This window comes from Crocodylus porosus, unplaced genomic scaffold (genome assembly GCF_001723895.1).
Source record: "Crocodylus porosus isolate Cpor-Errol unplaced genomic scaffold, CroPor_comp1, whole genome shotgun sequence".
Taxonomy (NCBI): Eukaryota; Metazoa; Chordata; order Crocodylia; family Crocodylidae; genus Crocodylus; species Crocodylus porosus.
This window is the reverse complement of record NW_017728949.1, coordinates 36,745,968-36,806,916: the sequence shown is the minus strand read 5'-3', so window position 1 is coordinate 36,806,916 and position 60,949 is coordinate 36,745,968. Positions and strand designations below refer to the sequence as shown.

The following is a 60,949-nucleotide window of genomic DNA, read 5'->3' as shown; positions in this document are numbered from 1 at the left end:
GGTTTTTCTTCCCAAGGTGGAGAACCTTGCATTTTTCGGTGTTAAACACCATCAGGTTCTCATCCTCCCATTTGCTGAGCCTGTTCAGGTCAGCATGGATCACCCGCCTGTCTTCTGGGGTGGATGCTTTGCCCCAAAGAAATATATAGTCTGTCTGGCTGTGCAACATCAGCACTGCAAGCTGTTTGCTCTTCAGGAGTTCAGCAGTCAAATGTCCATTCAGGTATGTCCAGATAAATTCTTCTAGTAGGAGAATAAATACGGGAGAGTTCTCCCAGATTATCTGAACACATGTATGCAGCCAGTATATCCTTCCTTCCCTATCCCTATCCCTATCCCTATCCCTATCTTTGTATTTAAATGACTTTTTTTCTTTCCATTTAGTATCCCTCGCTGCAAGTCCATTTGTAGCACCTAATAAAGCCTAGAAAAGCTCATACAACTTTGAATAAGTTAACTTATAGGGTGTGTAACAGGACTGGGCTCCAGGGCCCCTGTGACACCTCCTGGTGTATAGGCAACACATAGGCGGTGCACAGGGGTGCATGTGAACCCCCCTGAGAGTGCCGGTGCCTGCCCTGAGAGCAAGCACTCTCAGCTTAGGCGATGGGCAGGGGGTGCAGGTGGAATGCTGGTGTCCCACCCTTAGAAATGCTACTGGAACTTCCAGGTGTACTGCCAGCACTTCCAGTCCCTGTGTCTGGCTGCAGGGGGATTTCCCCCCCACCTCAACTGGTGATCAGCCACAGAGGGACCCCCCACCACCAGCACTACCACCTGGTGATGGTCCCTGCTTGGTCTGCCTTCACTACCGATGCCTGCATCACAACCTGTGGGTGGTCACCATGCCCTTCAGGCCCTTCACCCCGAAAGTAGAGGCAGGCCACTCTGGACCAGTGAGGGAAAGATGGACAGAAAGCGTGTTCCCTAGGCAAGCAAGATCACCCAGAGCATTGGGGAGAAGCTTGCTCTGGATAGCCAGACCTTCTCCCTAGTTCAGTGACCAGGGTTCAGGCAGTTCGTAGTACTTCTGGCCCCATTTTGCAAAGTGCCTGCACACACCACCTTTAGCAGTTTGGTAGTGTCCTCTTTGTATGAGGCTTGCAGGGAGTACTTGAGGGAGGAACTGCACAAGGCAGGGTCGCAGGTAGCCTTGCACTTCACCTCTGACATCTGGAGCAGCTGGGGTGGTGATCACGCCTACCTCTCCCTCACAGGACATGGGTGCAATCAGTCAGGGCATTGGTGGGCTGTACTGCAAATTGAGGTGCTGGATGAGTCCCATGCAGCAAGGGAGCTCATGGGGGCCATGAACCGCATGGTGCAGGGGTGGCTCATTGGGCAGACCGAGCTCACCCGCAGGTTCACAGTCACCAACAATGGGGTCAATATGGTGAAGGTTGTCCATGATGCCAACTTTGTTGGCATCCACTGTGTGGCACACAGGGTGCATCTAATAGTGGGGGATGCCTTGGAGGGGACAGGGCTGCCTGTGACAGCGCCACCACCACTACTGCTACAGGCCAGCTGATTTTGAAATGCAGGAAGGTGTCGGGCTACTTCCACCACAGCATCAAGGGGGGCAAGATGCTATGGGAGAAACAGGCAGAGCTGAGCATCCCACAGCACAAAATCATTCAGGATGTGGAGACTCGGTGGAACTCCACATACCTGATGCTCAAAAGGTTGGTGGAGCAACAGAAAGCCATCCATGACATAGCCTTGCTTGGGGAGATTGGGATCCATGGCCCCCTGAACAGAGCTGAGTGGGGTACCATCTTCCAGACCTTGGTGGTCCTCAAGCCCTTTCTCAAGGCCACCGAAACCCTTAGCATTAGTGATGCCCTCCTTAGCCAGGTGATCCCCCTAGTGAGGGAACTGGAGAACAAAATGCAGAAGTTCCAGGGGATCAATGTTCCTGGCTGGGGCAGGCCGCTGTCACCAGACGTGTAGACACTGGTGAGGCGGCCGAAGGAGGGCATCAGGAGATGGCTGGATCCCTTGTGGTCCAGTATGGTCCACATGATGACAGGCATGTGCGACTTGAGGGTGAAGGGGAGCATGTGCACTGGCAGCCCCGAAATCCTTGATCACTGGATGCAGGTGCTGGTGAACAAAGTCAGGGAGGCCAAAGTGCAGAGGTGAAGAGATGTGGAAGAGGGGGATCCACTTTCCCATGCCAGCACTCCCAGCACCAGCACTAGCACCAGCCCCAGCCAGTGTCCTCCATGCCAGCCACTGCCAATGTAGGCCATGGGCATAGCTTCAATGCTGGGGTCCAAACACACCGGACCCCAGCCTCAGGCCAGTAGCACTAAGGCTTCGATGGCTACCTATCTCACTGAAGATGTGGAGCCACTGGACTGCCACCCCTTGGCCTACTGGGCAAGCCGCAGCCAGATGTGGCAGGATCTGGCCACAGTTGCCCGGCAACACCTGTCCTGTCCACCAACCAGTGTTCCAAGCGAGAAGGTGTTTAACATTGCTGGGGATGTTGTGACACCCCACTGCACCTGCTTGGATCCTACATTGGTGGAGCAGCCGCTGATCCTGAAGGTGAACCTCCCACTGCTGGGGTTCCCCAAGCTCCACCTGCAGATGGACTGAGTGCCACCCTCCTCACTCCATCTGCACCAATTTCTTTTTTTGAGATTTTTAAAAGCCGAGTAATGCCCTGCTTTCAGCTGGAGGGGGCACTAACTGCATCACCAACCAGCAGAGGAAGAACATGTCTCTGCTGAGCCCATTTCCCTGCCAGGATGAACTTGGAGGTATGGGATTGGGGCTGTGGGGAAGGAGGAGGCCCCAGATCCTGGGCATGACCACTAAAACTGCACCCGGCCAGGGTAGGGAGGCCTGGTGGGACTGCTGGTGGCACAGCAACCCCATAAATGCCAGGACCAATGATCCCCTGGTGAAAGGTGGGTAGGAGGCACTATAACCTCCAGCTAACACATGCACGCACAAAGTCCTGGATGGGGAACGCCCAGACCTGTCACATCTTTGACAGGCCTGATGCTTGCTGGTTGCAATGCAGTTGTGAGGCTCCCAGCGTGCTCAGCTTAGCTGCCCAGGATGCTGGCTTTAGGGTTGTCCTGGATGGAAGGCATAGTAAAGAAGCCAGAGTCAGGCCTGGCCCGCAATGCAGGCAAGAAAGCCAGTCAGTGAAAATGGAAATGGAGGTGTCAGAGGGTGAGGTACAGGCTGGGGTGGGGGGGGGGTCGAGGGGAAAGGGGGACGTAAAAGTGCAGGTAAAAGTGCAGAGGTGCCTGGGGTGTCAGATGCCCAGCAGGTCACAGCATGCCAGAATTCCACTGTGTATATCGAGTCCATGAGTTTTTGTACCTATTACCTAGGAGGCTGATAAAGAAAGGCAAAAGAAAGGCTCCATGCCAGTTCCGTATGGGTACCTTTGATGCTGCTGCTGACGCTACTGCTATTGAGCCAGCTAAGTTATTTTACCTGTTGTCACATAAAGTGGAGGACCGGACCGGACATGAGGCTGTAGGGGAGGAGGAGACCTCACTGGGGCATACTGCTGTGTTGTGCAGAGGCCTCAGTGCCAGGAAGAGCACACCTTAACACACACACATCACCCACCCCCCCCATGAGTTTTGCCTGTCAGCAGCTTGGGGTGCAGGGCCCTGGATGACAGACTCCCCCAGCGAGACACACACAGCTGGCAGGCTTCATGGCCTGGCAGAGCCTAGCACTCAGGTCTGCACTAGATTTCACCCCCCTGTGCCCCAAGACAGATGCAGTTGCCCAAAGGTCAATTTGGTGCAAGTCGCCTAAGCACCAACCCACATGATGAGTTTTGCCTGTCAGCAGCTTGGAGTGCAGTTCCCCTCAAACCCCTGCTGTTTCCTTGAAAGTTGGCAGGCTTTGTGGCCTGAGCATGGGCCCTTGGCCTGTATCCACCCTTGTCACATGCTGGGCCCTCCGCCCTATCTCCACCTCTCTTGGGTGCTGGGCCCCTGGCCCTATCGCTACCTCTCAGGTACTGGTCCCCTGGCCCTGTCTCCACCTCTCTTAGATGTGAATCCCTGGCCCTGTCTTCACCCCTCTGGGCACTGAGCTCTTGGTCCTGTCTCTGCCCTCTCAGATGCTGGGCCTCTGGCCCCGTCTCCTTTTCTTTCCAGGCTTTTGGTCCTCATGGCTGTTGCCTGGCCATACTGTGAGTCCAACTCCTGGCAGAGCTTTAAAACACTATATGCTCCTGGGGCACTGCTGCAGCTTGCACCCTGCCCCTGGCCATGTGCCTCTCTGGCACTTTGTGATCCCCTCCTTGCCTATCAGTCACAACCCAATCTACTAGTAAGCCTAATCAAAACATAAACACCACTGCAATGGCTGTTATAACAAAATCCTCTCCTGACTGGATCAGTCCTTTTCTCCACAAGCTATAAGTCCCCCTTAGCTTTTCTCTTACGGCTGTCTGGGGCACTTTGGGTGTCAGGCTGTCCATCTCCTACAGCCATCTCACTAAGGAGCTGTTCTCCCTTCTGCCAACAGGGCAGAATGCCTACCTAGCCTTAGGCAATGGCCTTATGAACCTCCTAAGCTCTGCCCCTTGCTAGCTCTGCAGCCACCCACACTTTGGGCCCAATGACCAGTTTGTCTTCCCCTGCTGGCCTGGGTTATTTGCTTAAAACTATCTGTTTAAAGTAACAGGAGCGTTCTGGTTCCCTATTACAGGGTTCTGCCCTATCTTGCCTTCTGCCTAATATACTGTATGTGTATGTAATGTACATTCCATTATTTCCAGCAGAAAGATCAATACATATGACATACTAGAAATTCTAACAACCTAGTATGTAACAGCTTACCTTCACTAACTTTGTCACATAAAATGTTCAAACAATTATTACATTTTAGTATTTTTAACATTATTATATATCAGCTTCACATCTATCAAACTATATCATCCCAGGCACTGTAGGTTTTTCAAGAACCAGTGCTAAGAAATACCTATGGGTATGGACACATTTATTTAGAGTTAATTTAAAAGAAAAGAAGCTGCTATATTCTAATTGTTCTAATTGTGGACAAGCCAGGAACAATACAAATGTAGGAAAACTGCTCCAACTGCTTCATTCAATGACACATGTTCAATGTGACCCATATGCTTGCAATGATAGCATTCAGCACCACTGAAATAGCATGCCTTTTCTATTGCTAGATGGACTCTGACTGAAACAGGAGTTCATATCAACCTTTACGGAATATGTATGAAAGACTCAGTTAGTAGAGTGCTTATTTCAAAACTATTACTTAACAAGTATATGGGAGTGACACTAGTGATTATAGCATCAGAGGATCCTTTATAATATTGCAGCAGATAACTTAATATGCGTGTTGGGTATTATGTGTGTTCAAGACCTCTGGAACATGTTGATTTAATGGTGTGATGGGATCTAATGCCCAATTCAAATTATTTTTGCTGCTCTGGCATCAGCTGGACAACAGGGATTACCCTGGGGGGCAATACCAACACTATTGTCAGCAGGCTGAGTGGAGACCAGAGCTGTCCTGGGCTGGTTCCAACAATCATCTGATCATTGGACATCTGCCCTGAAGAGCTTTGGTGTGTGGACATGTTTAATTTAGGGTGCCATGCAAATCAGTCATAAAAATGTTCTACAGTATTTGTGGAACATTTTTATGGCTGGTTTGCCATTTTATGGTGCCTTAAATTGGGTTTACATGTAGCACCATTGACATTTATCCCACAATTAACACTAATCATGACATTAGTAATGTATAGAGGGGGTCCATGAGATTTCACTGCCTCACTATTATAACAATAAAGAAGTTTTTAATGATATCCAACCTCAACCTACTTTGCTGCAACTTCAGACCGTTGGTCTGCATCCCACTCTCTGCAGCAAGAGAGAAAAGGTGTTTTCCCTTTTCTTTATGGTAGTGCTTCAAGTATTTGAAGACTGCCAGCATGTCCCCTATTAAGCAGCACCTTTCCTGCAGGCTGAATATGCCTAGCTCCTTCAGCCTCTCCTCATATGACCTGCTTTCTAAGCCCTTTATTATCCTTGTCACTCACCGCTGGATGCTCTCTAACTTCTCCACATCCTTTTTAAAATGTAGAGCTCAGAACTGCACATAGTACTTCAGATGAGGCCTAACCAGTGCAGAGGGGCACTATCATCTCTCTCATCTTCTGCCTAATGCTTCTGTTGATGCATCCTAAAGCTGCATTTGCCTTTTGTGTTGCTGCATCACATCGCAGACTCATATTGAATCTGTGATCTGTCAAGACTCCCAGATCCTTCTCCATAGCACTGCCATTCAGCCAGGTATCCCGCATTTTGTATTTGTGTTTTTGATTATTCTTCTCCAGATGTAGCATCTGCGTTAAACTTTATCTTGTTAGCTTCAGCCCGGCTTTCCAATCTGTTGAGGTCCTTCTGAGTTGTGCTTCCATCTCCAGTGCATTCTCAATTCTTCCCAGTTTTTGCTCAAGAAGCTTTCTATGCCAAGCATCCAAATAATTAATAAACACATTGAACAATACTGGACACAGGACAGACCCCTGTGGAAGTCCACTTTAAACTTTCTGCCATTCTGACATGGGTCCATTAATAATGACCCCTTTGCTTGTGGCTATTGAGCCAGTTATCTGTCCACCTTATGGTAGTTTTGTCCTGCCCACATTTCTGCAAGTTGATTATGAATGGGCTAATATATGGGAGGACCCTCCTCTTCCTTTTCCCTACCTGCAGTCATGGGGTTTTGCCCTGCTGCAATGCTGGGATTTACCAGCCTTACATTCATACCTGGATAAACAAATGTCACTTCATTCCAGCCTGGCCCGACTGCAGCTCCAGTAAGAATGCTAAAGTATGTATGTACACAACTGCATACCCAGAGCTAAATTACAAACTAAGTCATACAAATAAATTGAAGTATTTTGTGTCATTTAGCTGCATCAAATGATATAGGGTTTAGCTCAGAATGTCTGTAAGGCATAAGAGCTACTGCAGGCAAGTATGAAAACAACACACACTTAGCAATAAAAGAACAAATTTACTGCATAGTACAGTTGACTACAGAAAGAATGGCAAAGGTCAACATTTTTAAAAGAAACAAGTAATTTAGGGTACCCAAAATTTTCAGACTTTTAAGAAGCCTGATTCAGAGTGTGATATTCTGCACTTCATAAAAAGCTGACCCCTTCAGGCTGCCTCAAGTTGGGCACCCAAAAATCAAGGCATAAAAATCCCTGGTCACTTGGGAAAACATTGTTTATTATGTATAAGTGTAACTGGGAAGAGAGGGGAGCAAATGAGGCCAAGTTGCCACTTTTGGGGAAGGGGGCAAAAATAGCTGTTGCTACAGTTGTTCGCTGACCACACTGCTGCTGCTGCTGGCAACGTGACAACCTGTGCCTGTCCCATGCACCAATGCTACCCAGGGCTCAAAGCTGCCCTGTTAGGCCTCTAATCCTACACTAGAAATTGAAAAAAAAAATTGTGGACAATTTTTCAATGGAAAAAGCTGTTTGAAAGGAAACATGTTCACAAATATGAAATTTCAATTATTATAGAAAATATTTTAAAATTAATATGTGAGGGGATATCAAGTCATCTTTTTATTTTTATATTAATTTACATTATTTCATGACATCTCTTCCAGATCACAGTATGTTCTGTTTATGTTGTAATAAAAAAGCTTGACTGTGACACAAATTGTACATGTTGTAATGAAACAGTTTGACATTTTGATGCAAACTATTTCATTACAATATCAAAGTATCTCCCTTTTATCTAGAAAAGAGAATATTTCTGTCAGTACTAAGTAGTGGCTGCCCTAATTCAAGTCAAAGTAAAATAATGGAAAATGTAAATATGATTTCATATTCTGACATATGAGTAGCAGTATATAGGCATGTCAGTGAAACTGCATGAGAAAAATATGAACATAAAAGCCTAAACAGAATATTAACATCTTGATGAAGAAATTCAAAATTTGGGCATGGACACTTTCAGTTTTTAAAAAAATGTTTGTTTCATAGACATTGCAATTCAGATTTTCTTTTAAAAAAAGGAAATGTTGAAGTTTCCTGACAAATGGGAACTGTAGTTTTTGACCATTTGTCCTCAAAGCTGCTATGAATACTATTCTCTGTGGTAATTTGTACCATTAACCTTAATGAATTTTGAGGAATAGGAGTCTTAATATCAGTTCTGAATGCCAGTTGCCACCTTGCCAAATCATTTGTATACGTTACATATTTCAATAGGAGTCTGTAAATGCATACTGCATTTAGAGACTGGTAAAATACCAATGTATTAACATTTATTTTTTCTATTAAATAATGGTGGTGGGTTACTAAAAAAATGGATCAATGTTATATAGAAGAAGCTACTGTAGCAAGTCTCTTTGGCTAAATATTCATAATACCATGATGTATTATATTTGTTAATTATCTTTTTTTTTTGGCACTATCACACCTTCAACCTCACAACTATTGGGAACTACAGCCATACAATAGGAGCCGTACTTAATTAACCGTGGCTCTATAAGATATGATTCCTATTTCTCTGGTGCACGTGTTAAAAAAGGGGCATTGATTTCACTAAGAGAACACTTAGGGATCATCCAAAAGGGCTATGCCATAGTAACTTTCTCTGGATTAAAAATAATTTAAGTTGCTCACTTTTCCAGGCTATTGACTTATTAGATAGAAAAGCTCTGCACAATCTACAAGTGTACCATCAATTCAGTGAAGCAATGGAAGAGGACTTTTCACGCAGTCATTTCACTGAAGACGTTTCACATGTATCCAATATAACACAATACGATATCTTTCATAAACAAGAATGGATATACAAACCAAAGGAAATAGATTAAAAAAATACTAAAACTGAATAAGAACATATAAAAATGACTGAGAAAATCTGTATGGGCTACATAAGTCCCTTCCCATCTCTATAAGGCATTTAGTATCTGTGGACGGAACATGGAGGACTACACAATGATGGCTGCACTTGTAGGGAACAGATTAGAAAGGCTAAAGTGGTGACTTAAATTAGCAATGGGAATCAAGGACAACAAGAAGTCCTTCTTTAGGTACATAGGGAACAGGAAGAAAACAAATGGGAGTATGGAGCCATTGCTCAGCAGCTCGGGATGGCTGAGTTACCAGCACTCAGCAGTTCAGTTTTCTCCCTACCCTGCTCATTCTATTACCCTACCTGGTCTGATTTTCCCCTTGGCCTGGTGAAATAACCATCCACAAGAAGGAGGAGGGAGGACCCAGACCAATTAGCCTAATGTCTATCCTAGGGAAAATCCTGAAAAATTCATCAAGGAGTGCATCTGCAATAAGCTTGCTGAAGGTAGGATTCTGAATGACAGCCAGGATGGCTTGATCACAGGCAGGTCTTGCCTCACCAACCTCATCTCCTTTTATGACCAGGAAACTTGCCAAATTAACAAGAGAGAGGAGGTTGACATTGTATACTTTGACTTCTAAAAAGCCTTTGATCTGGTATCCATGATGTCCTTGAGAGAAAATTGGAGGATTGTGGGTGGGAAACTGGCTGCGGGGTAGGACCCAGAGAGTCCAAATGAATGGATATGTGTCATCCTGGCGAGAAGTGTTGTCCTGGTGAGCGGTATCCCACAGGGGTCAGTCCAATACTTTTCAACATCTTTATCAATGAACTGGATGTGGGGGTGAAGAGCTCACTGGCCAAGTTCATGGACAATACCAAGTTGTATTGGGAGCATGGTCACACTTGAAGATAGGCTGCAGATACAGGTGGACCTAGAAAGGCTGGCAAGTTGGGTGGATCGGAATCACACGAAGTTCAATGTCGAGAAATGTAAAGTGCTCCACCTGGGGATGAACAACCGTCTGCACACCTACCAGCTTCGTGGCATCAGACTGACCAGCACCACAAATGAAAGTGACCTGGGGGTAATATTAGATCACAGTATGAAGATGGGCCGGCAGCGCGATGCTGTAGCCAGTAGGGCAAATAATATTCTGGCATGCATCAATCAATGAATCTCCAGCAAAACCAAGGAAGCGACTCTTCCGCTCTCCTCAGCACTGGTGAGATCCCAGCTGGAGTATTGCACCCAGTTCTAGGCACCACACTTTAACAAGGATGTGGACAAGCTTGAGAGAGTCCAGAGTAGAGCCACCCCTCTGATTAGAGACTTGCATGGCAAGCCATATGAGGAAAGGCTGAGGGACCTGTGTCTCTTTAGCTCGAAAAAGAGAAGGCTGAGAGGGGACTTGGTAGCAGTTTACCACTACATCAGGGGAATACATCAAAGGCTTGGTGAACAACTGTTCACCAGGGCACCCTTGGGGAAAACCAGGAGTAATGGCCACAAACTCCTGAAAGACCATTTCAGACTCAACTTTAGGAAAAACTTCTTCACAGCCAGGGTGTCCAAACTGTGAAATAAGCTCCCTCCAGAGGTGGTGTAATTGCCTACCCTGGAAATCTTCAAGAGGAGACTGAACGGTCACATTGTTGGGAGTCACTGGACCTCAGTTGTTTTTTCTACTTGGTGCAGGGGGCTGGACCCGACGAACTTCTGAGGTCCCTTCCAGCATTACAATCTATGAATCTGTGATTACATTTCTTTGCTGACATAGGCTTCAGCATATGCTCCTAAATGGCTTGGAGTTTAATCATAATGGACCTTATTCATGGAAGCATTTAATTGAAGTCAGTAAAATTTAAACACATGCTTTAAGTGCATTCCTGAATTGGGGCCAATATCATCATCCTGGGTAAAATACACACACCAACAGAAAACTTGTGCATCCCTGGAATGCCCTGTTTATCACACTAGGCCTGAGATAGTGCATAGATATTTTCAAGATCTTCTTAAAAGAACTAATTTCATCATAACTGTGGGGAACATTATTTTAGAGCAGTGATTCTCAACCTTCTTAGACTCAAGGTATTCGGTTAGACTTACGGCACCCCTTGGAAATGCCGGTTCTTATCTGTCCTTTGTTTTCTCATTACAGAAAAATAATTAGGCAATTCCATTGCAGAGAATTCAGAAAGACCACAGTAGATCCAAATGTTTTGACACTATGTATCCCTATTTAAAATCTCTGGCAACATCCAGACAAGGCCAGACGTTTGGTTCCCTGAGGAGAAGTAGCAGACCTAGGTTCCCTGAGGACCTTGTGCTGCTGCTACTTGCCCCTGGGGAATGCCCTATGCCATGCAATGGGTTATCATGGGTGGAGTAGGGGAGGCTGGGGCCAGAAACTGTGTTGGCCCCAGCAGCCTTACCTGGGGTCTTGGGGGCTGAGGAAGCTGTGACCCTGGCATTCCTGCAGCTGGGAGCTGGGCTGGCAGAAGGAGCATGGCTCTGGCTAGCCAGGCTCCAGTTTTGGGCAGTGCATGCTGCTGCCACATGCACCACCCCACTTTTTTAATGTAGATTTTTTTTTGACCCTGGGATCTCCTGGGGTCAAAGACACATTATGCAGGACATACACTGTGGTGATGATCTTGGGTTCATGCTGTGGCACAGCCTCCAAGTGGGTGGTGAAGGCTCCACCAGCACCCCTTCAAATGCCTGCTTGATGGTGTGCTGGCAGTGAGTGAGGGCTTTATTGTAGCACCGTGCTGAGCATCCAGGGGCCCCAGGAAGAGGTGCATCATCCAGGGGAGGAATGGGTATGCAGCATCCAGCATGGTCACTGGTGGTATGGTGATGTCCCTTATGATCAGGTCCTAGGTCCCTGGGGACATGCCTGCATCAGTCCTTGGAGTAGGAAATGATGCTTCTGTGTAGCCACAGCTCACTGGAAGCTGGCCCAGAGGTGCAGGCATATCTGCTGGAGTGCCCATACTACAGCCCAGGACCAGCAGGCATGCAGCCATGGGACCACAGATCTGAGGAGGCAGATGCTGTCGCAGATGGCTGTGGATCTCAGCCAGGCAGCAGTCCCTGCTGCCAGACTTCTGCACAGGGTACAGGGTGCAGGGGCCACTCTAGGTCAGGGCTGCTGCAACAGTTCAGCTGGCCAAGTGTCCCTGGGTACCAACTGGCTGGGGCTGAGAAGCTCCGAAGGGCAAGCAGGTTTGAGCTGCTTACCAGGGCACCTTTTTATACTGCTGGGGCCAGCACAGATACTGGCCCCAGCCTCCAGCTCCCCTTGGATGAAGAGCCAGATGGAGCTAGGCAAGGGGACTTTGCCCAAGGCAGCACAATTTGTACCTCAGAAAAGTGCACTGTTATTTGTGCCACTGCAAACTCATGCTCCTTCATGTGTGGATGCACCCTTTGGGTTTATCTTGGGAATTGTGCAGATGTTTGCATACCTAACAATGCTATTATTACAAAGCATCTGACAGCACCTTTAATGGATCTCAGGGAACCCTTGATTGCCGTGGCACCTTGGTTAAGAATCAGTGATTTAGAGAATAATATTTTTGCCTTCTATCAATCTAAAATAAGTATGAAGGTATTCAGTCTGATTAAGCCTGGACTTACTGATCACATTAGAAATGGACCCAAACACTCATAATAAAAGGTGTTCTGTGATGAGGAAACACATTTGGGTTTTTATGAATTTGATAAAATGGATTAAATATATATATTTTAAAAATCTGTCTATTGTCTGTCATGCCCAAAATCTTGTCCAGCAGCTCTCTCAATGATACAGCTGAACCAGTAAAAGATATCACTTAAAAGCTTTGCCATTTGACATTTCCTGGATGGCTACAACAACTCTCCACCCTGCTATGAACCTCATACTTTTTTTTTTTATGTGGATGTCTCCCAGAGTACAAATTTTACCCTCAGAAAAGCAGATGACTACTAATATACAAATGGTAAAGTTCCTAAAAATGTCTCAGAATGCATGTCATAATCTATGTATAGCAAATTTGATACTGAATATTAAGTAAGTGGTTAAGAAATACTTGTTTTGTTTTTTAAATATAGAAAAACTAAAATCAATTCACAAAACCGGAAAGATATTTTATATACAGCAGTTGTGCCAGCTTTTACTATCTAAAAAGTAAAGATAATGTTCGTTGAAATAATGTTCTTGATTCAAGTTGTCTTGCAGTTATAAACTGTTCTGTACATTTTAAATGGACTCCTTACTGTCTTTGCAAAATAATTAAGAAAACCCTCTTGTATATGATGAGGATGGTTTCCAAATAAGCCTTGGGCAACATTTCTAAACAAAGTGGGACCAGGGTAGAAATAAACTGGCTTCATGTCTGAAATCCCTACGGAGCTTAAAAACAATAACTTCAGCAGAGAAGCTAGGTTAAGGGAAGGAAAGTCAGTTTCTGCAATTAATAGGTTTGGAGAGCAAAAGCACAAATAAAAAATACATCATTTTGAGAAAAAGCACAAGCCTGGGACAATAAAATTATTAACATATAAGCTCCCTCCATAGTTGTAGCAGGAGTCCTCTGCATGAATTAAACCTTAAAGAAGATTTCTAATTAAACAAATTAGCTCATTTTAAAGCTGTATTGACATTGCAACTATACAGAGTATTATTTCAGAAATAGTGTCATTTGCTAAAATTGTAAAAATAGAATCTCTTCTATTTTCTGACATGCAAATTTGTCTTATTTCCTTATTAGCCTGAATTGTACAGAGACTGTTTTATGTACTGTATGTTGGACTTTGTTTTATAGGTTTTGGCCCTGGAGGCAATCACCCTACTTACTGGTACAGAATTTAATTGGAAAATGATACCTTTTTAATCAAATCTATTTCTAGGCATTCAGGCATGAAGGCCCTATGAATTAAAATGTATTATTATTGTTTCCAATTATTTTCTGCCAAATATCTATTATTATTTTCTGCTGTGCTGATTGTCAGCAACATTATTGATTTTCATTATCCAGCTTCTTAGCTGTAGCTAAAATGAGCTGCTTACATTTGGAAATATTCTCGCGGGCAACCTATATTATTGCTTCTTAATTCAAAATTATGAATTATCTTAAACCTAGATAAATCTACTAACTTATTAGTTTTGGATACTAAATAGTTTTTCCTGCTGAACATACTAATACCGTTCCTAACACACATGTGCCATTTGCTGCAGTGCTTCTGTATCAGTGTTGGTAACAGGGATGCTTCTGACAATACGAATATTTGATTTTTTTTTCTTTAATGAAACACTGCCCCCAAGTGCTTCAGTATGAAAAGGGGCAGTTTAAGGAAGACTTCTACCCTTAAAAAGCCTAATAAAATAACAACTACTAATGAACACTACTGCCAGCAGAACAGATAGAAACATTTTCTGTTATTGTACTTTTTATATAGAAGTTAATAGCAATGTACGTAAATGCAGCTCAGTTAATAACTGGAGCTCCATCTACACATTACACTTAAGACATGACTAACCAGTTAACCATGCCTTAAGTGGTCACCTGGCAAAATGTTCAATCAAAGAGATGCGATACAAAGAGGAATAAGCTACAAAATTATTCCACAAAATGTATGCAATAACTTTGTAACTGCTTCCTATCATGCCATTAATTGAATATGTGGCCAGAGGCTTTTGTGGCTGGGAGCCCTGTCAGCTGATTGGAATTTCCATCTGGGGGGCCCATGTGCACCCCTGAGCCTGGGAGCTCCCAGGTTACAGGTCCCCCAGCCATGTCAGAGCTCATACTCCCTCATGGCTGGGAGACAGCCGCTTCTGCTATTCTTAGCTTCAGGGATGCACCACACACTCCTGCAGCTGGGAGATCACAGCAGCTGAGGTCATGGGGGTGCATGAGGCCACAGGAGCTTACTTCTTGACAGTGCCCCCCTGCAATGCCAATAAGGTACGGTGGAATCTGATTCATGATCCCAGAATTATACCTCCTGCCATGCATGTGTGACGTGGCAGGAGGCACAATTGTTTGGCATACACATTAGATCCTGTTGTGCCTTCATCTGCATTCTTGTAGAGAGGCCCTGAATTCTACTGACATTTCCAGTATTGAGCCTCCAGCCTTTAGCAGAGGACTTCGCTGGTACTTTGGAAAAGAGCAGCAACCTGACCTGAAGTTGACCACCTGCCATGTCTGCAAAGCACTACTTTTGAAGTTCAAAAATTTAGCATGTTGATATTAATATTTTTATTATCATTATTACTATACTGGTTTTGTTACTAGCAATTCCATTGGAAAGGATGAGCCCTGAGGAGAGAGATGTGGAGCGAAACCTAATAGCTGGATACTGATTGAGGATAGGCCTGAAACAGGTGTTAAGTTGCTTAGCACTTTCAAGATTGAAGCACCTCTGAGCATACTCAGAAGCAGAGGTTTGGGTTTATGGGGAATTTTAATGTCAAAAACCAAGAGGAGCCTTTGAAAGACAGATATCTCCCATGTTGGCTATATTTTGTTGGGCATTTTAGGATAGCAACATTGAACTTAAGCATCTAAAAATTCTCCCATCATCTGACTTTAGGTTTCTAAATCATTTGGAGTGGCCCCATCTCTCTTTTGCTGGCTGAAATCCTGGTGATACCATTATATTGAAGAAGCAGTGCTGTACTTATAGCAGTGTTGGTCTGGAAGGTTCTTTTTTGATTCCGTATAGTAGCATCTCTCTTTTTAGTCTTGTTGCTGATGCTGTTCACTTGAAAAAGAGAAGTTAAACCGTCTGAGAGGAGATAAGTGTGTTGAGAAGAGCATGTTGAGATGAGAGCAATTTACATTGAGACATGGGATACAATATCATTGACTACTTATCAGAGAGATTTTATATTCTCTTTCTTTTCTGGTTTCACTAGAGGAAGGCTCACCTCTTTTGGGGTTGGCTGACTTCAAGTATTAACTACCTTTCATTAGCCACTTTTTTAGGACGGTCTTTTCAGCATTTTCAGCTCATAAATATGCAGTATATTAAGATCTATGCAGCAATACTGTAAATGTCTTTCTTCTTTCAGCAGGAAATTCTCAGAGCATCTTTGAAGTGAACAGTTTTAGCCCATTATTTTATTCATTTAATATTTGAGACACCCCTTCTGTTTCATTAGTAGTTAGTGGGTGCATTTACACAAGACATTTGCTGTGGAGTTGCCTAATTAGCTCTGCAGTAAATGTCTTGGCATCTACACATGTGTCCCTGTTAGGCTGCAGGAAATGAATCAACTCTGCAGCAGGGTAGTACTTGTAAATATAAGCACTACCCTGCTGCAGAGTTTTTTTTCCATGCACAGAAGTACATGTACAGATGCTGACCCAGCTGGCTGTGGCATGAGGATACTTCAGTGTGGGGGCTGCTTGCTGTCTAGCCCCACACTAGAGCCAGCCCCTCTGTAGCACATTGGGCTGGGTTGGAGCAGCCCTGGGCTGGCAGGATGACCTCCTGGACTGCTCAGTGTGCTGCTGTTCCAGACAGCAATAAGTTCTGGTGCAATAAGCATCGGAGTTTATTACTCCAAATTAATAGCACATGTAGATGTACCCAATAAGAGCTGCAATTCTATTTTAACCCTGTCTTTATTTCAAGCTGAAAGAATTTATATAGTTTTTTTTTCCTTTTTAAAATGTACATAATTCTTAAATCATCCATAAAAAGGGATTGTCTCTTTATATTAACAGTTATTCTCTTTTTTATTTTAGTATGGAAATTGCTTAAGCAATTGCAGATGTCTAAGTAATTCTCCAATGAACATAAACATTCCATACTCAAATGGGTTCTTATACTATAAGTAACCAATGTAATATCAGTTCAATGCTACTTTGCTTATCTGGGGCCAAAAATTTTCCCTTCAGTGAACACACAGAGCTCTGATTGACGTTAGAAGGAATTGATGCATTCTACCTACAGTTTTCATAGTAAAATACTTTGTACTTGGCATTAGTTACACAGTCTATATGGAAAAGGAATCACTAAGTTAAGTTTGCAGACTTAAGCCATGTGTATTTAGTAATAATCAGGAGCTATTTGAGGATTATCTAGAATATTCATACAAGAATTAAACATCTTCCTGAAAATGATGATCCACTACCTAATCTGAGTACATTTACTTTGTATTTATTGTAGCATAGCTAACATTTTTTTATGGTCTAGAACACTAAATTTTTCAATGTAACGACACTAAAAATCTGTAGGTACACTTTGTACTCAAACGTATTAACTTTTGCCATCAGCTCCAAGTTGGTTAAAGCTGTCAGGTATGTTGATGATCCTTCATTCAGGCTAAAAGAAAGGAATAATGCTAGTATTATTCTAGGCTCTAGGCTGCAAATCTAAGTAGACCTGAGCTGTATAGTCTGCCTGGGGCTGATTGTAAAACACAGGACTAAGCTGATTAGTTGTGGATGAATGTAAGAGGTAGAAGATGCCAGAAAACAAGCAAACAATAGAACTCATGACTCTGGGGGGAAGCACAGGCCTAATCCATAATACAAAGTTCTGTCAGCAAAACTCTGCATGCACCTACACCCAAAGTGCCTTTGTGGTGGCACAACTCTCTTTTTGTTTTCTCCAAGTTTTACCACCATTGCTAAGTAAGATAAGCCATCAGCCATCAGCAGAAGCCATATTTAGATACTTTTGGGTTATCTGCTAGTTGCTGCCATCTTTTTAGCACCTAATGCCTTCCCAGGGCACTTAGTGCTTTGACAGCATAACTGCTATAGTAGGGCCACACAAAAGTGGCAGAAGAGCACGGCAGTTCAGCAATGTGGCTATTGTCTGCTGTTGGATGTTACAACTTCAGATAGAAGTAAGTATGGAAAAAGCCCAAGAGAAAGTTTCTTCTGGGCACAGTGGGTGTATCTACATGAGACACTACCTACCCAGTAGCCTAATTCTACTGTGCATTAGCATTCAGGGCAAAAACTATGCTAATGCACAGTAGTATTAGGCTACTGTGCAGTTAGCATCACTAAAAAACTGTGTGCCGACACTACTGTGCAGTAGCGCCAGTTACTGTACATTGACTTAGTACTTGGCTATACAAGTGCTAAACTTAATGCTCAGTAACTACAGGGCATGTAGATGCACCCGGTATTCACTAGAAAGACAGATTTTGATATCTAGACAAGGCAACTGCCTGCTGCTGGTTTCACATTTGTTCTGGGAATCAAAACTTTGCACATTCTTTATAAATAAACATTTTATTTATCAAAGAAAACCTGATTTGTACCTTGATTTTACCTTCTAATGGAAACAACCTGGCAAGTACCCAAATACTGGCTAACTCAGGCCAAAAGGGGCAACAGGACAGACATACATATATGAAAAAGAAGGTTTTATGTATTATTTTAAAATTTAGAATTAATATATCAAACACATCAGTTAGCAGGCTCTAGCATATACAGCAAGAATTAATTAAACCTCATAGCAAAAATACCAACCAAAATAACCCAAACATTTGCACCCAACATAAAGAGAGTAGCTGTGAGGCAGGCCTTGTGGATTTACTAAATAGAAGATAGACTTCAGAACAAGAACAAGCAGATGGCAACAGTGTTAGCAAATGTCATGTCCCTTTGCATCTCAGCATTTTTTTCTTTTTAAAAATCGACAAGTTATTGGCAGGTTTTACTTGTACTTGTTTCTTCTGACCAAAGTTGAATTCTATAGTATATACTGAGTGCCTCTTCCACCCACACATCTACCATCCAGAGAGCTCCCACACAATCAGAATCCATCCTGTCCAATACCCTTAAACACCCTGGCACTCTTGAACTCTAAAACACATGAGCAACCACTTAGGTACAAATCACCAAGTTCTATGTAACTCTGTGCCCTGTGCCCCATCCCAGTAGTTGGGGAACGGGGTGGTGAACTTTATGACTGATTTGTATATAAGCATATATGTATGCAAATACATGCATAGATTACATAATATTTAAAGAATTTCATATGGAGCTGTATGGTGTTTGGCTGCCATGTACGAGGTAAATTTCAAAGTCAAGGGACCCTCACAGAAAATTCCCTATGAGCATCTCCCTCTCTTTATAGTGAAGGTCCTCTAGGTGAATTGTCATTAGTCATCTTAACTGCAGCTGGATAGCTTAAAGGAGAAATGGTTCTTAGGCAGATCCTAGTGTATTTAGGACTTTTTGAGATCAAAACCCCCTTTTTGAGATCATACTCCCACTCAGAAGCTATTCAAAACATTGAGAATCACTGTATAATAGTGTGATAAGTTGCTGAATTCCCCACCAAATTCAATTTCTAACTGAATTCTAGATGTAAGATAATTAACTTAAAGTCTCCAAATATACTCATTTCCATGTTATTTGCTGCTTGTGACTTGCTTGTCATTTAAGTTAATAGGAATTTGGACATTGAATTCAAGAATACAAGAGCAGTTTCCTTAGTTTTGGTCATTAATATTCCATTACAGGCACCTTTAGGAAAAAAGGCAAAAGAACACTTAAAAATAGGAACTATTTCCCTTAAATCCCAAATATGTCAGTAAGAGAAAAGAAGTAATTTAAGACTGCAAATCCTAACCAAAAGGACACTATTGTATACTTAACTTACCATTAAACTGTAGCTGTGTACCTTATTCAGACTTCTGTAGCAAAGGTGTCCTTAAGGACTTGAAAAAAATTAATAGAAGAGTAGCTGAGTAAATTTGATACATCTTAGATGAAATATGAAGTACCCCTAATATAAACTTCATAGGTTTCTTCTGAGGTTGAGAGCTGTAGAAGAATAAAAATGAATAACAGATGTGTTACCACAAATATTTCCCACATATTTCCCACAAATATAAACAGAAATCACTATATAACAAATAGACCAAGAGTATATTACCTCTGTAGTCATTTGCACTATGCTGCAATTCTAGTTTTCTAAACTACAGCTACTCAGAACTCTTTGGGTTAACCAAAAATGGGCAATGTCTAGGGTGGTCATCACAGAGGGCAGTCTGGTTGTCCTCTGTCCTCTTTTGATATGAAACCAGACACCTTTATGTCCTCTATTTCGCTCTTCAAGAGAAAAAAATAGAGGATATAAAGGCATCTGGTTTTGTATCAATAGAGGACAGACTAGCAGAAAACCGGAATGTCCTCTAATATGGCCACCCTAACAATGTTCCCCTGGGCTTAGCTGAATGAAACTCTGCTCCCATTCTACTTCCAAAACCAGAAGGTAAATGTGTGTTCAGTTGAACTTAGGAACTCCACAGGTTCTCAACTATATTTTTAACTCTGCTTATTATCTGCCTCTGCTTTTTCTATTCCCTCAGCTTTATTTAAGTTTTTTGAACCAAAGCTGCTTATGATTAAGGAAATTTCAAGCACCATGAGTCTGGCCTACAGAGCATATCCATTATTAGTTGCATTGATTTTAAAAGTTTAATTATCTGTGTCAGTCCCTAATTTAGAAAGACTGTAATGCAAGCATTGATTCAAGGGATGCTCGACTTTTTCTGATGGCTCTTAATTGGCTATTCAGCTAGAACCTTGCGTGGAAAAATTATTCCTTGATGTATTAGAAATAGGTCTAATTGGATTCCCTAGTAATAAAAGTAGTTAGTTTATGTTAATCTGGTAGTTTAATGTGCCTTCAGATGACAGTCTTTTAACACAATTATTGGATTCTCAGACAAAAGGTAAATATGGGGCGTTAGAAGGGTTCTGTTGACATCTGCTTTGTAGAAGTTATAAATTGCCTAGATGTATTCATTTAATATTTGAGTATTTGAGTTGGAAGAGCAGGTTCTACCAAAATAACCTGACAGAAATTTTGTACTGACCTTTAGTAAACCCCTTAAAGCTACACAAGACCTTGCAATCTCTCCTGCTCTCTTCCTCAATCTCTATCTAAAGAAAACTGACACCAGAAGCTTGTATAGCTACCATGCTAGATGCCTGAAATTTCAAGCCCAAAGGATACTTACAGGAGCTTTGGCCTGAGTAGCTTGACTATAGTATTTGATGTACTATAAAAACAGGGAAATTGGGGTGTCTATATCCAAGTATCCATCATCCATTAATCATACACATGGGAAACCTATCTGAGGTTCATTTATTTAGTGTATTCTTTCAGCATTCTTTTGCCAGAAGACATCCTCCGTCTTCTAATATTTTGCTTTGTAAAAGTAGTTCATTCATGTTTTAAATCTGGTATCCAGCTTTTAATCACATGCAAGCAAAGAAAAAGAGGAATTATTATGTCTGTGAAGACAAGTATATAAGAAGTTGTATTGTAAAGGATGTAAAAGTGACTTTTGAATAATAAAGTAAAGCATCTTGCAGTTCTGCCATTATCAGTGCTAGAGGGTTGTTCTTTAATAGTAATACAATCTACATTACTTTTAAATATGATAAGGAATTTCAAGTGGTATTAGCACAGCTAATGTTTTTACATTTATAGAGTGATCTAGGATTGATTCTGACTGCTCTTGAGGTTTTTTTCACTTCATCATCTGGACTGCATTCTCTGGAGTAGGCTTGTGACTTCTCACTGTGGTTATACCCACAAATCATTGATCAAATAGAGAACTGAAAACATAAATCCAGACTCCTAGTCCATGGATATGATCTCTATAATAACATTAGGACAAATTATTATTTTTTAAAAGACTATAGAAGATGGAGAAATATCCTGAGGTAGAGTTTTCTACTAGTCAGGTGCTTTTTCATGGCATCCTTCTTTCTTTCTTTCTTTAAAAATGGCCATCAACAGGAGTGTATGCTCAGAGCTCTGAAAGCTTTTCCCTGTTTTGTGAGCCTTTCTCCTTCCCTGTTTTGTTTTCCCTCCTTGAGACAGTCTGACCCTTTTGCTAATGTAGTCCCCCACTTTTCATTATTTTTTCCTACCTTTTTACCCTTTTCTCAGCCCTTTCTCCTGCAATAACCCTCTGTCCCTCCTCTTCCCCTCCCTCTCCCTCAGGTTGTTTTTTGTTTTCTCTCCATCTCCCTGCAGCTTTTCTGCTGCTTATTGTTTTCCCTTCCCTGACAGGTTGCTTACCTTTCTCTTCTCCCCTGGGGTTAGTTGGTTTATTTCCAGTTTCTTTGTTCCCTATATAAGAGGGCTGCGCATCCCCCACCCCTCTGGTTCCTTGCAGGGTTAACCCGTTTTTTGCTGAATGCAGCTCCCAGTGGTTCACTGCCGGGGCTTCAGCCCCTGTGGACCAGGACTTTGGTCTCTGGCTTCATTCCCCTCCCTCTGTTTGGAGTGGAGGAGTGTGCTGCTGCTGTGGGGGTGCTCATAGGCTGCAACCATGTCCTCTGTGCTGCCTGGGTGAGTTCAGACCCCATCATCTTCCTCAACTCCCTCCGCTTTAGTGCATGAGGTTGTGGTAGCAGGTGTGTCTGTTGGCGGTGTTTTTTGCCTTGCAATGTCTCTAGACACACCAGCCATGTGTGTGGTAGCCTCAAATATTCCTCCATTTCTCTTGGATGATGACTTCACTAACCGCACCCTTATGGCATGGTTACAGGGCCAGTCCATAGACTGCTGATTAGCAGCAAGGTCCCTGAGTTCTGGTATGTCCTATCCTTTAAAAGGTAGTTATTTATGCTTCTCAACAGGGAGCGTCAAGGTTTGCCCCAGTCCATGTCTTTCCTGTTTAACAGTTAGTGTTATGAGGTCTACCTCACCATTGGGGACATCTCATGTTTCTACTGTAGTACTGTAGTAGAAGAAGCTGTCTGCAGCGGACCCTCCTGCGGCTGTGCCCTGTGGTAGCTCATCCACCTGTGATGTGGCAGCTCCGTCAGGTGGTGGGGAAGGGCCTTCCTCCCAGTCGCTCCCCAGTTCATCAGAGTCAGCTAGCTCTGTGTCAGTGGACCCGCCCTCCACCCTTTCTCAGGGGCGGATTTAACCCCTCCTGCTGGGAAGAGCAAGTCACAGAAAAAAAAGGATCTTCTAAAAAGGCCTCATTATCCCCTCAAGACTTGCCCACCACTTTGAGGGGAGCTGAAGTTAGTGAGCAGCCCCTCCCTGCCTGCCTCCTTGGCACCCCCCCCCACACCCTGTAGTACTCAGGAGTGACCTGGGGGTAGAGGAAGTGGTGGTGGAGTCCAAAGGCCCTCCTCCCACCCCTCAGCTCCTTGAGGATGATGAGGTTGATATGGAGGTTGTACCCTCTGGGAACCGCAAGCGGCTCAAGGGGCAAGAGTACCTGCCCCTGGCCCATGAGAGTGCCCCCCCCAAGAGATAAGGGACTAACGTTCCCTTTGGAGAACACTGCTCCCACAGGGCCTGATGCTGAGGATCCTGGTGAGGAGACAAGTGCTCCTCCCAGGGCTTGGCGGCTCTCAGTGTGTGATGTGTACAGCTCCTCCTCCTCGGGGTTGGATTTTGATTCTGCCTCTGAGGATAAGTTAACAGAAGTCCTGCCTCAGGGGGTAGTATCCTCCGATTCAGCTAAGGTGCCCCCCTCAATAGGGAGTGTCCCCACCCTGGAGGCAGAACCTGTTCCTGCTTCTGAGGAAACTCCCTGTGTCAGTTACTCAACTGAAAGCCTTATTGAGTTTCTAGACCAGACAAAGCGCCACCAGAGGGTTGCACAAAATGTACATAAATGGTTCCCAGAACCTGAGACATTTGTGGTGTCTGCTAAGGCTGCAGCAGCGACATTCTACTCCACTGTGGGGATGCAGTGATATAGTTTTCACCTAAGCAAGGTTGTGGGTGATGTTGGGTGTGTGTTGTGAGCAGCGCCGGCTGGCAAGCTGTAGGCCTGTTTTTTTCCCTGTCTTGCATGCTTGCTCCTCTCCGTTGCTCCTCTCTGTTCCCTTGGCTTTGTCTGTCCCCCTTTTCTACACCCTTCAAGCACACCTGCCACAGCCTTTGGTTTACTCAATGCCAATGGTTGCCGAGACCCTGTGAAGCAGATGGCACTCTTTGATTTCCCACACCAGAAGAAGCTGGATGTCACCTTTGTGCAAGAAACTAATACTGATGCAGCTAGTCAAGCCAACTGGCATGCCGCCTGGAAGGGCCATATGGTCCTGAGCCATGGCACCTCTCTCAGCACAGGAGTTGCAATCCTCTTATTGCCACAGCTAATGCCTGACTCAGCAGTAACCCAAGGGGTCATCCCTGGCCACTTGCTAACCACTCGTATCATGTTAGCACAACATCGCCTCCTCCTAATTAACATTTTCCCACTGCTGGGGAGAATGGACAGCCTTCTTTGAGACCCTGGCTGACTTTTTGAGGAGTGCAGCCAACAGTGACAACCTTCTCCTCTTGGGTGGGGACTTTAATTGCACATTCGATGAACGGTGTGACCGGAATGGGCCAGAACCCCATCTGTTCTCAGCCCAGTCGTTGTGGACAGCTTTGGAGGCAGGGGACCTTGTTGATATCTGCTGCTGTTTCCATGCTGATACAAGGCAGTACAGTTGGATAAAGGCAACCACTAGTGTGATTGCCATGGCATGCCTTGACTGCTTGTATATCATCCAAGCATTTCCTGCCAGTCCTGTATTATTCCATCTGGCAGCTGCATTATTCCATTCGGACTCTCAGATCACAGTCTTATTTGCTATGAGCTGAGTCTTCTTGGCAGAGCTTGTCCCCAGGCACCATACTGGTGTTTTAATACCAGCTTGCTGCAAGATGCTCACTTCTGTGAATGCTTTGCCTATTTCTGGTGGACATAGGAGACTGTGAGAATCACCTTTTCCTCCTGGAAGCAATGGTGGGATGTGGGGAAGACACAGATCAGAGCTTTCTGCTAGCAATACACACAGCTGGCAAGAAGCAATCTCTGCCACCATGTCCAGGGGTTGGAGGAGGGTGTACCAATGCTCAAGGCAGCCCTATGTGATGCTGGTGGAGACACAGGACTACTTGAGAGCCTTAAGCTTCAGAAGAAGCACCTGTGGGAGCTGGCAGATGGTGCAGACTGGGGTGCGAGGATTCATGCCTACTGCCAAGAGCTGGCAGAGACTAATGCCCTGACCAGTTGTTTTTCAACTTGGAAAAGTGACAGTCCCCACAGAAATACTTGACCATCTCAAGATACTCACGGATCCTGTTGAGATCCATTGTCACACTGCAGCCTTCTATCAGGACCTCTGCACCTGAACCTCTCTGCCCAGAGCCCACTAAGCACTTACACAATGGCCTTCCCAAGCTGTGCCCAATGGCAGCCAATTAACTTGAGTAAGAGCTGTCCCTGGAGGGGCTCACAATTGCAGTGGGAGCCTCACCACAGGCAAAGCCCCAGGGCTCGATGGGTTGTCTGCTGAGTTTTATAAGACCTTCTGGCCCCTCCTTGGCTCCTACCTCTTGTATGTGTTTCATGATAGCCTCGCTGAAAAGATCCTGCCTGTCATCTGTTGCCAGGTGGTTCTGACCCTGCTACCAAAGACAGGTGACCTCAGCTGCATTAAGAACTGGTTGTCACTATCCCTTCTGTGTGCCGACTACAAGATTCTGCCCAAAGCCTTAGCCAATTGACTGCATACTGTCAGTCATTGGTCCCAAAGAAAGCTATTGAATGCCGAGAAGGACCATTCAGGACAATATGTTCCTTCTTCATGACCTGGTGACAGCCACAGACCTCTTTGGCCTGAATGTTAGGTTCATCTCCTTCGACCAGGGGAAAGCCTTTGATAGGGTTAGTCACAACCACCTTTTCCAGACCCTTAGAAGACTTTAGCTTCAGACTGGTGTTCACCTCCACCTTTCAGGTACTGTACTGAAATGTCTCCAATCTCATCAAAGTGAACAGTGTGCCCTGTGCTCTATTCCCAGCTCACAAGGACATCCGTTAGAGCGGCCCCCTATCAAGAATGCTGTACTCTCTGGTCATTGAGCCTCTGCTTCACACATTGTGATGGTGCCTGACTCACCTCATTTTTCCATTGACCTCTGGTTTGGCAGCCCACCGGTTAGGCTGATGGCATATGCAGATGATGTGATCATTCTCCTCAGCACCCGGGGTAATGTCCAGTCACTGGTGGACTGTCAGCATACTTATGAGTGTGCTTCCTCAGCACATGTTAACTGGCCTAAGAACAACGCCCCACTCCTCTGTGCATGGACCAATCATCCTCCCCCAGACCTGCCCAGAGGTCTCACCTGGCAGCGCAAGGGGCTTAAAGTTCTGGGGGTGTTCCTCAGCTCATTGGTCTTCCCAGCCTGGAATTGGGAAGGCCTTACTGCGGTAGAGTAGAGGCATGCCTGCGGTGGTGGAGCTGGTGCTTGTCCAATCTCTCCTACTATGGGCAGGTTCTGATAGTCTTGCTGACTCTTTCATCTGGTCGTGTACAGTCTGGTTAGGCCACCTTCTTGATATGGCCAAGTCGGACTGGCTGTCAGCCAAGGCTCTAGCTGCCCAGTTGGGCATACATTTGGTCTGCTGTGCTGCCCATCTCTTGGGGAATGTGCAAGCCACCCACCCAGCTGAGGCAGTGGCTGCCACTGAGGATTACCTCTGAGCACAGCAGGACATCCATGCCAGAGATAACTCCAAAGAGCCCTTTCCACCACTGCCCATTGTCCCAGCTGTTGATGATGCCCAGGGCAGTGGGCCTGGCACTTTAATGACTCTTCCCATGTCTCCCAACAGTGATGCTGTGATTTGCTTTGACGTGCTCCCCCGGAAAGACTTTTACACATGGGTGGTTCATGTCTGCCATGCTTGCATCCTTGCTTCTTGACCTGACATGATGTAGAGGCAGCACCTAGTGGCACTGGCCCTTGCACCAGCTTACCCTGCATGGTGCACACTTTAAGCTACCTTTGCCAATGAGACTGGTGAACTCCCGTGGCGATTGCTGCATTGCATACCGGCCACCAGTACTCTCATCCACTACATGGATCTGGCTGCATAAACAGCCTGTCCCTTTTGCCCAGGGAAGGTAGAAGAGGATTTATTCCATGCCTTCCTCAGGTGCCCCTGGCTGCTGCCACTCTTTGTTGCCTTCAGCATCTTGCTACAGGTGCTAGACTTGGACCTCTTGGAGGCTACCTATTTGTTCTCGTTCCCATACCGGGTGGCAGAGGGTGGTATCATCTGCCTGGCCAGCTTTTTGCTTGGTCAAGCCAAGATAACCATCCTGAAGAGTCTCAGGAACCAGCCTACTGCAGCCAGTTCTGATGATGCCCTATGACCCTTCCAGTTCTTGGTCTGGGCATGCCCAACATTGTAATTTGAGCATGATGTCCTTCAGCAGACAGTACCCGCCTTCCAGGGGGTGCTCTGCAGTGTTAAGGGCATCTGGTTAGTCCTCCTGCTGTGATACTGTACTGTTTGCCCCTTCCTGGGTTACAGGCAGTTATACTATCTGTTTTTGTTTTTTAGATGGTGAGGGTAGGGCTTGCGAGCCATAGCCCTAGGCTCTGTCTGTTGAACTTGGGCCCATGTGTGGGCAGTGTTTTATTTTTTTGTTGGATTGTTACCCCCTTTTCCTCTTAGTAAACCTTTATAAAGAGTCAAAAAGTCTGTCTGTCTGTCTGTCTGTCTCTCTCTCTCCCTTTGGCTTTTGTCTGGAAGGAAAACTACCAAAGAATAAAATGTTGCTGGAGAAATGGAGATAATAGATAATAGTATTATAACTGAGGTGGAGTGATTTAAAAAATCTGGGAAAAAGGTGACCTCTGTTCACAAGACTCCCTGCTCATTAACAGATGGCTGTGGTTTAAGGATTCCACTGTGCTGGGGAAAAGGAATCAAATTAGATGTTGTGTGAAGCTGTCATTACTCTGTGTGTTTCCCTGCATAGTTCCAGCTTAAAGCATGTCATTCCTTTCATATCAGTCCTTCAGCTCACTGTATCTCATTTTTTCACATCAAAGTGCTGTCAGCACTTTTATTATATAAAAGAGGATGCAGAGCTAATATTACAATACATTCCCTTCAAACAGCATTGACTCGTAGTACATTTTATTTGCAGGGCTTCTTTTTCTCCCTTAAATTTACAAAGGGTGATATACTAAATGAATAACATATAAAAAACCTGTCGAAACCAGGCCAAAGTATCTCTTCTGGGAGAAATTTAAAAAATTGGATTCTTCTAAATTACTACCCTTAATATATATTGCTCAGAAGTATGGGCAATTTTGAGTGTGGAAAATATGATAGCTAGGGTTTCCATTGACTGTGATGTGTGAATGAAGTGTTTGTGTTTGATACCTGAAGAAATATAAAAAAATAAACTGAAAAATGTCTGCATTACAGGAAATACTGGAAAGACCCCATTCCCATTCAAGTCAATGGCATAGATTCAGTTGAACTCAGCGGGCATGTCCCCATGAGCAGGAATGTGTGTTTCCTAGGAACAAGTAGCAACAGCACACCTTGTGTCACTGCTACTTGTCCCTGGGGAACACCTGGGCCATGTGCTCTCTAGCACATGGCAGGTACCCCCGGTGGGATAGAAGAGGCTGGGGTCAGCAACTATGCTGGCCCCAGCAGCCTTACCTGGGGTCCTGGAGGCCTCCAGGAGTTGCAGTCACAGCATTCCTGCAGCAGGGAGCCTGGCTGACAACTGGAGCATGACTCCAGCTAGCCAGGTTCTGGTTTTGGGCTGTGCATGCTGCCACTATGTGCGCCAACCTGTTTTTATTTGGTATGGGTCTTTTAGACCCTGGGATATCCCTGGATCAAACCCCTCCTCCTCTCCCCCACCTGCAGGCAAGTCTGTGGCACCACATACCTCACGTCCATGCTTGTCTGGATGTGCCCAGTGGGAGAAGAGTTGGGCCCACTGTGTCTTGTTAACATTACTATTCTGTCATGAAGTAGAAGAATATAACAAAAACATGAAGTACAGGGCTAGCGGGGAAGAAGACTAGCAAATTGGTATTTTGGGATAGAAATATGTTACAAAATTGTCAGCCAATTCTGGATCAAGCAGAGCAAGATCCTCATCCTTTTCCAGCTGTAGAAGTCAGAGGCTAATATGGTAATGGGAGAAGTTTTCTTGAAATATGTGAAGGAAAGAAGGCATGCTTCCATGCCATGGCTCTCCAAGGGACCTTCCTATCCAGCAGGGAGACCCATAAACAAGAGTTAGCATTGTTTGCACAGTCTCAGAATTATTTGAAGAAATACATTTTGCAGTTATGAAATTAGTTCCTTGTGTGCATCCTATCCGGTCCTTAACTTGAGTCATTCACAAACCCAACCCACACAGTTGCCTGTGCCTTGGTTTCCACCTCCCAGCCAGCCCTCTCAATCTCGCCATTACAGGAGTATGTGCCTTGGTTTCCCATGCCAGGCCCCACCCCACATCTCCGACAGACAACAGGGAGTGTCAAGCCCTCCGGTTAGTATTGTAGCAGGCTTGCCTTTCGGAGCTTGGGTTGAGTCCCAGGCTTGAAAACTTGCTGTTTTGATTGGTGGAGCCCATCCACCAATCAGAAGGCAGCAAGAGAAGTTAAGTTACGCCCCTTTCCTGAGGGGAGGGGGAGAAAAGTCCCCCCACCCCTGGACCTGATTGAAGACTGCAACACTAAGGTCTGGAAGACTTCAGGGCCCAATTCAGTTTCTGGCATGCAAACAACTATTGCATTGAATCTTTGAGTATAAATTAGCCCCCTATGTAGGTGTAAAGTTTAACTGGTAGTTACTGCCATTACTGATACGAATGAGACTAGCTACAATACTGGTGTTTGCCCAGGAGATAAAAGGCCTGCTTTGCATAATACAGCCACATAGCTAAGGAATAAACAGAGACATTTTTAGGGAGTTACTAATTATTATGCAGCCTTACAGGAACAGAAACCAAACAAACACTGTCTAAATAAATATGTGGAGGCTCATAATTATTCCACTGGTAACCATGATGACAGTTGGCACCCCTGGCACTTGGATACTTGTCTATTCCTGTTGTGGACTTCCTGGCAGGGGCTGAACTATGGGGGAGCTCAGTGTGGGGCTGAGCCCCTGCATAAGAGATGAGAAGCCCCCTGTGGCCAGTCAGCCCCCAGCCTGCCCTGCACCTTTCTAAGCAGCCCAGGTGGCAGTGTCTCCTTCCAGCTGCCACCACCATGGACCACCCCCAAGAGTTGAAGTGTAATTTGAACCTGCTTCCTGGTAACACTGTCAAGTTACTTGAATAATCCTTATTATAATTTTAACATTTTAAAATGTTTCTATAATGGCTGCTGAGGGTCCATTTTCATTTTCTGAAAATGCGGGCATTGGAGCTGGTGTATACAGTGTTCTGGCTCATGGGCAGTTATTTACCAGACTAATGATTCATACCACCACTGCCTGAGTATCCTTGTCAGAATGGGAAAATACACAGAAGTCACACCCCTGTTCCTCCCACACACTCCCTCCTTCAAACTCTCAACCCCAAATAACAGGTAATTAAGATCATAGTTGCAATGAAATATTGCACCAGTGTGAAAATTACACTTCCCACTTACACCCACTTATGCCCACATATAGGTCATTACTCCGCCTTTTATACAGTGAATTGAGACAGAAGTCTCATATGTCTGCAGTTAATAGCCCATCTTACTTGACATTCTCTATTGTTCTCACAAAAGTATTCCATTAACTAAACTAGATGCTCTGGAGGATCTAGTGGTTCTTTAACCCTTTCTCCAGGGATGCTTCTTTTCAATAAGATTTATGAACAAATCCATGCTACTTGGCCATATCAGTATCATTTAGTTTAGCAGGCTATTACTTTATACAAGATAAAATACAGTTGAAATAGATTTTTATCTTTGTTCCCACAGTGATTTTTTTTCGCTCCAGTTGCTGATGTAAATGTGTGAAATATAACATTATTGATTAGAGTTTCTTTTGAAAAATAAAGAATGGCATACAATATAATGGGCAGGCTGTACTTGAGGTTATTCCTATTCTATTTTCATTTCAGTTGTTAAGTTCTTTTGATTTGTTATGCTTTCCTTGTTTTGCATGTTTGTTATCCAACATGTTGGTTAGTAGGGTAAAAAATAAACCTATAAAAAAAGAAAAAACAACAGTAAAAGAAAAACCTTTTATGAAGTTTAATCTATGGAATATCCAAGGTATAAAAACCTGATGTTTGGCAACAAAAAAATTACTGAAGAAGAGGTAAACATTTGGTGAGTTTGCTTATTTCTTAAAATTACATATGAAACACATTAACACAGCTATTTAATAACACTGAATCAAATTCATCCTTTGAAGCCACTAGAACTAGACCACACAAAAATTTAAGCAATTTTACGTCGACGAAATTTCCTGTACTATCTGAATTTTGTGGAATGGAGGGGAAACCACAGCACACTCAACTGTTAAGTTTAATGGTTCCCCTTATAAGATGTAAATCTCACTACAGAACACTTACGATTTATTATAAATTTGCTCATCTTACAGATATCAACAGTTTGCTAATAAACTTGTGAATTGCCACTTACATAATACACAGCCACTTGGCTGTTAGTCAGTAGGAAAAACTTAAGTCAGTGGTAACATTTAATCACTTACACATATTTTTGTAAGATATTAATCTTTTTTTTTTAAAGAGTCAAATCCTAAGTGATAAAAAAAATCCTGGCCTCTTATTCTAATGGGTCCAACTTTCTCAGATTCAGGAAATCTCTGGATAATAAATTCAACTTTAGGTAAAAAGATTATAAACTAAAAGCTACATTTTAGCCTGCATTCTAGATTGTGACTAAACCAGTGCCTTCTGAATGTTACTCCTCTTACCTCCTCTCCTGTTACCTCTTACTTCTCTTTGACTCCCTCCAGCCAGTCAGCTTCCTTTGACTTTGGTTGGTTCTGCTTTGCAAGGTAGCCCGTCTTCCATGGCAAGACTGCACTTCTGTTTCTCTGGTGCATTGTTTGTCTGAGTGCCCCCATTCCTATTCTGCTTGTCAGGTCATATGGTTTTTAAGACTCAGTACTAATACTTGACCTCTTTTCTCTTTCTTTGGGGAAAATTCTATTGTGTTAAACTCCATATCACTGCAGAGAACTTGAAGAAAATAAAGTAGTCCTAACTTGCTAAATAAATGATTATTGAAGATTAGCAACCATTTATTGTCCCTTGACTGGTAGATAGGTGATATATCTGGTGGACACAGTTGCTCAGCCATCTGTCTCATTGCCCACAGTGATCCAGGATGACCTAAAGACCCCAGCAGGGCTTAACCTCTGCCCAATAGGGCTGTGTGGAATTTCACCGGCTGTTTTGATTCAACACTGTTTCAACTCATTTCAAGCTTGAAACAGAGAAATCAAATAGAAATGAAGGGGTTCAAAACAGCCTCAGAACAAAGCGAGGCTAGTCAAAATGTTTCAGAAGTTTCAAAATGTTTTGAGTTTCGAAGCAGTGAGCAGCCAAGTGGTGGGAGACAAGGGAGAACCAGGGCTGCACTCCCAGCGGCTCCACAGCCCTATTTGGCTCAGACAGGAGTGTAGTCTCAGCTCTTCTGGTCTCCCACAGCTGGGCTGCAGGAACCCGGTCACAGTGCAGGGGAAGGGAACTGAGCCCAAGCTCAGTTTCCCTCCCCAGCACTGTGATCGGGCTGGGGAAGGGAACTCAGCCTGATCTCTCAGTTCTCCTGTCCAGCCCTATGATCAGGCTGGGGAAAGGAACTCAGCCCAGCCCGATCGTAGTGCTGGGGATGGGAATTCAGCCCAGCTGGGCTGAGTTCCTTTCCCCAGCCTGATCATAGCACTGGGGAGGAGAACTGAGTGATCGGGCTCAGTTACCTTCCCCAGCTCTGCGGTCCCAGGTGGCAGCACCCGGCTTCCCTCCCTCATTTGGCAGGCAGATCAGGAGCCCACAGCCCTGGTAGGACTGGCACAGCCCTCCTGGGGTTGTGGGCCCCCATCTGCATGCTGGATGAGAGAGGCTGTTTCGAGCTTCCCCATTATAGTGAATGGGTGAAACGTCAAAACAGCATCACTGTTTCGACAAAGCAAAATGGAACAGCAGTTTCAAATCAAAATGAAATTCAAAATGAAATGCTGTTCCATCAAAACCTCAAAACTCAAGTTGAAATGGAAGAGTGCCATTTCACATAGGCCTACTGCCCACAGCCTGTGACCAAAGTGACTGGCCAGGGTCAGCTTACCCTTCACTTCCCCCATATAAACCCTTACACAGGAACAGGCCTATTTGTTGAAGAGACCATGGGCCATAGGAACAGGAAGTGCCTGGGCAACAGGACTCAACCTGATCCCAGACTGCTTTGCTGTTCCCTCTGCCTCCACTCTCTGCTTGATTTCCTGGCTTCCTGACTCAGGTTGCTCTCAGATTGATCTCTTGGCTTCCTGACCTGGTGTGTCCCTGGATTCTGCTCACTCTTTTTGACCACAGTCATCCCTTAGTCCCCGAGTGGCCCCAGGCCTGACTGCTTATGACCCAGCGTGACAAATTAGCCCAGACAGCGGACGGTGGAGTCCCTGGTGAATTTAATGATACAGCCCCCGACAGGCTTCCATAGCTCAGACACACCTCCTTTCAGATTTCCAGGTGTGGTATGCTCTTCCCAGTGTGTCATTTTAACTCTTTCAGGGCACACAGTTAGGCAAACAAATAGACACACAGTCAAGCTTTGAATGGAATTCTAAATCTCTATTACTTCTCACTTAACAACACAAGAGATATAGAGATCTAGACAGATACTCCAAATCATCAAAACCTGAATGGTGGGATCCTGTTATCTGAGAAGACAGAGGGAGATCCCCTCAAAACCAACACTGTTTCTGGCTATTGAGTGACTGGGCCTGAGTAGGAGGCAGATCAAAGATGTAGCTACATTTTTTTCCTGTACAGTAACCCACTGAAAGCCTCATTCTATTGAACTGCAGTCCATTAGGGCGAAGGGCTTGACATGGACATTTATTTTCTCTTGCTATCCACAGATATTAGATGATGCTGAAAATACACTCATCAGTCAAACACCTAGAAACATCATCCATTATCTCTTTCAACCGAGGACATTAACAATAGGCAAAATAGAAATCAATATGTATGCTCTGGGTTCCCTGTATAGATGCTGTCACTTTTAGATGTGACTTGGCATCTTTGTTCCAAGAAGTTATTACTTAATGACTGGCAGATTAGTTACTTATTAGAAATTTTCATACTGGCCAGAAGCCAATAGACAAAAAAAATTATTAAGCTCTGACCATCACAAGATGCTGAGAGACCTTATGTTCCATAAACCAAAATGAGAAATGAGGGAGCAAAACCCTTCAGAGAATGAGGCCCTTAAATGATATTGTTCTATACCTGCCAGAAAAGGTAAATTCTGCTATGTTAGATCAGTTTCTACTCTCAGTTATACCAATATAAATCAAAGATAACTCTGCTCACATCAATCAAATTATTACATCTTTTGTCTGGAATGTCACAATAGAATTTAATATGTCATTGCAGCCAAATTCTGTCCTTCAATGCTCAGGTACTTACATAAATACAAAATGTGCTAAGAAGGTGTAAAATATTTTCCCACTATTTCCAGGTTAATTTTAAGCTTCTTGGGCAAGGACTGTTTGCTGCTCTGTGACTGAACCTAATTATGCTAGGCCCTGAATATTTTTGGTGCATCATTAGGCTTTATCATAATAAATTTCATTAACAACAACAACAACAATTCTTCCATGTAAGAAACTTCTGAAGTTGTCTTAGGGAAGTTAAACAACCAAAAATGTGAGATTGAACCATGAATGCATATATTAAGATGTGATCATTACTATGCCAAAGTTGGCATAATCTCCTTTGCATAATTAACAATGACATTTAACAAAAACAAAGCAAAATAAACAAAAAATAACAACAACAGTTTCATTTGATAAGTTTATTTTGCTTAATTTAGTCACAAGGAGAAACAACTGAAGAGAGTATTTTTGCAGAATTTATTTTTAAATCTGGATATGTTCACTATGTTAAACTGATGAATATTTAAAGGCATAGGGCCTTTTTAAGCTTTAATATTAACCTCCTTTTAATAAGTACAGCTTTAAATGTTGCTAGACCTTGATTTGAAATGGCAGCACTGTGTATGTAGTGCTGACTTAAATTCAAGGCCTGTTTAGCTATCCGCAGCAGGTTTAGTACCTTTCTACATTAGATACTGGCATTTGAATATTTCTTCCTCCCCCAAGAAGTAAATTATTTATATAGTAGCAAGGTTTTTCACCCTACCTTACGACAGGCTGGGGTTTCTCCAGTCTCAGTTGGAACTGTCTAAATAATTTATCGAGTGTTCCTTCAAAGTACAATAAATTCTGAAGCCTAAGAAATGTTAAATGAGATTCTTTGCCCTTCTGCTGTGAAGTGGGGCACTGAGGTTAAGCTACTATTTTCTTTGAACTTTTCTCAGTCCCTGTTTTTTTTTCTATTGTGATGGATCCCTCCCTTTCCTACTATCTTTTCATTTTTTGTGACATTTCCTATTTAACAGGCTTTTCCTTTGTGTCCCTGTATCTCCTGCTAACTTGTCTCATGCTGATGTCTTTCCACACTGTATTTTTAGTTAGCAATGAGACTTTTTTTCTCTTTTGATGGTCCTCCTGATACAGAAGGCATTGATTTCTGGATCCCAAGTACTATCAGACATCCACAGGATGTCTGTCTAGAAGAGCTAGATTTTGCAGTTCAGTCTCTGATTTAACTAAAAAAAACATAGACATGAAACAAACTCATGATGAGCAAACCTTAAAAATATAGGACCATTGGTATGGATGATCAATGAGAAGGTTTCAAGTAAACAAAAGTTTTGGGCCTGCAAACATATACTAAACTTAAGCAGAGATTTCCTTATGCAGGAGTCTGAAACCTTCTGTTTCTTGTTAGGTTTAAAATGCCTCAAAGATATCTTTTCTTAGTATTTGGGTATTATGCCTGATTGTGGATAGATCTAACAAGTGCAGGATCATGGGCAATAAATGTAAAATAATCTCACTGAATTGTTCCAAATTTTGCAGAAGATGTAACTGTGTGTAAGTTGTTGGCAAACATTCACATGGGTTCTTATACTCACATAAGCCAACTATTTCTATATTTCTATTTGGGAGTTTTCATAAGGGAGAAGGTAATGAATTAGTGACATGAAACAGACTGTTATTTAAGTGGAGGTGCTCATTGCTAAATGCTGCTCTATTGATGATACTGCAGGACAAGTGATTTTAAAGTTTAAAAACAGCTGATACACAGTATAGGATAATGGCCAACCAAATTTATTTTTAAATCTAAGCCAAAAGTAGGATATAAGTACATGTTGCTAAGGGCAGAATTTGGCCTGGGCCCTGCAATTAAAGAGAGTAGAATATGGAGCCAAATGTTATATGAACTTAACCCCAACCTTGTGTATAGTGTTTACTGTAATCATAAAGGAGAAAGATAAGATAGAGGTGAGGCCTTTCTCAATATTAGGCTTAATGCTTTTACCTCCCTGTGGTATAATCATTCCATGCCTTATGGATCACTTATGCTTATCCACCAGGTCAGTCTAGCTCTGGATCATGAAAATAGTGCCTCCAGGCATCCTATTATTAAAACAAAGTGTTGTATAACAATAGGAAGAAAGTAACTCATAAGAGGAAAAGGGCTTGAAAACAGTAAAGGGCACAGACAGAAGTTACATTTGTTGTGTGATTGGTCCACTGAAAGTGTTCTACAGCCATGCCCATCCAGAAGTCCAAAGCTGAATTGTTCTGAATTGTTCTTACATGAGGGCTCAGATGAAGGCACTCCAAAGTGGAGCACCTTCAGTAATTTCTGTCAGTGAGTACCAGGAGTAGGGCTGGGCTATATTATCCAACCCACCCTTATCCAAACCCCAGACTGAGCTCCCTCCCCTCCCTTCTCCCCTTCCCATTCGGAAGACAAAACGGGAGCTGACAGGTGGGGGGAGGAGGGGGCAGGGGAGGAGAGGATGGGGGAGAGCGGCTGCAGACATGCACCTGTTCCAAACTGGAGCTTGATCCTCAATCCCCTGGACCCCAACAGTAGACATCTGTTGGGTTGTAGGCAACACTGAAACTCATGGTGCTTCCTGAGAGGTGCCATCAGTTACAGCAGGAAGCTGCACATCTGTCAGTGTCCAAAGGCTATCATGGCTATCTCACCTAAAAAGTATTATATCCTGTTGAATAGCATGGCAAGGACTAACTTCTTCAAAACCCCAGAGGGGTTAGTGACTGTTTCCCTAAAAAAAACCTTTCTCTTTATTTCCTTGACAGTGTGTAATCCAGCCAATTTCTTGATTCCAGTTTTCCTACGCTTGGATCTACTCCCTGTGGTTACAAATGGGAACAGCTCTTTCTCCTCATTGTCAACCAGGTCTAGTGAGCTCAGCAGGGTTATATTATATAAACTACTGACATATGAATGTGCTTTTTAACTGTTTCTTGGCCTAATGTGCCAGTTGAAAGTATTAATGTATTAATATAATTAATTTTGAATGTATTCATTTCTTCTCATAAGTACTATTCACTTAGGTGCTAAACTGTTACTGGATATGTCACATTACACAATAGGCTGAAACAGGAATCCCTGGGCCAAAAGCTCCATGTGCTCCTACAAAAGCCTCAGCAGGAAGATTTAAGTTACTTTTGGAGTAATTTGAATATAGGCTTAAATGTAAAGGGAGATAAAATATCACTGGATTTTATGTGTCAAGGACTTCTAACCAGAGCTCTAGGGTACATGGAAGAGAGGGTGGTATTCAATAGCCCTTATAATACGATCTGTACTCTTAGGCTGCTGTGAACTCTTACCTTCCAAAACATTTAACTCAGGGTACCTAAAAAACTTTCACTTCTGTAACAGCATATTTGGCATGAAAGAGGAAACTTGGAAGGCCAGATCTTCAACTTCCATGTAAAGTACACTGGACGTAGGGGGAAGGTGGTTGTAAAATGCCTCTTATTCCTTTGATCCTAGCATGTCTAGGATTTGTTTGGCAGGGAGGTCAACATTGTTCTCATATGTAAGGTAATATAGTAGACATGTTTATAACCACTACGTATTTTAACAGGATAGTTAAAAAGACCGTTTAGTGTATTTTTTCTCCATTTTATCCTAGGGAACATAGTCTAAGGAAGTACATCGGTTTCATCCCAGTTAAATTCTATAGGAATTTTTATAAGGATCAAAGCAGAACTCAGGCAATGTCTTTTGCTAATTTTTGACAGAGATGCATGAGCTGCGATTACATCTTTTTGTAAAGATTGCAGCTCATCCTTCCCTCCACAGACAGTGGGAACTCACTTCCCTTCTAGGTTTTCTGAGGAAAAGGCAAGTAACTCCTACTTCCTGCCTGCCAAGTAACTGAAAAGGCAAGTAACTCCTACTTCCAAGATTTTAAGAGAGATTATGACCAGTAAAGTTACTTCAGAACATGCCAATTCACAGAAATAATGCTATTTCATCTACACTCATCAGGAATTAAAGAAACTGTTACAAAGTCAAAATGAAATCAATGAGAATGTTTTGATTGGCTTCACTGGGTAAGTGATTGAGCTCTAATAGAAGGAAATGCTGTCATTAGATAATTTACAACTGTTCTTTTTAATTTTTGGCCTAATACAAAGCCATTAAAGAAAATAGCAGTTTCTATTAACATTATGTAATTTGGATCAGGATAGTCTGACTGATTCCTGGTATAATAATTTACAACAAAACTGTGTGTCTTCTTCATTATCAACTTGAATTTTTAAGGGTTCTATAGAAAATCTGAGTCACTATACACATGATGGACTTCTGCTCTGATGCATGCTAATTAGGATGTGTTGAAGCAGACTTGACTAATTGAGTCTGCTGGGGAGTGCTAATTGGTGCACTCCAGCAGCCTCTGCATTATGTGTATTCAGTGCTCCCATGTTTCAAAATTGCAGTGGGGTGCCATAACTAAAGCTCGTTGAACGTTGATCTTTAGTTAAGATGCCCCCACCAGCATTTTGAAGCACAGGATTCTGAATACACATGTCACTATGGACACTTTAATTAGTGTGGCTCTCAGAGTGGCTGTTATTAAAGCACCCTCTTGCCCCTCCACCCTGGAGCACGTGAATAGATGCTCTCTCATTTAAAAAACTGACTCCATTTTAACAGAACTTTGACTACGAGGGATTTTCAAAACATGCTTAGTGCTTTAAATAATACCAGCAGGAATTATACCAGCAAGTTGATGATAAGAAAACCAAGACAATTACATAGCTACAGAGTTAATCACAAGGCTAGCAACACCTCTATCTCAATAACTAAATGGAACTAAGTGAACAAGTTCTTATATTTATGGAGATCGATACAATTAGGTAGAAGATATGATAAAAGTCTTGCAAAAAAGTTAGTTCTACAACTTTCAAAGGCACATGTGTTGTAGAAAGTTAAATTACACGGGTACCTTGGATTACTGAACTGTTACAGGGTTTGACTATCTTGCATGGTTGTAGAAACTGAACACTTAAAAAAAGGATGAACTGAAGGATGAAGCACAGTGTCTGAATTTTGGTGCTACAGAAGAATGAGGAAAATCAGCTGGATATTCAATAACACCAATGAAGATATGTTAGGATGGATGAACTTAGAAATGCTTGAAATACTAGGTAACAGAATAAAATCTGTCTGTGGACACAACTCCTGATCACCAGGGTTTCTATACACAAGCAGTGAGGCTGCTCTGACATGCTGTAATTACAGTGTATTGGAGCAGACTCAGTTAATCGAGTCTGCTGAAGCATGGTAATTATCGTGCTCCAGCAGACTCCAGCATCTTGTATATCAGTGTATCCTTGCTGAAAAATGGTGGCGGGGTGCTTTAAGTAGAGCTAACTCAATAAGCTTTAGTTAAAGGACCTGCACCACCATTTTTCAGTGCAGGGATACATGAGATGCTCTGGGTACTTTAATTACAGTGGTTCTTGGAGCCGCTCTAATTAATGACCCCTTCCTCCTCGCTCCTGCAGCAGGTATATACATGCCCAAAATTGTTCAATGCCAGTACCTGTAATTTTAAGACAGAAGACAAAACAGAAGGAAGAAAAAAGAGCAACTGCTCTGTCAGAGGCATTGCAAGATGGAGTGATACCTAAAAGCTGATATTTTACACCTGTGCTATGAAAAAAAAGGAAAATGATGACTGACAACTTGCAGTTTGAAGATCTCTTTTGAAGAAACACAAACCGCTGGTCAGTATGTATCCTGCATTGACCTTTGTGCCTGACAGTGGGCAAAAAAAGAGATTCTAGGAGACCTTGAAAGTCAGCCTGAAAAAATGCAATATTAACATTAATACCTGGGAGACTTCTGGAATTGTATGCTATATCTGCAGTTGAACATACAGATCTCAGATTGGCCTCTTCAGTCATCTTCGGACTCACCGATGACATCCCTATCTATTGGAAGACTGACATCTTTGTATTGAGGGACTGTCATTGCCACCAACCCTCAGAAGATATGATCCAGTTCAGATCCCTCCTATAAATCCTGGCTTTGTAGAAGATGTAGACTCTTGTGTTTCAGTCCACTACTTATTAAATGCTGTTGCTCTTATCCACATCAAAGTATCACTATTATCAAACACAGGATATGGGTCAGGGGAAGGCAAAATATGGCCCACAGGCTGGTCCGCCAGGCACTTTCATCTGGCCTGTGATACCCACCAACTAACTGTACTCCACCCAGCCCTTCCACCCATGAGGTGCAGTAAGGCACTCACACATCCCCCCCCAACATACCTTATTGAGCCGCATTCCCACCCTTGTGGGTGGAAGGGCCTGGTTTCACCAGCATGCAGCTTTTTGGGGGGTGCTGCTTGGCCTCCCAGGCATCCCACTCACTTGGGGCAGCAGGTATGGAAGCGATGGCATGGGGATGAAGCTGCAGCTGGGTGGGAGCATGGTCGTGCGCAGAACCCATGCCCAGGAGGCAGTGGCAGCATAAAACTTGAGTGGGCAGCATGTGGGTGTGAGGGAGGGTGGGGGGTGTGGGGATCCCTCCATATCCCACCCACACTCACATGCACATGCACACACACACACCACCCCCATGTCCCACCATACATGCATGTCCTCCCATGTCCTGCCATACACACACATACCCTAACCACATACCCCCACACAATATACAAGACTAACAATTTATTTTTGAGTTCTCTCTCACCTCTATGTATAGTACACAAACACAAATCATGAAAAAATATTTTTGGTAATCAAATTAAAATATGTTATAGTAGCTGTTTGACTTTTATTGTATGGTTTGTTTTTTCTGGTTTTAAGATGGCAACCCCCATCCCATAAAGAGTATTTCTGGGTGGCAAGGGGAGGGACTTCTGGTGGGAAAGGTCAGGGGTTAGGGGTGGAACTTCTGGCCCCAAGATAACAACCAGGGGTTGGGACTACTCTCAAGGGGTGGGACTACTGACCCAATGAGGCCCTTGAAAGCTCACCAAACCTCATTAAGTGGCCCTCCACCTGAAATAATTGCCTACCCATGATATAGGTGAATCAGGGTACTATTCATTGACAATAAATATCAAAGAGTCATTTTGTTTCTTGGTGAAGGCATAGCCCAAGTAACTGGCACTAGGCATCAGGAGTGTTTGTTGTAGCCATGCTGGTCTAAGGACATAGGCAGGCAGACTTCTTTGGGAAAATCTGATATCTTTTATTAGACCAACTAATATATCAGATTTACCCAAAGAACCTTGTCAACCTATGTCCTTAGCCCAACACGTCTACAACCAACATACCTGAAACATGGAAGATATTGAATTTTGCTGTTTGAAATGGAAACTTCACAACATGAAAAAGAAAGAAGCCGAACTCAACAGCAACATATATTTTCAAAGTCTATACAGGAGACACAACATCATTCCCAGAGGACTGAACATCTACAATCTTCTGACTACTACACACAACTCCAAATATACTTCCCAACTATGCAGGAGAACTTCAGAAACACTTAGGAATCATCTTCTTCACTTAACCTGCTCCAAAAGAGATGAACTCAAGAAGGAAATCAATATATGCTGCAATATCTTAAAAGAGAAAAATCCAGATATCTTCCCAAAATTATACAATGTATACAAAGACAGTACCAAAGGTCTTTTTCAACATCCATCTGACATAAAAAGAGGCAATGGAACCAGTTACTCCAGGAACAACTTTCCCAACTACAAAACAACCATCAGAGAAACAACACCAACACCTTACAACATTCCAACTTCATATGCGATGAAACTGAAAGAACCAATCAACCCTCAAGTATTATCAATCTCTCCATGCACACACTTACCAAAGCTGAAATATCTGTTCTCTCTAAAGGCCTAAATTTCCATCCAGAAACATTCCCTAATAAAATACTAGTTGGTCTAATAAAAGATATCAGAATTATGCAAGGAACTTTGTCTGCCTATAGCACTAGGGATTGTTTCTGTTTTATGTTGCTATTTAACACAGTGGAAGCCTGTGGTGTATTATTTAGGAGCGTTTCAGGATACAGAAACAGAATTTTACCAAATAGTAGCTTTAATGTCTGAAGTTTTAAAGAAAAATCTTATAACTCAGAATAAATTATTTTCCTGTAATTTTAATTGTTGCATGAATTTAAAAAAAAATCCCAAAGGCCTTAATTTTCAAATTTGGGTGTCTAAATCCTTATTTATGCACTCAATATTAATCTGAATCCTTATTTATGAATTTAATACTGGTCTGATTTGCAAAGTTATTAAGGTGTCCCCAATACTCATTGATTGAACCTATGAATTTCCAACAGTTCTGAGAAGTAGTTACTTTGATTTGGGTATCTATATATAGATGTAGGTGTTTCAGGTCAGTCAGCCGTGCATCCAAACTGCCCACATTTATTCAAACTTATAGTCTTTACAAAATCAAGTTAGTTTACACTGGGCACATCTACATGAGATGCTACATCTGTAACTGCACAGCAGGGTTGGAAATGACCTGTGCAATGCTGGGACTGCGCAGAAACGGCATACAAGTAATAACCACTGTGAAGTTGGGCACACATATAGACATACCCAGTTATTATTAAAACAACATAGATACCAACTTAAGACAATATTCCATGTTTCCTAGTGCTGAAACATAACTCCCAAAACAATCCCTTAAGACAAAAGGCAGTCTTTTGTTTGGCAACACACAGTTCGATTTCACTGCGTTCTGCCTGAGTAACATCAGCAGGAGTTGGGCCAAAATAATGGTAAAAAGGAAGGGAGACAATAGGCTTACTGACTAGCATATACTCAGTTTCTCAGAGGATAACAGATATTTTATATAACTTTTACTCATATTTTGCCATCTTCAGACTTATGCTGAACTAATAGTCTAAACTGGAAGATTTGAAATAAAAGGATTTCTGTTCCCTAAATCACATTTGATCCATAAGTCTTTAAGGTTTATTTCTTTTACTTTAATGCTTTTTGAATTCATAATGCATTTCTCTGCCTTAATTTTTTAAGCAAGCTAATTTTTACCAATGTACCAATGTATATGGAATTTTTCTTGTGGTTATGCAAAACCTTATTTTTTATTTATTGATATAAAAACTGCAGAATCTTGTTTCATTTATTAAATAAGGGCCTGCACAATTTCAGGATTACCTTTTCTATGCAGTTTCCCCTTCTCTTATTTGATATCCATGCCGGATCCAATATATCACATGCAAACCGTTCTAGACCTGTGAATCACTGCTTAGCAGTGCTTATTTTCCCCGAACCACTATACTGTCTATTTTTCTTTGAGAAATGACATGTAATAGCATTAGTTCTGAATTTCCAGTAGATGGTGCTATAAGTATAGAAACATACATTTCACATGAGTCCTTCTTTGCTGTATGCTTTTGCAAATTTTGAAGTGTATGGCTTATTTGGATATATATAAAAGTATAAATAATTCTTACAGTGAGCCCAAAACTATAGCACTGCTATAGATTTTGCCTGCTCTCACAAACTGTGCAGTGATGATCCCAGTCACTTGTTAAGTTAAGAGAGGGGACATCTTCTGGAAGAACTGTAAAACTAACTTTCTTACCCTCGGTAACAAAATACACACAACATTCTTTGTAAACTAAGAAATCTGTTATCTGTGGCACTTTAGCCAATTCCTAATGCAATACTTTTCTTTACTACTTGTTACTATACTCCATTTTGGTAGGACTAGTAATTTACATATCTACATAGAAGACAAACATGTATATGTATACAGATACATTTTATTGTTATTTATCTGTCCATATAATTACACATGTATACTTTATCCACCTACATTTTCTATAAAATACAGAAGCAATATATATAACTAAGTTACTTATTTTACAATATTTTATTTTAAAAGATTCTTAAGCTCACAGTATTTCTTTAGAAATATTATAAAATTACACCAGAGTACCTTCTATGCAAACTGTGTAGTTTTCAGGGTTTCGTTACTTTGGAACTTTCAGAACAAAATACTTCAAGGCAGTTTTTCTCACTGAGAACCATTTCTCTCCCAAATAATTACTTTCTATTTATAGCTACTTGTGTACTAGACTTTTTTTAAAGTTTCAAATGACTAAAATTAAATAATGAGGCTCTGTGTTTTTACTGTTTTCACCATAAAATGGTGAAATTGCTTTTGACTCAAAAGTAAATTATAAGAATCCCTCTAGCAGAATTTTAGTTGGAAAGATAATGAAGCATGAGTAACTGAAATAGGATCAAAAGAAAAATGCTCATATGATCTTAAATGTAGCCACTACTTATGTTTTAATGTCCATCAGTGAAGTTAAAAGTTAAAAAATTAAATTCCTTCTTTCTTTTAGATAGGAAAAAATGAGCAAAGAAAAAAAAATAACAGTATTAACTTGCTGATGTGAAGACACTTGTGTTTACAGCATTGGGGAACTTGTCAACAACACATTCTTTCATGTCTCTATATGGTAAAGTTTGAAATATGTATTAAATTAATGAGAAGACTGATGCTTGCAGCAGAACATTAGATACATGTAAACTTGATTAGCTGGTTTTATTTTCATTGGTTCGTAACATTAAACTAATTTGTACTTACATTTGTCTACATCTCAGAAAAGAATTTCATTAGGTAACAATGGTGTGACATGTTTGATGGAAGTAGACTTGGTCACCTGCTGTGAGAGAACACTGAATGATGTCCTTTTAATCATTTATGTACTGATTTTCAATCTTTTTAATATATAGTTAGCTACAGTTATAGGAGCCACTGAAACTCAGTTTAATATACAATCTATTTTTTATCCTCATTAATAAATCAAAAAGAATATATTTACTGTATTGATGTCTGACCCGAATGGCTGATTTTTTCCTTAAGCTTTTACTTACCATTTTTGTCTCCTCAGTTTTGAATACTGAAATTATTTTGCCATTTCTGTCACAATAGATGTGTGTTGTGCATTTATACAATGATATTCTTTTTTCTTTGTTTATGTGCTGTTGCTAAATGCCATAATGAATTTAGAGTAATGTCTTCTCTTGATAATGTACAGAACATTTTTATTTGTTAGAAGAATGATTAACACATTTAAGGAATAATGCACAAAACAGTCTTCTTATTAGGAAAGATCTTATTAGATGTAATTGTTGTTGCCTAGGAATTAGTGCTGTAAATAGCTTTTCTGTATCTTTGTAAATTTAGGCCATACTCCTGTTCCTGGATCTGTGAGTGTAGGCAGATGCTTGGATCCATACAGAGCCTCATTGATTTCAAAGGGATTTAATGCTGACCCAAAGGTCTGCTCAAGTGAATTGAATTGCAATGTTGCCAGTCCCAAATATTTAGAAATCAAATCATGACATTCTAAAAATAATGAACAGTGAGTCCTTTTCATTTGCCTTCTGATTTGGGGTTTTCCATCTTTCCTGTACAACCACGAGGGTCAAAAATGCTTGCATTTTAAGGAAGTAAAAAGGAAAAAGAAAAAGAAAATCATCCTGTCTAGTCAGTAATATAGGTAGGTCAGCCAAGCCCCTTGTGTACAACCAGCTACATTGACAGCATGCTTTTCCAGTTTAGCTTCTGTCATTCAGGGAGGTGATGGGGCCACACAGACCAAAGACATTTGTTTTCTAGGCATATTTTGAGTCTCTATTACAGGGCTCTGTCAAAAGAACTAGGTTGGCATTGTTATAACAGCACAGGTTCTAGTGTAGACCAACTCTCAGAGCCATTGTAACTGAAGGACTCAGTATTTGGTAGTGAGAGAGTGACATTATATTTGTGATGGTTTGGGAAATATATGAAAGAGACATGTGGGGGTGATAACTTTTTTGGGTCTGAGTGGTTGAGAGGGATTTTAGATGAGACGATACTGCCAAGGGTCCCTTTATCTCTAGGATTCTCAAGGGAATCCCTAGCCAATGAACACTGCCGTTGCCCTATCAGTTTTTAAGTATAAAGTACCATTAAGGAGTCAAAGCCTCTGACAGTTTTGCAGTCAGGTCCAGTATAGCTTCCCTGCTAAGTTAGCCACAAGTAGTGTCCACACTGCAACCCCCTACCATTGCTTGACCTAACACTGCATGCACAATGGTGCAGTAGGAGCCCATGCCCTGAGATGGATTTAAAGTCAACTATCTCATGGTTTTTAACAGCCCATTAGACATAGCCACACTCTGAATTCTTAAGGTGCTCTCTTGTACCCTTGTTTGTTGCATGGCAGTGACAGGGAACCAATATTTTATTTAAATCACTCCCAAGTGGGATTTCTAATGATCCATCTATCCATGTAGTTATGATGTATCTAACTTCTCTGCCTCTGTTTCTTTCCCTTCCACTAAACGTCAGTATGTTCATTAGGGTGCATTTCCCCAGATTATGTGTTTTTACTGATCTGGAAGGCTGATGGCAAAATGGCAGCTGACTGTGGGGAAGATTTCTTGGACAGTACTTCTGTTTAAATACTGTAGGAGTTCAGTATGAATGGGGTAGGTGAACACTGTTAAAATGATACGGAAAGTGAGGGAAGTCAGTGAAACAGTATGGCCCAGGCAGAATTGACAGATAGTATGGGAAGACTAGCAGCTTATATGCCTGAAAGTACTGCCCAGCTAGCATTGTGGGATAGTCTGGGAAGAACAGCAGCCTACATGCCTGCCTTCAATGCAACGTAGGCAGATTGCCAGCTCAGGCTGAAGTGAAAATTTGCCCTCAGCCATACCTATTAGCTTTGGCCTATTAGGACTCTCAAGCCCAAATGAGAGGTTTTTCTGTATGGAAACCAGGGAAGATTAAGAGCAACATTGTCAGTTATCATCCCAGCTCAATTTGTAATGAAATCATGTCAGTGCACCTTAAAATTGACCATGGAGATAGGAAGTAATGAAGAAGTATTTTAGGTAGTGTAATTCCTCTTAGTTTGGTCAGAAGCTCAGCCAGCTGCACTTTTACAGACTGAATATAAGCCAAAACATCAGCAGGCAAGCCAGCAAAGAGAGCATTATAACAGCCAGTTTTAAATGTGAAAAGCATAAATCAAAACATCTAACAAATTAAGGTAAGTGATAGTTTCCTGCAGATTTACAGTCAATTCACATTATACATGTGAGTTCTTTCTAAAATAAAGGTCAGAATAAACATTATGTAGAGTTTGACATGTTGAAAATATATTTACGTGTAAATAAAATCAACAGTATATTGCAATGAAGTCTTCCATCTAACATGTAGAAATACTCAGATGTGAGATTCTGGCCAAGCATGTATTTCTTTCATCTTGAGTGCCAAGTTTTATTCAGAAAGAATTGATGGAGAGAATAAGATACATTTGAAAGCCATAATACTACTTAGTGTTTCTCTAGTGCCTTCCGTTTAAGGATCTCTAGTGCTTTACAAGATTAATATGATTAACTTTTTGCCCTGTAAGCAGTCCCACACACAAAAATAGGTAGGTCTTTGCAGGATTAGGACCTTTAGTGGCCTCAGAGTCATAAGAAAACAAAGTATTAATTTTATCACATTTATGGATAATATTATGTGAAATTTAAAAAAAAAGATAGCAGTTCTAAAATACTGGAAAAAATGTTTTGCATTGACCTGAACCAATTTTTTCAAAACTTGCTGCTAATTGAAAACTTAAATAAAATTGAGTTGAATAAAACATTATAGCTGATACATTCTCTTTTTCACTTAAGTTAAACAAATTAAATTAAAAGTTAATAAAGTAATTTAAAAATGCAATCTTTCACATTTTAATTAGTCAAAAAGTATGGCTCTTTTAATTTTAACAGCATCAGAGGGGAAAGATCTCTAACTTTTTAGACAAATGCTAGCCTTATAAGTAAATCATCAGGTCATTTGATTAAGGGAGAATTTACATTCTTTGATTTCAATAGGATGATCTGTGTGTATATTATTCCCTTTACTATTAGAATTTAGAAAGCAGCAACTTTCCCACTTGCTAAGAGTGGGAACAAAACTGTGAGAGCTGTCTGTTCTTGATGTAAAAGGTAAAGTTTCTGTGAAGTTTTATAAAATATATTTATTTTTGTCATTACTTTTAATAAACATTGGTCATTGTAAAATTATATTCTGGTGCAACTCAGATTTTGGCAGGTTTGCCTCAGGTAATATTGATATTCACTGTAGAAAAATGTCTTTTATTGCAAAATGCTTGGGGTCAAGAAATAATATTCTTATCCCCATCTCCTCTCCCGTACCATAGATGAAACATTGCATAATTGGGTTAATATGCTGGGGTCCAGTCTTGTAGACACCAGTAACTCCATTCACATGAATAGTTATATTGGACTCAATCTATTCACATAAGTAAGGTTACTGATGTAGGTAAAAGTGTATGCAGGATTTTGATTTCTCTGAAGTATCAAGTACCTCATCCCTGAGTCAAGAAAGAGACATCAATTTTATAAGCCAATATGACAAATCCTAGATATTTGACTACAAACAATGGAGTTGAGCTCTCATAGGGAAGAATGAAAAATAGAAGATGAATTTGTTAAATAGTCTGTGTTTTAATAACAACTGAAAAATATAAATTTGTGCCCAGCTCTCATTCTCAGAAAGCTTTTCTAAAACAGCTGAAGACCTCGTGTCTGACACGATATAAAGCTATTTTGTGCAGAAGTCAGCTGGGTGGGAAAAGCAAAACAAAGGCAAATAAATCACCTGATGTTTAGAAGAACTTTTGATTTCTATCTTGTTCACTTCCCGTGTAGGGGCTGTATGGTCTACATCACCACTGCATCTAAGTATCTCCTGAATTAATGAAAACAAGAGCAATCGCAATAACCAAAACTCCCTCTGGTTACATACAGGTGTTACGCTTATCTCATGATAGGTGCACAGGAACTTCTTTACAGTTATAACTGAACAGACATTCACAGCGCAGAGTGCTTTAAAAATGGAGGATCCTGCTCTAAGTTAACCCTGGACGGATGTTGTATCAGACTAAAGCACTTTAGGTTATGCTTTCTCATCCCAGATCCCATCGAAAGTCAAGGTAGCATCCCAGGGGCACCTCACTGGGTAGCCTGCTAGCTTTGACCACTGCTTGTCTGCTCCCGGGGAGCACTGGCCCAGCCCCACCTCCAGGCTGTCACAGATAGGAGATGTCAAAAAGCTCCATCTCCTCCCTGCATGGCTGGGTGGGGGTGGGGAGTGGAGCCACCTTGCTATGCAAGCTACCTCTGCAGCTTGTTGGCTTGGGTCTTGTGGGGAGCCAGGCCAGGACCGTGCAGCAGGGGGATTGTGTCCCCGCCCCCCAGCCTTTTGAAAACTCCAGCTCAGAGCCATGCATGGCTTTTCACTATGCCAGGAAGCAGGGGGTGGGCAGGCAGGGAAACAGAGCCCCCATTGCCATGAAGACCTGGCCCAGCCCTGCCATGAGCCAAGTCAGGAAGCTGGGGCGGGGGGCTGGGGTGGGAGGAAAGCGCGCACAGCTGGGGTGCTCCTTTCCCCTAGTTCCTGGTGCAGCAGAAAGCCATGTTGTGGTTCTGAGCCCCAGCCACTGGCATCGACAACAGCCAGCTGACGGGGGCAGGGCTGCAGAGAGGGGCACGTTGGCCAACGAGAGGTGGTCGGCTGCTCGGCTGTGCTCCGCGTTCTCTGGCAGCCTCCTGGGAGGCACATGGGAGCACCCCCAACCTGCTGGGCTCAGCCAGTGTAGGCAGGCTTCAAGCCCCCGACCAAACAACAAACATCTCTTCTGTTTGCTCCCAACCTAATCTAGAATGCTTTGAGTAAAGCACAATACTTAGGCCACTTCCGCACTGGGCTTTTTGAATGCCTATACATAGCCTCTCTCTCTTGCTCCCTGCCATCTTTTTGCCTACAGGATTATCTTGAATGCTCCTCCTTCAACACTTCATTTCTCACTCTTTAGTTTAAATGTCTTTACATAATACATCATGCTACTATATAATGGTACAAAGTACTTTAAAAATCATAAGAAAACCTACAAGTCCAATAAAAAGAAACCTACTTGACAGGAATCAAATTAATTTTGTCATCATTTTTCTCAAATGAAAAAATTACCGACAGCAATGACCATTCTCCACAAGATGGCAGTAGTTTGTATGCAGAATTTTTTACCATAAAATGTACTCCCTGGTCCTCGTATTTCTGTGGATGTAACTTAATTTAGTGCACTCTCTCTCTCTCTCTCTGTGTCTCCCTCTCCCTCATTCTCTGTCTTTCCATTTAGGCTTTGTGAGAGGCTCCATGTACTCAGATGTTGTTCTGGAGAATAAAGCCCTCTGTTTACTCCAGGAAAGATATAGCGTAGAAAACATCACAATGCAAGATTCCTCACCAATATGTATCAGCTTTAGGTAGCTTAGAGTAGACACTAGTTAAGCCTCTGTACAGATTCTGTCCCTGGCCAGTGAAGGGCTTTGCTCTGTTAAACTAATGGGCTTTTAAAAATCAAAATGTAATGAACTATTTTTGGCAAGATATGAAAACATTGATTAGGAGGTGGTATATCATCACAAAGGATACCGTGCCTCCTACATCACTAAATGTCTTCCGCTGAGTAGAATCGCTTGGAAACAGACATGAATCTGAAGCAAGTGCTGAAATCTTATTGAGTTTGATAGAGCCAAGATTTAACTTTTTGTGACTAAAGGTTGGAGTTAGGGTGGAGAAATCCTGAACTGGTTTTACAGCTCTGTCACTTTCTTTTAAAAAAAAAAAGCCATGCTGGCCTTAATCAACTTCTTCACATGTTTTAAGATAAAATGAGATTTTCTTTTAGTTAAAAGTATGTTTTAAATAACCTATTTAAAATTAAATTGAAAATCATAGCAACCTATGTCAGGGCCTAAATCCAGTATAATTGATTATTATTCTTCATTATTTATTAAATAAAAATGCCATCTTTAAATTCTAACTAGTTAAAATACCATATTTTAATTTTAACGGAATCAGGGGAAATGTCTCTATCTTTTTAGATAAACTCAGGCTTTATAAATATATTATCAGTTGCACTGAGTATCTGTATTTGTAAGTCATTTCAGTTTCAAGTTTGCCTTTATTATGCTTTGCCTCAGTCTAGCTGCAGAAAATAATTTTCTTCAATTGGACTACTTCATACATCATTGTGAAATTGATAGCTTGTATTTATTTGTCAATCAACAAATACAAATCAGGTGAGAGAAACTAATCCTAGACACTTGAAAAAATGTGAGGCCGTATTTGCAGGCAGTGACTGTTGCAGATAGATAGATGCATGGCAATATTTCCAAAAACACTTATACAGGTGAATCACCTGGCATCCTATGATTTCACTTTCACTTATTTCTTTGGGGGTAAGACACCTGACTTGGTTAGGCAGTTTTGAAAATCTTATGGAACATCTACATGCATATTTGGTTATGAAATAACTTTAAAAGATGATTTTTTAAATTAGTAAGAAACAGCTCTAGAACACTGCTGGTGTATGTTTAATGAAATGCTAATTCCCATTCATATATAGCTTGAGACAAATTCCAAGTAAATATTATCCCCATGTTAAAAAAGGATATAATTTATATTTTCTAACCTAAAATTCAGATTTAACAATCTGAATAAATGTATGTTAAATTATCTCATTAGTGAAATAAATGTGTATAGATATAAAAGTATCTGATTCAGTATAAAGGCTCAATGTAATTATTAAAATGTCTTAATGGTTATACCAACCAAGTAAGTAGTAAGCTAAAAAATTACAAATCAAGGTTTCATTATTAAAACAGATTATTTAAATCACTTTGGTTTATAGCAGCCTACTTTAGTTACAGCAAGACACTTAATCACTCCACTTTACCCATATATAAAATGGGTATAATACTTTTTTCTTCTATGTTAAAAATGAAACATAATGGTATTTGTAACAGTAAATGGGCTGAAGGTTTTTTAACAAACTCACAGGCCAAGGCACAAAGATTCTTTAGTACAGATGCTGACTGAAATTAGAGAGACCAGGAGGGAATTTTAAGAAGAGCTCATAGAAACATGTGGAAAGTTTAGAGAAAATTAGGGAAGGCTCAGGGCAAGGGACAGACCAGTCTCAAAAAAGGATAAAGAAAGAAATACAATATTCTTTTGAGGATTTAGGACAAAGGATCTCTCAGTACTAGATAACAGTGCAAAGCAGGTTAGGGAGCACACTATAGGAACACAGAAGTAGTGACACTTCAAAAGAATGAAGAACTTGAAAAAGTTGAAAATGCAGCTAGCGACAGATTTGGATCTGAAGGGGGAGAAAAGCAATAGCTAGCACAGCTGGATAAGAACTTTGATGTTGAATTACATGAGATTTAAGAAGAATTAGAGCCTTTAAAAGGGACTGTCATTGGAGATTCCAAAGGGTGAGGGAGGGCAGAATGCAGCCTGGAGCCACTAGCAAGCAATCTTTTCCAGTTGAAGCTGAGCCACTTAGAGCCTCACACTGAACCTATGTAGATACTCATAGCTTGAGGGATGCTAACTCTATTTATTAAATGAATAACTAGGCAGTTAGGTAACAAAGCCAATTGTCTGTCAATACCACGGAGCCAGTGCTGAGAAACCGTTCTCACCTTCTCTGCCAGGTTTGTAGACCTTGGCACCCATGCTGTTATGCAGCACAAGTTCTAGTACAAAAATAGGAAATTCCCCTCCCCCCATTTATGAAATTGACATCTCTTGAGTCATCAGGTGAGATATTCAATTGAGCAGTGTCCTGCAGTCTAAACAGGGAAGAGTATTTTCATTGAGGGGACATCAGATTTAGAATCAATTGGTGGACTACGATCTCCTGTGATGTGTCCACATTTCCTTTTTTTCTGGCAATGACTGGTGTAGTACAACAGGTGAAAGCAGCTTCTGGGGCATGAATATAGGATGGATACTGATGGCTAATCTTGGTCAACCAGAAGTGACTCAGATAATGTGTTGGTGCAATACCTGCAGACACTGATGAAGTATCTATTAGGGCTGTGCAAATCTTTGGTCACTGATTCAATTCGGCGAAGATTTGGCCCAATTTCACAGCCGAATCCCTGAATCCAAATTGAATCAGGAGCTCCTTTAATCTTGCCGAATTGAATCAGAACCCTCAGAATCCATTCGGAGAGATTCGATTTTGGATATAGACACAGCTTTAAATGTTTTTTCTATATACCTCAAGGTGCCAGGCATGGCTCGTGATTACTGAGAAACTGGGGCAGATGGAATGTCCCACGGGAGCACAAGGGGGTCTCGAGCAGACCCGGAAGTGGACAAGAAGTATTTCCAATCCACTTCTGGGTCTGTCACTGAGCATGCGGGGGATGCCCTTGTGCTCCTGTGGGACGCTCCATCCATCCCAGCATCTCAGCATTCATGAGCCATGCCTGGTACCCTGAAGTGAATCATTTATATTAGCTGCCCCACGTCTCCCAGGAGCAGCAAACACCTGTACATGCCACTCCTAATCTATGTTCATGTGGTTTAAAATAAGTCTACATAAATGTAAATTAGGTACAGCAAATGGCTGTATGCACCCAGAATTAAACAATGGAAGGCAAAATCATAACCCCTTAGGATCTAAGGCCTTAGTTTTGCAAAGAGAACTTCATGGATAGAGTTACAATGGGGTCCAAAGTGGGTATCCACAGTCTGATTCTGTGGTTTTCTTTCTGGAGTTCAGGCCAAACAGTTCAGATATTGGCATGAGCTATGTTTAGGCAAGAAAAGTGTAATGAATATAATTGAGGCCTTAAAAAAAAGAATTCATGTTTTAGAAGTTAAAATCTGAACATGAAGGCAACCAGAGATGATAAATTTGTTAGTATGCACACTTCTTGATACAGGATTAAAAGTAGCAATTTTGATTTGAAACCGCAATAGGAGATAGGATAATTATTTAAAGTATTATTGGAAACCCAATGTGTGGCAAACTGAAAGCTAAGTAGAAAATTAGCTCAATTAAAGCAATACATCAAATGTATGTTCCAGAATGGAGTGATTACATTGGGTATGGAAATACCAGCAACAGATTTCTGATGACTGTAAGCATAGCATTGCTTTGATTGTTCATGATTAACATCTACTAGATATGCTTTTGCTAATTTTCTGTCATCTCTACAGCTTGTATATATTGATCAGTTTTCTATAATTTAGTGAAATGAATTAAACAATTCAGTGTAGTATTTAGCAGATGAAAATCCTATCATTTCCCTTATGGGAATTATCCCACTACTGTTTAAAAATGTTACACTGGCTAGCCTGGTTTGGGAAAAGTAAATGCACTAGCAGGTCAATATTATGTAATATCCAGGGCTGTAGCTTTTGTATCAAAAAAGACCAGCTCTTATAAATTAAAAAAATAATCAGTCATTTTAATAGAATCCAGTTGAGGAGACTATGTGACACTGAGATATACTCTGTTAGGATAAGGCTGTCTTCTCACATTTCATCATTTTACTGTCCTCTCAGCTGGTTGGCAGCTAAGTTACTTGCATCCTAATTTCCTAAATCAGTGTCAACAACTATTTCTTTTCCTGGAAATGATATAGAAGGTCTATAAATGATTTACAACACTATGCCAGCTAAGCCCCCTTCATTTTGTGCATCATGAACCTTTAAAACAAAACCAAACAAAACCCTTCACAGCAAAATCTCTCCTTCCCAGTAAACAACAAACCTAATACAGTGAGGGAAATCTCTTTGTAAGGCATGATGGGTAGTTACAACTAACATCAGAGATATACAGCCTAATTGTATTTGATCTTTTTACCTATTTGTAGGGAACAGGCACAGGCACTTTTAAATTAAACTGGCAAACAAGAGAAGGCCTGTTAGACCATTGATTTAGTCCATTTTCTCAAAGTGAGATAGAGCCCTAATGTAAGAAGTACTGCATACGAAACAGGTGCTACTTTACTAGTTTTTGTCCATAGAGAAGGAAACCACTCAGTTCATTTTCCTTTCAGGAAGGAATCTTAGCCCTTTATAAATATTTTTAATAGCTCCCAGGCATCTCTGAAAGCATTCATAAATCCTTAAAGCTTCATCAACTTCAGCATTAGATGATTACCAGTTTTAAAATTTATACAGGTGGAGATTTGTTCACTATTTGGCCAATGAACTCTTAAAAATAATTGTTCAGCCAGAGCTAAATTGTGACCCTGCCACCAGCCCCAGACATGGGGCAGCTCACAGTTATTTTGGTCTAGTAGCATCTCTGGAAGTAAATCGAGATTTGTCACAATCTGCCTCCTTAATTTCCCCTCAGTCAACAGAACATACCTTGCACAATCCTATTTCTAGTGTAGGATGCATCCTCGGTGCCTTGTGTCCCCTTACTCTGCAGCAGGTCATTCACAATTTGACTCATAATTGGTGAGGGGGGAGGGGGAACAATACAAAAATATTTATTTAAAGGGATTTTTTGTAAAATGAAATGCAAAAATAAGAAACCTCACTCAAACTGCAAGGAAGCACAAAAGGGTGTAAATAGCATTCTATCAGAGTACTTCTGCCATGGCTGAAGGCAATTGGTCCACAAGAGATCTGTGCCAGCAGCTATTAATCCACACCCTGTTATAGTTATTCTCTCATTTGATGGCTTTCTGGTGGCATGAGAGAAGTTGGTAATCTCAGCATGGATCCTGGTGAACTAATTAAAAATAGATATTCATCAATGAAAGCTTGCACTTTTGCCTAACCCCTGGTTGGTCTTCTATTCTGGATTATGAAATAAAAAGACAATTTACACCGATGAAATTTCACAATATTATCTCCACCTTCTCTAGCATTCTGTCACTGACTGGAAGAGACCATTAAGGCTAACAAAGTTCAGAGTAGGTGCCTGCACCACTTCTGGAAGGAGTCTATTTCAAGTCTTGGGGGCTCAGACAGTAAAGAAGTTTTTCCTTATGTCAAGCCTAAAACAGTCATGGATGAGTTCATGACTGCAGGTTCTTGTTATTCCTTGGGGCGCTTTGGTAAACAGATGTTCCCCCAGATCCTGATGCACACTCCTTAAGTACTTGAAGGCAGCCTCCAGGTCCCTCCTGAGCCTGTGCTTTGCCAAACTGAAGAGTTCCATGGCCCTCAAGCCCAAAATTGGATGCAGTACTCCAGCTGTGGCCTCACCAAGGCTGAGTACAGCAGGAGGATGACATCCTGGAATTTACTTGAGAAGCATCTATGGATACAAGCCAGAGTTTTGTTTGCTTTACCAGCTGCGACATTGCATTGGTGGGTCATGTTCATCTTGTGGTCAATCAGGACCCCCAAGGGTTTAATTGTGAAAAGATTCTTATTACCCTCAACTCTGACTGAGGCCAGGGCAGTCAGTTTATAACCTAGCCATTAAGCTCTAATTCTACAAACATACATGTGCTTAGTGTGAAATATGTGAATCAGGCCATTAGCAATGAAGTCTTTCCAAGATTGGGTCAATGGTTAGATACACATATCTGTAGCCACATGCATCTTTGTCTCTTACCCTCTGAACAATTACAATCTTTGATATGTTTAATCAAACAATTAACTGTTACTTATTGGAACTCTATCAAAACCTAGCTTCAAACAAAGAAGTCAGTCAGCTGGGTCTTATTATTAGGCATTGTCCAGAAATTTCTAAAAAAATATCGGGAATGTTTAAAATCTTGAAAAACATTTCCATTTTCCTTTTTTCTCCCCCTAAAGATGGACCAGGCTTTTCAGTTTTGATATCTTCAATAGATTTCCTTAATCATTTTTGTGGCCAATTTCTAAATAACCCTTTATTTAAAAACAAATCTTCAATTATAAAATATTAGCCAATGGAAATCAAAATGAACAATGCAAAAACAAAACAAAACAAAAAAACCCCAACCCCACAAGAAAAAACCAACCAAACAAAAAGAACTAACCATTACACCTCACATTTATCATCACAATGTCAAGGGGAAAAATTTTAAATGAAAAATTTCAGGAAAAAGATAGTTTGGCTAAAAAAATTGTTTCTGAGAGAAGACCATTTTCTGATCTTTTTTTTCATTAAAAAACATCTATTAGTTCCAAATATATGCCCTTTAGACAGGATGCAGTCTATCAGTTGGAGTCCCTCCTCATCAAGTTTAAGTCACAAGGGCAAGAAATCTTAAGGTTTCACTGTCTTTTCTATTCCCTTGACCTATTTTTATTCTAATCTTTACAGTTTTCATTGTCTTAATTCAGCACATTAGCATTCCATCAGATTTTTAATTACTCTCCCTGGCAATTCCCCCAGGCCTTCTTTTTGAACTTACTTTCTACTCTTGCTTTACTCTTAAGTAATGAGCACCTACACTTTAGGAGTTTTTAGCCCCCTGCGGTTCTCTCTACTTGAACCATATGCTACAAGCTGTCCCTTCTAGGGAGTCGCCTTGCAGTCTGACAGCATTGGGAACCTATTCTTTCTCAGATGATTTCCCTGTCAGGTTCACTGCTACTGAAAACAGAACTACTGACAGGGTATGGTTTTGAATCCAGCCATGAAAATTGCTTTATGATAATCTTTACCAAATGCTGCATTAAATGGTACTGCACTTGCTGCTGAGCTGGGGATTCTTCTCTCCATTTGTAAATCTGCTTTATGCCCAAATTATTTTTGAATACTTCATTTCATGCCTGGTGTAGAAACAGAAACAAAATATAGAAAAACATTAGGTGGTTACCTATAAAGGTGAGGCTAACCTATCCAATTTTCTTACAGTCTTACCCATTTAATATAGAAAATAAGCCCAAGGTCCTGTAGAATTCCTTTATAAGAAATACTGAAGTGTGTCCATTTTCCCTAAAGCTGACTTTTCACTGAGTCAGATGTACTTAACCCATCTTTGCATCACTCTGATCAAACTTTTTCCTCCTGATCAGGATCTAAGCCTGGATTAAGTCACTAGGCTTGTGGTGCATCTCTCACGCACATATACTCTTGCCACAGTTCATTACCATAACTGCCCTTTATTTTTGGAACATGTTCACAAGGTTCTGTCTAACCTAGTCCTTACTGCCCTCCTGCATGATTGCCAAAAGCTGGAAATGCAGCAGAAATGCTGTAATTCCACTGGTGTGGTGTAGAGGGGCCACAGGAATGCTTGTAGGGAGCTGCAAGTCTAGCGCTCTCCCCACAGGAATACAAGGTATAAGAATCAGCTGAGAGAATGACAGGGGCAGACTGCAAGGACCATGACCCTTTTTTACATGGGCCTATTCGACTAGCTCATGGACTTCACTAACAATTGTGGCCAGTCTACACATACATTCCCCGTCAACTTTAAATGTATGCTGCAGAAAAGGGAGAATGGGAAAGTAATATTTTTTCTCTTTTCTCCACCTGTCACCCAGTGCCCCTTATAAAGTTCTTCTGCAGGCTTTGTTCAGGGGGAAGAGTTACAGGTTCCCTGTACAAGGTTCTTGTAATGGTGATTCAGGCACAAGCTTGGTAATAAGAGCATATATATTTATATGGAAGAGGGTACACAGCAGCAGTCATCCTTCTACTTTTATGAATCCTGCAGCTGACTTCCCATCAGTTTTGCTTTCCTTCTAGCAGAAAGGACCTCAGAAGAGGTCCTTCTCTTTGAGAAAGAAGCCACACCACCCATTTAATGGGGTATCTGTAGTTGTGCTCCACACAAACACCCAGATAGCATAGGAATCTGTTACACTATGACAAACTTCAGACCAGCAGTGATAATGACTGCTCTGGGACTTTGTAGCAGGTCACGCCCTGGGGTAGCCAGGTCACCCCATAGAGTCTGCCGGGATCCCGCCTTATTCACCCCTTCTGGTCTCTCAGGGTCCTATCCTGTTGTCTTAACTACCATGTCTTGATGTTATAATTGGATTGGGAGGTGCCTAGAGGTCAGGGAGTTTTGCTTCAGGTCTTAGGTCACTGTCTGGAGTGCAGCCCCCTGGCCTTGGCCCACTTTAATCTAACTAGGCCCCTCCATCCAAGGGTAGGCCCTTCTGTTCTAGGCTCTTGTGCCCCTCAGCCCCTGTCTCACCCTTGCTGGCCCTGGTCTTGCCCTCCTGAACTCTGGGCTTGTGTCTCCAGTCTTTGGGACTTCAGGCCCTCCCTCCTCTTTCATCCTTTCTGGGGTCTGGGCCCATGGCCACAATCTATTTATTATGGGTTCAGGTCCTGTGTTTGCAGCCCAGTCTTAAAGCAATGATAACAACAAACCCCTAGGCCAGGGGTCTGCACTGTTTTTGGGCAGAGTGCCAAGAACAGCTGCAACCTTGATTTGTAAGATGTTGGCATGCCAGGGCAGATGGCAGGACAGCTGTGAGGGACCTGGTCTTTGTTGTGGCAGCGCAGCCCCGGCTTCTTCCCTGCCATCTGCCCTGAGGTGTGCATGCCAAGCAAAATGCCTTTGTGTGCCATGATCTGGCACCTGTGCCAAAGGTTGCCTATTCCTGCTTTGGGCACTGCCTGTGGCCTCCAAGGCTCCCCTCACAGCTGCTTCCAGTCCCCAAAACCAAGAATTTATCTCCTCTTGTGCAGCCCACCTCTAGAATTTCTTCCATAGTGAGCCTCTGAGCCTTGAGCTCCAGGATCAGCTTCTATGGCCCTTGCTCCTTCTCCTTCTGGTCCCCTGACCTGGCTTGCTGTTAACAGGGCCTCCTGCTTGTTCAGTAGCCAAGTGCTCTGTTGCCTGCACTCTGCACGCTGCACCCTGCAGCCCACTTGGCAGCAGATGCAGGTAGCACACCTCCTTCCTTTCAAGCTGTGCTTGCTTCAGATAACACGGGGAAGAGGTCCTCCATTACAGTCTTGAATAAGTCAATCCTTTATTTTATGTATATACTACCTGGTACATAGTAGTGTAACTAAAGATGGGCAACTGGGGCACCAGCCCTGGCTTTTGACTTAAAGAAGGCACAAGAATGGCAGCCACTGCTGCTATTCTGCTATTTTAGCCACCACTGTTGCCTAGACCAGAGAAATTGCTTGTTAGCTCTCTACTGGTAGATATGCCACATAGGTCATTTAAATCCCATTCCTAGATGATAAGGCATAGGATTTGACTCAGCATAAGTATTAAACAGAGTAATGATATGAAAAGTTAGACATGTTTTAGGTAGGTTTTAAATATCTTGAAAGTGACAAGCTCTACACTCATGGCTCATAAACGGTGGCAAGTATGGACCACATTTAATGTGAATTAAGACACTAGTAACTCCTTTTACCATGCTGTATGCCACCACAAACACCTTGCTTTCCTTATTTTGGTAATACATAAATCACTAGATATACCTTAAATCCTTAATATTTAAAGTAAAGTAGTTCTCAATAGCCCTTGATTTTATGCTTTATATGATGATATGTGTTCTAGACTAGCGTTGCCAACCAAAGACAAATTTTTGTTCTGAAAATGTGCAAGCTTTTCACTGATGACCAGATTTGTTACTGACATACTTTCATAGTTTCTAGGGTTGGAAGGGACCTGAGTAGATCATCTAGTCCAACCCCCTGCCATGGCAGGAAAGAGGACTGGGGTCAAACGACCCCAGAAAGGTGTTCATCTAGCCTCCTCTTAAACAACCCCAGGGTAGGAGCCTGCACCACTTCTTTTGGAAGTTGGTTCCAGATCCTAGCCGCCCTGACCATGAAGTAACGCCTCCTGATATCCAGCCTAAATCTACCCTCTGCCAGCTTGT

General features: G+C 41.9%; 1 long non-coding RNA gene across 1 annotated transcript; it reads right to left on the bottom strand.

Annotated features, from left to right (window-relative positions):
• Nucleotides 1-22,435: 22,435 nt before the first annotated feature.
• LOC109322596 lies at nucleotides 22,436-41,780 on the bottom strand. The gene is made up of 3 exons (XR_002104425.1): nucleotides 41,619-41,780; nucleotides 30,194-30,198; nucleotides 22,436-22,446 (listed from the first exon to the last, which is right to left on the bottom strand). It is a non-coding gene; the product is annotated as an uncharacterized LOC109322596 (long non-coding RNA).
• Between the last annotated feature and the right edge of the window lie 19,169 nt (nucleotides 41,781-60,949).